General features: G+C 38.3%; 2 protein-coding genes and 1 pseudogene across 2 annotated transcripts; 2 read left to right on the forward strand and 1 right to left on the reverse strand.

Annotated features, from left to right (window-relative positions):
- LOC149836329 (ubiquitin carboxyl-terminal hydrolase 3-like) overlaps positions 1–1,422 on the reverse strand; it is a 4,460-nt pseudogene extending 3,038 nt beyond the window's left edge.
- An 18,280-nt stretch (positions 1,423–19,702) lies between these two features.
- Positions 19,703–26,544, forward strand: LOC149836330 (uncharacterized). The gene is given in 5 exon segments (XM_090010853.1): positions 19,703–19,814; positions 21,246–21,715; positions 25,266–25,380; positions 25,694–25,738; positions 25,741–26,544. Coding segments are annotated over 4 exon segments (852 nt in total). The 5' UTR covers positions 19,703–19,814; positions 21,246–21,440; the 3' UTR covers positions 26,158–26,544.
- An 8,564-nt stretch (positions 26,545–35,108) lies between these two features.
- On the forward strand, positions 35,109–36,593 carry LOC149836331 (putative sugar phosphate/phosphate translocator At1g12500). The gene has a single exon (XM_090010854.1). It carries the CDS (start codon positions 35,109–35,111, stop codon positions 36,150–36,152), a length of 1,044 nt encoding a protein of 347 aa, XP_089866980.1. The 3' UTR covers positions 36,153–36,593.
- Positions 36,594–61,706: the final 25,113 nt, after the last annotated feature.

The raw sequence follows: 61,706 nt of genomic DNA on the forward strand, positions 1-61,706 counted from the left end.
CAAAATCTGCATCTGTATAACCAATCACTTTCAAGTGATCGGTTTTGCCATAAGTGAGCTTGAAATCTTTAGTTCCTTGAAGGTATCTCATTAATTTCTTTACTGCTTTCCAATGTTCTATTCCTGGATTGCTTTGATATCTCGCAAGCAATCTCACAGCAAAACTAATATGAGGACTTGAGCATACATTATGCTCCCAAGGGCGGCAGCATATGGAATAGTCTTCATTTTCTGCTTTTCAATCTCATTTTGTAGACACTGATGGGAACTAAATTTATGACCTTTAAAGATTGGCACTTCACATGATGAGCAACTTGACATATTAAACATTTTTAAAATCTTATTAATATAGACTCTTTGAGATAAACCAAGCAGTCTTTTAGTTTTATCACGATGAATTTCAATGCCAATAACACATGATGCATTCCTCATATCTTTCATGGCGAAATGATTAGAAAGAAAATTTTTAGTCTCACTTAGGAAACTCAAATCATTTGTAGCAAGTAATATATCATCCACATATAGAATCATAAATATAAACTTGCTCCCACTAACCTTTAGGTATATACATTGATCAACAATGTTCTCACTAAACCCAAAGGACAAAACGACTTCATTAAATTTCAAGTACCACTGACAAGAAGCCTGTTTAAGCCCATATATGGATTTCTTTAATTCGCATACTAAATTTTCATTTTCTTTTATTTTAAAACCTTTAAGTTGCACCATGTATACTTCTTCATCTAGATTTCCATTCAAAAACATTGTTTTTATATCCATTTGATGTAACTCTAAATCATAGTATGCCACTAGTACCATAATAATTTTGAATGAATTCTTTCTAGAAACAGGAGAAAATATTTCTCTATAATCAATGCCTTGCTTTTGAGTGGATCTTTTTGCTACAAGTCTGGCCTTGTACCTTTCTACATTACCTTTGGGATCATGTTTGGTCTTGAAAATTCATTTACAATCAACTGGTTTATATCCCTTAGGTAATGTAACAAGTTCCCAGACTTCATTCTTTTGCATGGATTCAATCTCCTTATTCATGACATTCAACCATAAATCCGATTTTTCACTTTTAGTGGCTTCTATGAATGAGAATGGATCATTATCAGTACCAACATCATAATCACGCTCTTGCAAAAATATAATATAGTCATCTGAAATAGCAGGTCTCTTAACCCTCTGAGACCTTCTAAGTGCAGGAGAATGCACTATATTATCAGTATCATCATGCGTGTTGTCTTGCAGTGGTACATGATCAACATCAACCTCTACAGTAGGTAATGTGATATGGTCTAACTGTTGATCTATCATATCATGATCAATGGGTTCAGACCTCACATCTGTCATAGAGGTAGTAGGTAAAGGATCCCTAACTTCCTCAAATTCCACATTACATGGAATGTTACACATACTCCCACTATTTTTATCATTCTCAATAAACTTAGCAGTGCCAGTTTCAACAATCTTAATGGTGTTCAATGGACTATAAAATCTATACCCTTTTGACCATTCTGGATACCCAATAAAATAACATGTAATATAGTTCTTGGGTCCAAATTCTTTTCTTGTGGATTATATAAATCTAGCATCTACTTGACAACCACTACAACAAAGCAGTAGATTAGCAACGACCACATTCTGTCGCTAATCCGTCGCTAACATGGTTAGCGACGGATTAGCGACAACGAGGCGACAATATGCTTACGTCGCGAATATTTCGACGCTAACTGGCGACAGAATTATTCCGTCGCCAGGTCCGTCGCTAATTGCGACAGAATAACGAACGCTATATTCCGTCGCCAATCCGCCGGTACTAAACGGCGACCACGGCTTGGCGACAGATTTACTTTCGTCGCTATGCCGTCGCTAGATTAATATGAATAGCGACGGATGGTTCCGTCACTAATCCGTCGCAAACACGAAAAAAAATTAAAAAAAAAATTATTTGAAAATTAAATACCGAGAACTGTATAATTTCTATTTCCTGTACAATTTATATTTCCTGTAAATAAAAAACAAACCACACAAAAAATTCATATAACAAGAATCTACAACAATTAATTGTTCCACCTTAAAATTAAGAAGTTTAATTATTTACAATTCAACAATTACAATTAGGAAAAATAAAAAAAATAGAACTTCTTCAACACAGTCCTCTAATCATCGCCAAGATTTTGTGCGTCTTCTTGTTCATTGTCTTTATCTGTCCCTTCAGCTCCACTACGCTGATTATCGTTAGTAGCCTACACAAGAAAAGAACAGTCAGTATTGATAAACAAAATATAATGAAATAAATTACACACTATATGTGATTCTATCATGTGCTCATGTGTGATCTAAGGCAATAAAAAAACTCTATATGTGATTCTATCATGCTCATATGTGCTCTAAGGCAGACAAAAAGTTATATATATATATATATATATGATTCTATCATGCTCATATGTGTACTAAGGCAGTCAAAAAATTGAATATGTGATTATAGCATGTTCATATGTGTTCTAAGGCATCTAGAAAAACTCTATATGTGATTCTACCATGCTCATATGTGCTTTAAGGCATGCAAAAAACTATATATGTGATTCGATCATGCTCGTATGTGTGCTAAGGCAGTCAAAAAATTGAATATGTGAATATAGCATGCTCATATGTGCTCTAAGGCAGGCAAAGCAAAAAAATTTATATGTGATTCTATCATAAATGATATATAACATGTTCATATGTGTTCTAAGGCAGTAAAAAAACTCTATATGTTATTATAGCATGCTCATATGTGTGCTAAGGCAGTCAAAAAACTGAATATGTGATTATAATATGCTCATATGTGTTCTTAGGCAGTCAAAAAACTGAATATGTGATTATAGCATGCTCATATGTGTTCTAATGCAGTCAAAAAAACTTTATATGTGATTCTATCATGCTCATATGTGTTCTTAGGCAGGCAAAAAAACTTTATATGTGATTATAGCATGCTCATATGTGCTCTAATGCAATAAAAAAACTCTATATGTTATTATAGCATGCTCATATGTGCTCTAAGGCAGTCAAAAAACTGAATATGTGATTATAACATGCTCATATGTGTTCTTAGGCAGGCAAAAAACTGAATATGTGATTCGAGCATGCTCATATGTGTTCTAGTGCAGTTAAAAAAACTTTATATGTGATTCTATCATGCTCATATGTGCTCTAAGGCAAACAAAAAGTTATATATATATATATATATATATATATATATATATATATATATATATATATATATATATGATTCTATCATGCTCATATGTGTGCTAAGGCAGTCAAAAAATTGAATATGTGATTATAGCATGTTCATATGTGTTCTAAGGCATCTAGAAAAACTCTATATGTGATTCTACCATGCTCAGATGTGCTTTAAGGCAGGCAAAAAACTATATATGTGATTCGATCATGCTCGTATGTGTGCTAAGGCAGTCAAAAAATTGAATATGTGAATATAGCATGCTCATATGTGCTCTAAGGCAGGCAAAGCAAAAATTTTTATATGTGATTCTATCATAAATGATATATAGCATGTTCATATGTGTTCTAAGGCAGTAAAAAAACTCTATATGTTATTATAGCATGCTCATATGTGTGCTAAGGCAGTCAAAAAACTGAATATGTAATTATAATATGCTCATATGTGTTCTTAGGCAGTCAAAAAACTGAATATGTGATTATAGCATGCTCATATATGTTCTAATGCAGTCAAAAAAACTTTATATGTGATTCTATGATGCTCATATGTGTTCTTAGGCAGGCAAAAAAACTTTATATGTGATTATAGCATGCTCATATGTGCTCTAATGCAATAAAAAAACTCTATATGTTATTATAGCATGCTCATATGTGCTCTAAGACAGTCAAAAAACTGAATATGTGATTATAACATGCTCATATGTGTTCTTAGGCAGTCAAAAAACTGAATATGTGAATCGATTATGCTCATATGTGTTCTAAGGCAGACAAAAAACTGAATATGTGATTATACCTGAGAGGGACCTGGAATCGAAGATCCCCTATCCTGAACAACGGCCTTGATCTCATTTCGGAGAAAGGGGGCGACGGTGTATTGGAAGTAGTTATTCAGTGATTCATTAATGATCTCGCGTACATCATCACCGGAAAGAATAGTCGGCTGCTTGGAGCTTATGTCGGCGCAAGAAGTCGGTGAGCCGTAACTGAAAGAACCAATAACTGGTGACCTTTTTTACTCCCAAACCCGAACACGCGACCTTTTTTGGGTTCACCTGCTGCAGTCACCCTTGCTGTAGGATCAAATGATGGATGCTGAGTAGCGTCATCGCCATATCGCTCTACCATCTGCTGCTCATATGCCTCCTACAAAATAATGTTTAAAGTATTCATTAATAATTAATGATAACATTATGATAACTTGCATATATATTGCAATGATTATTAATAGAATTAATACATACCGTTGTCGTTCTCGCCTTCTCTGATACGAAGACTCCCGTGGTCTTCCGTTTATGTGTTTCTATAAACACATCCTTATATGGTACACTGTCTCCTTTTTCTGCTTCCTGCGAAGTTAAATGACAAAAGATTTAGTACACAAGTTTGCAACAATACTTATAAAATTAATATTATATATTGATGAGTTACTATTTTCTTTTGGTGACTCCCAAATGTCTTAGATCCACCTGTGTGTAGATGGGCTTCGGGCATCTTCGATCGATTTTGTGCAGCCTTCGCAGAGCGATTTCTAAATGCATCTCCCGTCCACTTATCGCACATTTCATCCCAGTAATCTCTTATGATAGTAATAGGACCATGGCCCTTCCACAGTAATGGATCATCTACTACGCCAGATGCTTTTTTTGCTGCAGTCTTCATAGTGTGCAACATGTCTGCAAATCGATTGACAGCCACCTTCTGCCACACCTTCCTTGCATCATTTTCTTCCACCGTAGTTGCGAAGCGATTCGAAGCTTACAAATATTTTCAGAAAGTTAGTAGACATTGCTTAAATAAATTAAATATGAAACACATTAACTATGAGGAACAACTGTATACCATGAATGAGGACCACAACTTGTCTAACACCTCCTTTGGGTACTCTTTCCATTGAGCAACTGATCTTGGTAGATGTTGAAGAAGTGAATTTCTAATCTCCTGTACTACTTCTTGTGGCTCAAACCTCGTGCTGCACATGAATTGTTACACAGTAAATATCAATATAAAATATTTAAAAGATATGCAATAATTGAAAACAAAATACTTACGGTCGATTATCGATATACACTATTCGAATGAGTCTTCTTGTGCCAGCCTGAGAAGACCCTGTTTCCTGTGTTGGCTGTTGACTTGTGCGATCAACTGGTGTAGGTGGGTCGTGTACAGGCGCAACATCATCTGTAAAAAAATACATTAGAAATTCTCAGAATGCGCATTTGAACTAATCAAGCATCCAATTAGTTATATGATATACCTATCACAGGAGCCCGTGAAGATGAAGGCTGAGCCTGGCTACTACTGGATGAGCGACCACTATAACCTCCATGAACCATATTCTAACAAATAACATATGTCATACAATAGATTCAAATAATTTACATCAAGTATTACAATGCATTCAAGTCATTCACATCAAGCATTGCAATGCATTCAAATAATTCAAATCATTCACATCAAGTATTGCACTAATTCAAATCATTCGTTAATTGCATAAATTATAATACATTCAGATAATTGAAATCATTCACATCAAGTATTACAATGCATTCGAATCATTCGTATCAAGTATTAATATACATTCAAATAAAATTTTTAATCATTCACACCAAGTATTGCAATACAACTCACATCAAGTATTACAATGCATTTAAATAGAGGTTTGTAGTATAAGATTTTGCTCACTAGCTTGAGAATTCTTCCTCGTCACTAGTTTGACTTTCTTCTTCTTCTTCATTGTTTGCTTATCCACTTGGTACATCATTTGGATCACATTCCTCTATGAATGTTTCATCGGCCAATGGAGATATGACATGCATATCATGCGCAACATCGTGACCATAAGCGAAGTCACAGACATCATCTGATTGATAGTAATCACTGTCTTCAGCTAACTCATCTTCTTGTAACTGATCATACTCGGGGTATAGTTTGGATTTTACCTTGCAAACTGCCCACCATTCATTTTTATCTGACTTTTTTATACTCGAATATGAAGTATAATAAACTTGTTGAGCTTGCGAGGCTAATATGAATGATTCATATGTTCCAAACCTGGATTTATGATTCACCTCCACAATGCCTGAAGCTTTGTCGAGTCTTGTTGCAGTTGGATCAAACCAATGACACTTGAATATCGTAACCCTGTTATTCATGTCTAAGTAAGTCAACTCCATTATTTCCTCTATAACACCGTAGTAATCATGTTCATTTTCACCGTAGCTGCTACCCTTGACACGCACGGCACTATTTATCGTTGATTTGTTTATATCGTAGTCTTTTGTATGGAATCGATAACCATTTGCGATATACCCGTTGTAGCATTGCACAACTTTGGTCAGACCATTTTCTAAATCACATATTCCTTGATCTTTAACATCACCATGGCGAACCTACGCACAGACATAAACAATTATTGTGATCACGATCAATTAAGTAACTTAGTGTTGTTTATAAGTACAAAATTATGTGAAACTTCGCTTTGCAACTCCAGATCAAATCGTCTGCAAACCACAAATACTTATATTACCGAGCCATGTATCCACATATAGAACATAAAAGGATTTATAATTGAGTTGCATATACATATACTTACTCGATGTATGGGTCGATCGCTGAGCAATTAAAAAGAATATAGATGTGTGCTGCATCTTACTCTTGATCTGTCAATAGCCTTGATCGGCAACTACCAAATGCATGCCCAAGTGGTTGAAATATCGACAGTTTGTCAGCTACAGTTACTTGTTCTCCATCATCGTTACGGGGCGGGCATGTGTAACGTGTTGGAATATGAGGTTCGAAGTACATAGATGAGAAATTTGAAATCTCTTCTAAAGTGTACGCCTCACAAATAGAGCCTTCTACTCTTGCTTTATTATGAACCTTTTTTTTTAGGTCGAACATGCATCTGACAAGAATATACATTTCAAATTTTAAATATCTGTCATTAAAGAGACAAATATAAAAAAACATATACCTTTCAAATGGGTACATCCATCGATATTGCACAGGGCTACCAACCCTTAGTTCATATGGCAGATGTATGATCAAATGTTCCATAACATCGAAAAATGTTGGCGTAAATATCTTTTCTAACAGACAAACAGTGGTGATGATAGAGTCCTCGAGATTCTTTACATTTGATACAACGACCTCCGATGCGCACAATGTTCTGAAAAATCCGCTCAACTCAGACAATACCCCCCATATAGGTTTGTCTAACATATCATGGAATGCTAGGGGTATCAATAGTTGCATAAAGATATGACAATCATGGCTCTTCAACCCATATAACTGTTCATCGTCAATCTTCACAGCCCGAGCAATGTTAGAGACATATCCATCTGAAAATCTCAGTTGTCTCAACCATTGACATACATGTTTTATTTGATCAGGTCCGAGCACGTTTCGCACTTCCATTGCGAAGTTCTGATAAGTACGATCAAAGTGCTTCCAAGCTTCAGCGTCAACAGGATGCGTGATCTTGTTTTCATCGTGTCGAACTTTATTTGCATGCCATCTCATGTGTTTAGCTGTCCTTGAAGACATATACAATCGCTGCAATCTAGGAGTGATAGGAAAGTAGCAGAGCGATTTATATGAAACTTCCTTTGATCTCGTGCTACCATTGCCTCTTGTCTTTGGCTTGAACCGAGGATGCCCACATGACGGGCATGATATGTCGTTTTCCTGCTTCTTGAAATACAACATGCAGTGATTTGGATAAACATCAATCTTTTTGTAACTCATACCTAGAGCGTTGACCACAACTTTCGCACGATAGAAATTTTGTGGCAATTTCTCATCTTTAGGCAACATACTCTTCACAATCATGCACAAACGGTCAAAACATGATTGACTCAAATTATACTCGGACTTCAAATTCATTAGTTGAAGAACTGCAGACAAGATAGTGTGACTCTCACAACCGTTCCAAAGTGGCTCATCAGCATCTCTAAGTAAATCATAAAATCTACTAGCTGCATTGTTTGGTGATTCTTCATCTATGGCAGTTCTTACATCACTAGAACTCATAGCAGAACCCAGTTCTGTTCCTGCGGCATCAAATATCAAATTCGTATATGGATTATCGTGCACCACATTCACCCGTGCATCAAAATCGTTTCTAAATTCTTCTCCATGAAACGTTCAGTTCTGATAATCACTCACAAAACCCTTCCTGTATAGGTGATGTCTAACGCCATGAGGTTCTACAAATCGATTATTCTTACAAATCTTGCAGGGACACCTAATCCGACCTGTGGGATCTACTGTACTGACAGTTGCCGTTGCAAATTCAATAAAACTGTCAACACCATCCATATATTCATGCGATAACTCATTGTCCACTATCCTACGGTACATCCATTCACGGTTTGCAGTCATTTTGTCGTATGATGTTGCGAATAGTATCCTAACCAGTTAAAAGAGAACCATCAGAATGCTATGATGAAGAAAATATCAAATTTATCATGCAATATATGATGTCATACAATCACAAGAATTATGATACATGCATTGATAACTTAATATTTTCATGTGCAAACTATTCATGACACGATACATTCATTTGAAGCATGCTTTCAGTATACAATTTCACATGGTAGACATAATCAAATTGAAAGTAACTACATGTAAGCATGGATACAATCACATCAAACATTGCAATACATTGAAATAATTCATATCAAACAAATCTCAAACATGTACCTGCAACAAACACACTTCAATATCCCACTAACTACTATCATGCCTAGCATGGACTCCGTACTCCAAAAATAAGAACACTTCCATATTCATACATTAAAATCATGCTCAGCATGATCTCCGAACTCCAACAAAGCAGTCCTAGATATCAACAACTAAGTGAGTGTGTGAACAATAAAGTGTTACATTCAATAAATTAAATAACATGTGATGAGCTTGCATCACTTACTCACCACGGGTATTTACCCGATTTGCATCGTTTTTGTCACTTACTTACCACGGGTGGCGGAGCATAAGCGAGTTCCGTTGAAAAATCTACACAAAAAAACACTGTTTTAAAATGAAGTCACCACGAAAAAAAAACTGTTCTGGCAAGGGGTCGACTCCCCTGCTGTTCCGGCAGGGGTCGACCCCCTTACGGAACATAGGGGGTTAACCCCCTTACGGAACATAGGGAGTTAACTGACCCCCTGTTCGGGCAGCGGGTCGACCCCCAGCCTGTTATGGCAGGTGGTTAACCCCCTGTCGGGGTCGACCCCCTGCCCGGGTCGACCCCCTACCGGAAAGGCAGGGGGCAAGGGTCCCCTGCCGAAAAACGCAGGGGGCAAGGGTCCCCTGCCGAAAAACGCAGGGGGTTAACCCCCTTCCGGAAAACGCGAGGGTTAACCCTCTACCGGAAAACGCGGGGGTTAACCCCCTCCATTTTCCGGAAGGGGGTTAACCCCCTGCCAGAAACGGCAGGGGATGCAGGGGGTTAATGCCTTGCGTTTTCTGGCAGGGGGTTAACCCCCTGCGTGAACCGGGAGGGGGTTAACCCCCTGCCGGAAATGACAGGGGGTTAACCCCCTGTGTGAACCGGGAGGGGGTTAACCCCCTGCCGGAAACGGCAGGGGGTTAACCCCCTGCATGAAAACGGGGGTTAACCCCCTGCCGGAAACGGGGGTTAACCCCCTGCCGGAAACGGGAGGGGGTTAACCCCCTGTGTGAACCGGGAGGGGGTTATTCGAAAGTTAGCGACGGATTCATTCCGTCGCTAAGCCAACGTAAAATCAAATTTGCAAAAATAGCGACGGATTATATTCTGTCGCCACATCCGTCGCTATTTAGCGACGGACTAGGTTCCGTCGCTAACGTCGTCGGTAAATGGTGCGATCGTACCGACAAAACAGTTCGTCGCAACATCCGTCGCTAATTAGCGACGGACTAGGCGACGAACTATCTTCCGTCGCTATTTTCATAAGATTCAGTAATTATAGCGACGAATATTTGTCGCTCGCCAATCTGTCGCTAACTAGCGACGGAAAGATTCCGTCGCTAACGTCCGTCGCTAACAACGTATTTTCTTGTAGTGAACCCCAAATATGCATATGCCTCAAGCTGGGTTTCCTTCCTGTTCAAAACCCAAAAGGAGTTTTGGTAACAACCTTAATAGGAACTCAATTGAGGATATACATAGCAGTTTTTAAGGCTTCATTCCATAAATTTAAGGGTAAAGATGAATTGTTTATCAAACTCCTCACCATGTCCATGAGAGTACGATTTCGCCTTTCAGCCACACCATTTTGTTGAGGTTTTCCTGGCATAGTGTATTGAGGTTTTATGCCCTTCTCTTTAAGGAATCTAGCAAAAGGTCTAGGAATATGACCCAATTGACCATGTCTACCATAATATTCTTCACCCCTGTCAGATCTCACAATTTTGATTTTCTTATTCAATTTATTTTCTACCAAGTCTTTATAAATTTTAAACGTCTTCAAAGACTACGATTTTTCATGCAATAACAAAATAAAACCATAACATGAGAAATCATCAATGAATGTGATAAAGTATTGCTCTCCACTTATACATTGTGGAAATGGATCACAAATGTCAGTGTGAACCAGTTCTAAGAGTTCTTCATGTCTACAATCTTGTTTATTCTGGGCCTCAGTTTGTTTTCCTTTTATACAATCAATGCAAGTGTTAAAATCAGTGAAATCAAGATTAGGTAATATTTCATCTTTCACCAATCTTAACATTCTTGCTTTTGATATGTGATACAATCTTTTATGCCATAGCATAGAGGAACTCTCATCGATCAAGCAACGCTTAACACCAATATTCACATTCAACGTAGAAACATTATTAAAGAATAAGCAATATGCATTTAATTTATAAATACCATCACATAAAGTTCCAGTACCTACTAAAATAGAAATTTTAAACAAACTAAACTTTAAGTTCCCAAAACTAACTGAATAACCCATTACATAAAGTTTTGATAAGGAAATCAAATTCCTAGATACTGATGGAACATAAAAAACGTTATAAAGATCTAAATAATATCCAGTATCAAGACAAAGCCTACAATTTCCTACAGCCTTGACTTTTGATTTGGTCAGATTGCACATTAAGATAGAGGATTCACTCTCGTTTGGTTTTTTGTTGGAAAGGAATGCCCGCAAAGAATTTGTAACATGAATAGCAGCACCAAAATCAATCCACCAAGAATTAGAGGATACATTCATAAAATTGGTTTCAAAACAAACACATAAATGATAATTACCTCTTTTTTCAAACCAATTTTTGCGCTTTAGACAGTCTACCTTAAAGTGTCCCTTCTTATGACAGAAGTGACACCTGTCATCCAGCTCTTTTTCCTCTTGACCTTTCTTTGGTTGGAATTTCTTTCTCTTTCCTTTCTGAGACTTATAGCGCTTTGATGATGAAGTTAAATTGATAACCAGTGATCATTCCTGTTTCAATCTCTCTTATTCTTGCACACACATGGATATCAATTCATTCAATGTCCATGTTTTCTTATGTGTGTTATAAGATATTTTAAACTACGAAAACTATGATGGAAGAGAGTTGAGTACAAACATAACTAGAAAAGATTCAGAGTTTGTCATCCTCAATGCTTTAAGTTTCCCAACTATGTCAAACATTTCCATAATGTGCTTTCGCACTCCACTGGTACCGTCATACCGTCATATTTCATGGAGGTCAATTTATTAGTGAGCATTCCTACCATTGCTTTGTATGATCCACTAAACTATTGTTTAATGGAATCAAAATATTCTTTAGCACTCTCATTATCAGGAACAGAACCCCTAATATTCTTTGTTATCAAACTCTTGATTATCATTAAGGACAATTTATTATAACTCTCACACCTTTCAAATTTGACATTTTCTTCATCTGTACTGTTATCGGTAGTGTCATTAGGTTTTTCACAGTTCATAGAGCTAAATCAAGATCTAAACAACCCAATGTGATGAGAAGCTGCTCATGCCAATCATTATAATTTGATTCATTCAGTGCAAAAATATGAGATAAATGAGAATGCATGGAAGTTGAAGTCATAGCTGAACAATCAAAGTTAAGTTCACATTACTGTCATAATGCAGATAAATCATTATGCGCAATTCCAATAATCATTAATATAATCACAACTAATCATTCATAATTACATGAATATAAATTATGAACAATGTTGATAACGCTATGATAATGTCATTAATATTTAATAATCAATTAAAATACTTAAAGGTGAAGATATCTCTCCTTTGGGTTACGATTCTTTGTGTTAAGCAGTTTTCAATTGATTATTAAATTTCAAGTGATACATCGAATTATAGTTACCTTTGGGCAAAACTATAATTCAATACACTCTAATGCAATTTTTATTTCAAGAGAAATATCCAAAATTCTCTCTATAATTAACAACCCTATATATTAACACATTCTAGACCCTTCGGGGCAACTAGAATAGTGAAAATAAAATAAGATTGGTAAATATAAAATTGCTGACAATTAATATTCATAAATATTTTATGCACTTTTAAATAAAATAAAAGCATGAATATTTATTCCAAATCTTGATCTAATTATTAGTTCTATTAATTATGACTTTAAGTCTTTAATTGGATCTTATTTAAGATCCATTCATGCTGAAATTAGTATGTGGATCATGTTAAATCATGACCCGGATCCACCTCATAATATAACATTTCATGAATACGTGTAACAATAGCAATTAGGAAAGTCATAAGACATGAGGGCAAAATAGTCAATCATGAGGAGGCAAAACAGTTAATCCCAATAAAGTAGGGCCATTTAGTTTCCTCTTTATTTTTCTCTCTACATGCATACGATAATTGAGGGAGTGGAAGAAAAAATGTCCAACTGGCTGATGTCATCATTTGTAACTGCAGCAATGCAGTTACCATCAATGGATGACAACCATCATCCGACCCTCTATACACGACCATGGTGAAGGTTCTTTAATGGCGGTCATTGAGGGGCCAGAATGGGTTTCAAGCCCAATACATACCTCTGAATCTAACTTAAATCATGACAACATCGCTCGTGTGATCAATTGAGTAGAACGATGGCAACTCTAATGATTGTATATTGATATTTATATAACTTAAATACAACCCTTGCAACCGATTCAACAAGGCTAGCATACTAAAAATGCGATTTACATTAAACGAGCTGTAATGAACTGTAAATATTTCATTAATATTTCTAATGAACTGTGAATATTTCATTCAACAAGATCGATTCACAGTAAATACGATTAAAAGAAAAACAATCGGTTTTAATTCATTATAGACAATGGCTATAATCATTCGATCATCTTAAACAAGAAGATCATCATCATGAGCCAAGACACTAACTTGTGGCTCTGATACCATTTGTTAGATTTCAGGCAACAGAAGCATACTTCAATCCATGTCTATGATCATAATATGTTGCCTTGTATGTGACAGACGATAATCCAGTTCATACGATCAAGATTCATACAGTAGAAAAATCATGATCCACGATAGATCGTGTGAGTACAAAGTCTTCTCTACGCTGTCTTTTCTCCCTCTTATTCTTGATGATGATGGGTCTCTTCAAGAAATATTAGACAGCTCAGAGGAACTAAGACTCCTCCTCTTTATATTGGGTCTACCCATCAAGACCCAAAAGAAAATTCATTTCTTTACCCGACTTGAATTGTAAAATACTCTCAAAGGTTGGGTCTAAATGAAAATAGATCCAATATTATTTTTATTTTATTTTATGCCACCTTAATGAAAATTCTAACACGAACAACCTAAAATAATGGCATTCCAAGACCTCATCTCGTTTGGGAATTTCAACAAACACTTTGTGAGCATCTTCAAAACACCCGCACTAGCAACACAACTCGATGGAGATAAACAAAGCATGTAGTGAGTCCACCATCACCTACATAAGAGATGACTCTTCGTCATCTTGCACAACCTTTTTTTTTCCTTCTTTTCCAAATTATGATATCTCTTTTTCTCTAGTTTTTTTGAGCGGGTTTCCCTTATTTATGTGTGTTTTATGTTTTTTAGGCTTTGATCAGAAGACTAGAGTTGTTGGTGAAGATGGCAATAAGTACGATTCCAATGCTGGGTTTGTTGGCGATCATCCTCCTATGTCGCAAATGAAGATGATGGTGGAGGTGAATTCTAAAGCAAGGATATCAGAGGCAAAAATAATGGCTAACAGAAAAACCAGTTGGCAATACGGTGTGTGTGTGTGTGTGTGTGGTGGTGGTGGTGGTGGTGGTGGTGGTGGTGGGGGGGGGGACCGTGGTAGCAAGAAGATCAATCTGCCCTTTTTTGGATAATCGATCGGGTGGGGAGAGAGAGTTCGAAGAGGTGGGGAGAAAGAGAGATGCATTGACGGGCGCGGTGCGGCCATCGATGCATTTTTTTTGCGTTCCACTCGTCCCTGTTATTTTTGTAACAAGGGGTATGTGGAACAAGAAAGAAACTAAATAATGGATGCGGCGGGCGGCGTTCCGCACGTTGGCCGCGTTCCACACTTGTTAAAAAATATGAACTTTTTTGTGATTTTTATCTCGTGGGGCGTGCCCTTAGGGTATGTTTGATAGTTTCTCAAGGATTGAATAAAATGAACAAAAAGACATAATAGAACACTGGTTCTGTTTGTTCAATAACAACTGTACCAAGTCTAACATTTGTGTAGACCGTACTCGAATGCTATGTTCCAAATGTCTATTGTTTGATGACAATGTGTAGACCACTAAGACAGACATCGGGATCTTGCTGGGCCGTGAACGACAAGTCAAAGAACACCTGCAGCAGGTTTTTCGTTGACGATTGATCGTCCATCAGCAACTTGTAGGCCACCGAGAGGTAGAGCTCCGACCACACTACTGGCCGGGAATTCGGGCGTGCCTCTTCCCTCTGCCGGCCGCCTTTCCCCAAATCCTTATCTGAATTACCTTCATTCAATGCTCTATGCCTTAATTCCACCAAAGAAATAGGTGTGACCGATGAATTCTCGAAGCTAGGTTCCACCCATACCATCTGGGCACTCCCATTGTAATCGGAGATGAGAGGCTTAAGTTCATCGACGAACGATCCATCCACACCACGCTCAATTCTAGGGCACACCGAGCTTTCCTCAACTGTAACCTCCAGGTTTTTGGCTCGATCCAACCCATCTCCTGCCCCGAGAATCTCGCAATCAGCAAAACTGGATCGATCGTTGACCAATTCGATGAAAGTTCTTCATCCTTGGGCGTCATTCTACTTGGAACCTCTGCCCTTTCGATTCTGATCAGAAGATGAGCCCTGCGTTATCGTCGACGCTCTCAGCGGTGAGGAGCTGGATGGAGAGCAAGCCCAGGAACCAAACATGATATGTTCAAGTCATTTACTAGTGTACCACTTAACTTATTAAATGAATGATAAAAATTCAATATGTAAAGTCCGTAATAAACTCGATCGATAGAAAAAGAATATCATTAATTATCATTGGTTGTAGATTTTTTACTTTTTTTTTTATTGAACGGTCCTTTATATATATATATATATATATATATATATATATATATATATATATATATATATATATATATATATATATATATATATATGAGTGCAAACTCACCCGAGTTGAATTGAGCCGAGCCAAACACTTCAGGCTCAACTCATTTAAAGACTCGCTAGTTATATGAACCGATCGATCACAAGGGTTTGTGATGAGTCGAAGGGAGATGTCATGAGCTGTTCAGTTCATTTACCCTGTATCATTTGGGCAGTATCTGTACATGTATCTTCAGTATATGATATACGAATTACGAAGCAAGAGTGTGGCCATGATGTTGTAATTTCTTTCTAGGAGCTATTTGACGATGATGATGAAAGAATGAAAGAGCATACAAATCACAATGGATTTTAAATATATATATATATATATATATATATATATATATATATATATATATATATATATATATATATATATATATATATATATGCTGCGGTAAATAAATGTCTTAATGGTCATGAATAAATATTCAACGATCACAAATAAATATATAATCGTCATGGCTAGCTAACTCACTTAAAAGCTTAAAGGGTCACTGATCAGTATCTCTAACAATTAATTTAGAAAGTCAAGAGTTAAATCAAGTATGACCATACTCAACAACAAGTCAAAACATAATCAAGAGTATAAGCTCTAAAAATGCATAATCTTGAGATCACATCTGCATAGCCCGATTTGACCAAAAACAACTTGCATGGATAAAATCCCAAGGAGGGGGCATGAAGATAAGGATGATTTTGGTTATTAGTGAAACCGATTTGGGTTTGGAGGATGACTCCAAACGAACCCACAGTACAAAACTGCAACGAGAGTAGATGTTTCACCAACCAACCTGAAAAGTTCGGTGGCATTTGTCAGCTTTAACCTTCAAGTATATCTCACAGAAACTCAAGTAATCGTACAAGACCATTTTATGTAGTTATGCCTGGGGGTGTCAATGGCTCGGGTTTGGTTCAGACCCAGGTTCAGGTATGGTATCAGGTCTAGGCCCGAGTCCAATCGAGTCTATTATAAGAAAAAACATACCCGGACCTGATAAAAACTACATGAACCAGACCCGGACCATACCTGGTAAAATCATATTTTTTATCATTTTTACATTAAAAATTTATGGGTCTTATATAATCGAAACTCAGTATAAAATTTCACAAAGTATACCTAGGTCCATGTATTAATCGGACTTTCAGATCCGGACTCGGGTCTTAATCGAGTCTTATTATTTATTATCATACTCGAATCCTATAGGGGTTTGGTTCAGGTCGAGCCCAAGTAAACCAAGCGGGTTGACGCCCCCTAGTTATGCCCTTTTGATACAACATGCTCTTGTTTTTTCAAATGAAGCAAAATTTTATTAAACATAATAGTTAACAGATTGGGAGGGAAGCAATCAACCCTGACACGTACACACATGATACAAAATCAAGACATAGTTGCCAGAAATGGGTATGGGTATGGGTATGCGGTTTTGGTACCTGATGTAAGAGCTTAAAAAGTTTCAGGTACGTCTTTATTTGAAACGGTTTTAAAAAAATATCAATACGAGTTTCTAATATACATTGATAAGATTTTTTAAAAGAATTGGTATGAGTTTCTCAAAATTTGATATATATGAAGTATATATTTTTTATAAAGATGCCTATAAGTTAAGATAGTTAAACATAATATGTAAATCAATTATTATTATAAAATAAATTTTATAAATTATAATATTTAATACTCTTAATAAAAAAGAGTTAATAAAATAAAATTATTGTTTTCTTTTATAGGCGCACAGACTCCTACAAAGATTATCTCTTAAACCCCAATGTGACAGAGGGATTCAAACCTGGGCCTTCAGCTTGGCACAGGACCCGCTTACCACATGGGGATGGATACCACCTTGGTGGTAAAATAAAATTATTCTTTGTAAACAAAAATGTTAATAAAAATAAACTTGATACTCATCTATAATATATTAATAATAATTTTCTATGTATCTCAAATCAGATATGGGTTTGGTCCCGCCTAGGTCCGAATCAAACCCAACCCGTTGATACATCCATGTTCATATGTAGGTGTGTCAATTGGGTTGGGTTTGGTTCAGACACAGGTGAAACCAGACTTGGCCCCGATTTTCGGGTATGGTATCGGGTCTGGACTTGAGTGTAATTGGACCCATCATAAGAGAAATCATACCCAGACCCAATAAAAAATACATGAATCAGACCCGGATCACACCCAGTAAAACAATAAATTTTTTTTTTTTATCATTTTTACATTAAAAATTTGTGGGTCTTAATCAGAACTCGAGTCTGGTATAAAATTTTACAAACTATACATGGGTCCATGTATTAATCAGACTTTCAGGTGCGGACCTGGGTCATAATCAGGTCTTTTTATTTATCACCATACCCGGACCCAATAACGTTTGGTTGGGGTTGGGTCTGGATAAACCTGACTCATTGACACCCACCAAAATGTTTTTACATGGGTATCACCGTGTCAGTATGAGACTTTCCTGATCCTCTAGAGGTAACGATAGGGATGCACAATAGCCGAGTTATCTTAAACAAGATTTATTACAGTTCCTTTTCTTTTTTGTAGAGGAGGGATTTGATCCCCAAACCTCCTTAATGTTAACCAAAGGACCTACTAGTAAGGCAAAACATGTCTTTTGATTATTATTACTGAAAGAATTCTATGCAGACTAAAAAATCTCAACGAAAAAAGGCTAAAAATAAAATTCAAACTAACACGTTTTTAATAAAGACTAACGCCCCTACCCATTACAGTCAGTAGTTATGATTTTTTTTTGCAAAGTTATTATATATATGGGGTTTGCAATTAACCTAGCCTTATCGAGTTGTTCAAGCTCGGCTCGATAGCTTGTTCCAGCTTCATACACCGGTTTGCAATTAACTGAGCTTTATCGAGTTGTTCAAGCTCGGCTCGATAACTTGTCCGAGCTTCATACACCCGTTTAAGCTTAGCTCATTTATGAAGCAAACGAGCCCGAGCCAAGCTTTAACCAAGCCGAGCTGAAACCGAGCCAGCTCGGTTCGCTGTGCATCCCTGAGTGGGTATCAGCACCGGGCTTCATTATGAATGAAAATGGGCCGGATCCAGATGAAGGTTTTGCAATCTTTGGCTATTCAAGATTCATCGGACTCACCATGTATTTAGCTATTCGGGATCCATATACTTGAAAATGGATCTAGGTCAAGCCGGAAAAACGTCAGATCAAGGTTAGGGCCGTTAGGCCTAGGGATGCAATTGGATATGAGCCAGGTCAAGATTGACGCCAAAGCAGTTCCAGAATTTAAAAGTGGGTTCAGTTCCACATCTGGCCTGAGTATCATAATAGAACCCCAGATCTGGATATCATCGGATACCGTGTTAACAGACCCTCTGAAAATGGGTCAAATAAATTGATTTTTGTGCGAAGTAGCTAAACTTGTCGGGTTAGATCCAATCCTAACTAGGTCTAACTAAACGTACTTGTTTAGGCCCTGGATTCAACAAGATCTGAACCGAACCCGTTAACCTATATGAATCTACTCTTTTCAGACCAAACTCGAACCTGACCTTAATCAACACGGGTCTATTAAAGACCCGATCTTAATTATACCTGACCCAATACGTACCCGAACCCATTAACTCATATGGTCTACAGTTTCTAGCCGATCTGGACGGAGAATCGGACGCCGGAAGATGGCATCCGAAGGTGGCTCCGGCGAGAAGCTCGAGCGGCGGACCCCGTCTCCGTCTTCGACCTCTCCGGAAACTTCTTCGACGGCGCTCGACTCCTTCGCGACGGTATAGGCGACTCCGGCGACGACGACGCTACCCATCCCTCTCGGCGTGAAGGAGGAGGTGGTGGACTTGCCGTCGCCGGATTGACGGGCAAGTCCGGGAAGGAAGACGGGAGGACGAGCTCCGGTAGCATGTCCAGATGGTCCTGCAACTAGTGTAGGGCCGAGTTCGAGTCCCTCGAAGATCTGCTGTCGCATTTCAAATCGGATTTCCATCGTTTCAATGTGCGCCCTTCCTTTTTCGTTTTCCCCCTCTTTGTTTGATTCCTACGGTTTCTTTTTATTTCATTTTTTTCCTCTGGTGGTGAATTCTCGTTGTTTGGTTGAAGCGAGACGCTAAAGAATCAGGTTTTGTCTTTTTATTTTCCTTTTGGGTGTGTTTTGCTTGGATAGGGTTGGGATGATGAGGTATTTTCAGTTCGGAATTGTGCTTCGTGTTTAAATTTGGAAAATTCTGAGCTCGACTGTCTAAATTTAGTCTAGTTTTAAGGTTTGTGATGTTTAGTGTCCGGAAGCACGATTATATTGCAATATCTGATTTGAATTGTCGCTCATTTTTGTTCCCTTTACATTGATTTTCCCTGGTTTTATATTTTTTCATCATCGATAAGTAGGCGATTTGTGTAGCGAGAATGCCATGGTGTACAAGGCCATGGATGTGCGAAGACGATTGTGTGTTACTTTGAGCTTTTGTTATCGTGGTAGTTGTTGTTTTCATAGTGCAAAGATCATTTTTTTTTCTTGATGGGACGTATTGGATTGATATGAATTGAATTTTGGAGCTACTTCTGCGTTTTCGGAGTATGGAGGCATCAGTAATCTATTTTGATATCTAGGTTGCTTTGGGTTTGGCCCTCATATTATGTATGAATTATATAGGTTTTTTCATTCTTAATTCTGAAATTATGGTCCAAGTTGGTTGCCTCATCTTGGAGAATTAGGTTGATTTTTCATTGGGACGTATTGGTACGGCATTTTTCTTGGGTTTAAGGAACTTTAAAAAATCCTGATAGGACTAGGCTTTTTTTTGGATTGGGCCTTGGCTCGTCATCGACCTTAACAGGTAAGCCGTGGAAACTGCATATATGAATTCCCATACAGATGCCTATGAGAAAGTTGGATCCTTTGGATATATGGTCATAGTCTTGAACTATTTCTCATGCTTGTGAAAGTGTATGATTGGATTCCCACAATGTTTATATCAGCATTACATTGGCAGAGTAGTTTCCTATAATAGTTCAGAAAAAGTTGATTCCCTTGGAAAATTATCAAAAGACTTTAAAAATAGACAGGAGATAAATTTTTAAAAACAAATATTAAAAATAATTATCTTTTTAAATATTAAAATGAATCAGGTGATGTGTTTTTGTTGCGAATCTGTATATATATTTTGCAACAAGTTGTGTTTCTTATGCTGTTTTTTGCTTTTTTTGTTCTCATTTAACTCAAAATTTCCAAGTTTATTTCTCCAGTAATGCTCAATTTCCATGTGAATGATTTGGAGAATCCAGGATAAATTTGTTTCAGATATTGCATGTGCAATGCATATATTTTTTGTTCTTTCTCTTGTTTTGTTATTAACCTAGTTTTGTATCCTACTATCATTTTTTATACCTAACTACTATATGTGCTGTGCCCTTTTGATTTTGCATGTAGGTCAAGTTGATTCTTGCTGGAAAGAATACAATCAATGAGGATGATTTCGATGAATTGGGCAGAGAGTCATCACTCAATGATTATGAAATATCAAGTATATCAGGATCTGATAATGAGTCCGATGAGGCATCATGCGTAAAGTCAGGTGCACTGAATGGAGTTGCTAAAGATATTCTGGGCACTAAACAGAAACTGATGTTTAGTCTTCCATCAGGAGAGAGTTTCTGTTTGGAAGTGCTTTTGTCTGATTTGGAAGATCTTCGACTAGAGAATGATAGCATGAACTCTGAGGTCGATGGTCAACGTGCCCCATGTTTGAGAGAGGTTGATGCAATTAAAAGGCTTAAATATTTGGTTTGTGAGCCTCGTGATAAAACACATTTGCGCATTGTTTTGCTTGCAAGTGGTGGGCACTTTGCAGGTTGTGTTTTTGATGGGGACTCTGTCATTGCACACAAGATCTTCCACAGGTGAGTGTAGAGCTTTGAATGTAGAGCTTTGAATCAATCTTTCATAGCTGACTTGCAAATGAGAAGGAAGCTTCAAGTCTTTCTGAAATCTTAGAAAGATTTGAGCAATTATAGTGTAAAGGAAGAGTGCCACTTCATCTCTGTTGTTGTTTGCAGTGCAGATGGCTGTCTGAAATTTACATATTGATACCATAAGCCACATTTTAGTTGCTGATTGTTGATGTTGAGTTGGATTTGAATGATTAGATGACTGGGAATGCAGAATGATCTCTATAATGAGCTTTACTGCATGAATTTTAATTGATAGGCCTGAATGCGGTTGTCTCTTTCTTTTAGAAAACGTTCATTTTTTATCAATTGTCATCGCGGGGGTATACTTTTATAGTCCATTTAACTGGTCTTTTCTATTTAATTTGGAAGTGCAATCTTCTTCGTGTGACTCATACAATATTGTTTTTTGGTCTTTCAGTCACTTTAATAACTCAAACAAAAGTTTCTTGAATATTTACTAAATGATTGTTTGCTTAATATTTCATTGTGGCAATCAATAGTATTGTTATAAGCTATAGGCCGCATTGAGATAAAATCCGGTTCTGGTCTTTTCTGTTCTTTCTCTTCTTCTTCTTGTCTTTTTTTAAGGCTGGAGCTTGGAATATGTTGGTCAAAGTAGGTGTGCTGGTGTGATCGTACCACTATACCTGCCTGAACAAATTTTATGTCGAACTTAACATGAAGAATGCATTTTGAAATCAAATTTTTTCTAGTCCCAAGAGGTTCAAGGCTTCTAAGAGCCTTGAACAATGGAGTTTGTTGATTCATTTCTGGAGAGGCACATGACAAGAGATATTAGTCGGATTGGGTCCTTTGTTTCATCTTTGCTTTTTTTGGTTATGATGCACATTTAGTTGTAAAGGCTCCTTGGACTTGGCTAGATTATCTGGTAAATGGTCTCTCATTATGTCTCTTATGGAGTCAAATTGTTGGTAACTGGTAGGGAACTTGTTGCTTTGGTCAGACTTTATGTCTGGGATCTTATTTCTCTAAATGGAAAAATGGTTGTTTGTTAAAGTTCAATAGCTCTGTGGTGTGACGTTCAGAGTGCTGCCAATAGTTGGCATTGGGTGAACTATACTTGGGTATCAATGCCTATCTAGAACAACTGCAAAACCATCTTCCTCATTAGTTGATTTCTGAGTAAGTACTGCTAGATCATTGCGAAAATTCTAATAATTAAGGATGAAATTGGTTTGGAGCATTGTAAAAGGATAGATGTAAGGATCAGGATAAGAGAGGAACATCTTCCAAACAATGAGGTAATGACATTGAAATACAACAACAACAACAACTACGCCTTCATCCCAAAACAATTGGGGTCGGCGATATGAACCAAAAAAGAAAATCATTCTGGGTCTTCCACATGAATCCTTCTCCTCCAATCATTTCTATCCAATGCCATGTCCTCGGTGAGGTTCAAAGCATTCATATCCTCTTCTATCATCTCCATCCAAGTCTTCTTAGGCCTACCCCGACCTCTTTTAACTAATATATTTTTTCATTTCTCCATCCTTCTATCCGGAGCATCATTAGGCCTTCGCCGAATATGTCCAAACCACTGTAAACGATTCTCTCTCATCTTATTTTCAATGGGTGCAACGCCTACCTTCTTACGTATCTCCTCGTTCTGAATCTTATCTTTTATTGTATTTCCACACATCTATGTCAAAGGGATTCGGCTAGCAGGGTGCCGCACCCGCATCAACGCGACTCGACGCGGGTGCGGGTGCGGCCAACCCGATCCTGGGTGCGTTGACCGCACCCAGGATCATTTTGGTCCATTTTTGTTTGGATTTAAAAAAAAAAAACATTGCCCTACGAAATGGGCAGCAGAATTTAAAAAAAAAATTCTGGACAACTGCTTGTTGCTCCTGCTCTTGTTTTATAAAGGGGCACTTGTGTCCACAATATCTGACGAGCTTTGTTGGCATCTCATGCTATTCCTGCCTCCAAACAATTAATTCACAGCATTGGAAAACATACTGTTAACTTGGAAATGATGATCCATCTTCCTCAAAAATTAAAACCAAAATCCAAGAGCCTTTTGAAGTCTTTATGCTTCAACCAACCAAATCCTTTTTCGTCAAGGATTTGCTCTCTCCATAATAAATGATAATGATGGTGGTAGAGTAGAGCCTTGGTGGCTATTAGTATTCACTTTTCTCCTGACGAGGTGCTCTAGCCGTAGCCTTGTGTAGACCTCTCTTTTCCACATGTCAAATCCAATAAATTTCTTTTAGTTGTCATCTGTGTGCAACTGTATATAAAATGAAATTTGAAGAACCCTAGGCAGTGGCGTGGCAGTGGCGTCGTAGGCCTCGTGAAGACTCTCTCTCCAACAAACCACGTCAAACCTTTCGCTTATATTTTTTTTCGTGAAGACCAGGGAGTTTCAGACATGTTTGAATCATGACAGTCAGCAGAACGCAGCAGGCTGGGTCGATCAGATTGCCAATCCTTTCGGTTCATCAATTTTGTCCCGTTGAGCTAAAGTACACAACAAGCAGAACGTGGGTAACAAGTCTTCACCCCGACCCCCTTCTATATATATATTACATTTTTTCCTCTGCCGCACCCCCGCACCCGGGTTTTTTGGAAGTGCTGAATCCCCGCACCCGCACCCATGTGACATAGCCACACATCCATCTAAGCATACGCATCTCAGCTACACTCATTTTTTGAATATGATGTCTCTTGGCAGCCCAACATTCCGTACCATATAGTAAAGCGGGCCTAATAGTCGTCCTATAAAACTTTTTCTTCAACCGCAATGGCATTCTACGATCGCACAACACTCCAGTTGCACTTTTCCATTTCATCCACCCAACCTTTATCCTATGATTTACATGTCCATCAATTTCTCCATACTTTTGAATGATAGATCCCAAATATTTGAAACAATCATCCATCGGTATTTCTTGTTCACCAAGCTTCACTAGACTCCCATCACTACTTCGTTGCTTACTAAACCGACATTCCATATATTCTGTCTTACTCTTACTCAACTTAAAACCTCTTGCTTCCAATGTTTGTCTCCATAATTCTAACTTAGTATTAACCCCAGCTATAGACTCATCAATCAAAACAATATCATCAGCAAACAACATACACCACGGCACATTTTCTTGAATTGATCTCGTAAGCTCATCCATCACAGCAAATAGGAAAGGGCTTAAAGCAGATCCTTGATGTAACTCAACCGTGATCGCCTTTTGAAGCTTCTGGGCTGCTGCAACCTAATTTTGTGCAATAAGAATTTAATGCACCAGAAAGTGGGTACCTGCAAACATCATTTTCTAGTTTCTGGCCTTGATTCAGGCTTTAGCTGAGAGCCTCACAAACATTCTTTTAGATCGTTGATGCTTGGGTGTAGGCTTGTGTGCATATCTTTAAATCATGAATGTTATTGCTTTGTGTTTCATTCTTTTAGTAAGATATTGATACATCTTCAAGATTTTTTTCTCTCTAAAGGAGAAAATTTTACTCCTGCTTTTAGGTATGTTGTGAGGGCAAAGTCAGGCAAAAAGCAATCAGCTAAAGTTGCCACCGGTAAGGCTGCAAATTCTGCTGGAGCTTCTCTTCGGTGCCATAATGAAGCTGCTTTGAAAAGGGTATGCAGCTTCTGTTGGCCATGCAGGATTGGTTTCTGTTTTCTAAAGCATAGTTTTTCAGTGCGACCATTTTGAACATGCTCTTCTGGCTTACAGTTATCTGATACATTTGATTTTTTGCACATGCATGCCCCCTAAAATGGTAATACTTTTACTCGGTTTTTGCTATGTTTTGGTTCTATTTTTGTTTTATAAAATTTTGTCCTGATAAAATTTCCCTGTCATTAATTATGGTTTCACTTTTCCAATTATCGGAATTGCACATGCATGATATTTGTCCTACTTAGCTTGTAACAGGATGCTTTGTGTGCAGGACATTCATGAGTTGCTTAGTACTTGGAAACCCTACTTTGGTTCTTCACTTCTTCATGTATTTTCCTTCATGCCTCATCAAATAATCGCCAGCTATTCTTTGAGGGTGAAAAATCAGTTTTCAGTTATCGTGATCATGCTATAAGACATGTTCCTTTGACAGTCTGTCGACCTACTTTAAAAGAAGCCAAACATGTTTATAACTTGTTGACTCGCATTACCTATGAGGAAGTTCAAAGCACCCACTTGTCAAACCCAAAGGAAGATGCATCATGCCCTGCTACTGTAACAGAAAGCATGGTCCAAGATTTGAGTGAACTGCAGTTGAACTCTTTAGAGACAGAGAAAAGGGATTCTTCTGAGCAATTTTATGATTGCAAAAGTATAGTCAGGGAGTCGGTCAAACATGATATGGATAGAGCCTTGAGCAGAAAAGTTTCAGAAAATAACACCACCTTTACATGAAGTTGCTAAGCCTGGCAATGCTCAAAAAACTCCGGAGTTTCTTGAGCAGGGTTTTTGGACCCATGCATCAAAGATGGAAGATGGTGAACACCTTATATGCTCGCAGAGAACAAAGAAGTAAAGAATACATTTAGGAGATTCATATCTTTAAACCTAGAAAAATGGGATTGGCATGCTGCTAATGTTCCCAGTCCACTGACAAAGGAACTGGAGGAGTCTCAAGCAGCTAAATAGGTCAGGCTGAGGCTAATATATTAAACAGTTACCTTTTTTCTTACCGTTGCTGTCATGATGTGTCTTTTACTTTTTTCAGCTTATATAGCTATATCGTAAATATGACTAAAATGCTTTGTTCCTTACCATTATCAATCTAAATATGCTTGCTAATCATGACTTATTGTAAAATGCTGTTCAATTTTCAACTAAAGATAGTTTCAGTTGGAAGATCTGCGATGAATTGCTTGTTCTGTACTAGCAAAAAAAAACATGATTTTTCTGTACAAATTAAAAAAGCATTCAAGCATCAATAATGTGATGTGTTAAATTATATGTAATAAACTAGGAATCTTTGTTAGTTTATTTTTAAGTTAGTTAGCATAGGTCTAGTTTAGTTAGAATAGAATTTTTTGTCTTTATTTTTTAAATTTATAATCTTTTTGACTATTCAATGTTTGACTTAGTCAAAAAGGTAAAGAGACGTTGGGGCCATTGGAAGCCCAACGACTCCCTCCTTCTAGCCATTCTCATTGTGTATAAATATGGGGCTTTGCCCCCTCATAATGTAAGCTTTTCTTGAGTGTGATTTTTAATCAATAAAATATATTTTTTTCTTATTGTTGCATACCCTTCTTTGGGTAATTTGTATGAACCTTTGTGATTCTTGTGAGTGATCTTTCTCGGCACTTTGGTTCGTGTTATTTGAAGTTTCGATTGGTGGTGATCCAAGAACTCATATTCTTACATGATATCAGAGCTTGGTGATCAAGCTAAGTTTAGTTGTGGTGCATCGGGAAACATGTCATTCAAAGTTTGAAAAAGAAGTGAAGTTCTTTTTAAGTATATGTAAAATTGTGATCGTGTAAAAGCTTGGAGGAGCACTCGTACTCGTTATCGGTGGTGGAGTATTAAATTATCCTCTCTTTCATCTCTTCTTCTTCTCTAGTCTTCTTCTTTCTTCTTTTTCTAAAATGGATGACAATGATAATGTCACTATTAAACCCATTAAGCTCAATGATTCTAACTATGTTACATGGGCTTCAATTATGAAACACCTTATATAGAGAAAGAGGTTGTGGGGATTAGTTGAAGGAACCGATTTGGAACCTAAGCTAATCCTTACATAGGTAGAAGGTGAGAAAGAAATACCTCTTACGGAGGTTGAGAAAAACAAAGTCATTACCACTTACGAAAACAAGTAGAAGGAATGGAGAATGTGACATGTCAAGATTATGTCTTGGCTCATAAGTAGTGTCGATATCAAAAAATGTTCAAAGTCTTGCAAAATTTGAACATGCAAACGATGCTTGGAACTATCTTAAGAGAATGTATTTTCTTAAAGACATTGCACATGTGTACAACTTACAAGACAAAGTTCAAAATATGGTTCAAAGATACAAGAGCATTAACGAGACTATAATAGTTTGTACGAATTATAGGAAGAGTTGGCTCTCCTTGAACCAAAATGACATTGTCCACAAGATATAGAACTCTGTCAAAATCAAATAAATACAGAGTATTTCTTCTAATTTATTATTGGATTAAGATCAAAATTTGAATCAACCAAATATGTTCTTCTTCATCGAGAAAAGGTTTCTTTAATAGAAGACACAATAGAAGAATTAAGAATGAAAGAGAATAGGCTTAAGAAGAGAATCTCCAAGTGTAATGATGACTCGGTTCTTGCCGTATCTAAACCGGAAAACTATGTTCGTACATACAAACCCCCACACTATGGGAGAACAAATGATGAGAAACAAGGAAATAAATTTTAAAAAAGGAAAGTTATTTGTTGCTATTGCCAAAAACCGTGACACTTAAAACTTATTGTCCGAAATTGAAGAAACCCTATGAAAAGAAGGTTGCTTTTGTCGGACCTCCACAAGAATCAAGTGAACCATCCATTGAAAGCATGCCCTTAACACAATTAGTGGAGGCACTTTAACCTCTACTTAAAGGAACATCTTTATCCACTGGAGCCGTAGTCTTTTTCGTTGACATCTCTGATCCTGGTAAATCTTTGGTTCCTTGACTCGGGTGCCTCTTTTCATATGACACCAAATATTGATATGTTATTCAAATGTCATAACTCAAATTGTTGAAATCAAAGGAATAGAAAATTTTGAAAATATTTCTCAAAACTCAAAAAGATTTTGTATTCCACAAATTAGATATATTCCTAAACTGAACCTAAATTTTTTATTTGTCTCTTAATTATCTGACCATGGATATAATGTTTCATTCTCCTCTCGTGGTTGTCGAGTGCAGGATCACCAATAAGGGAAGCTTATTGGAGAAGGCTATAGAGAAGGAGACTTATACTGCATGGATTTTTTTGAAATACCCAAGAATACATTGTGTTGTAATGTTTAGAAATGGATTTGGATCTATGGCCCAAGAGACTTGGCCATCCTAGTGTATCCAAGATCCAGTTTTTTTCAAAGATGATTTTTTTTTTTGTAATTTTGAAACCTTTACATGTAAAAAATGTATTTTTGGTAAAATGAAGAAATTACCTTTTCAAGAAAGAACCTTTGTCTTTTCTCGACCACTTGAGTTAGTACATTCGAATGTGTAGGAATCCGCACCTGTTATATCATAAGGTAGTTTTATGTATTATATAATTTTCGTAGATGACTTTATAAGACATACTTAAATTTATTTTCTTAAGCATAAATCTGAAGTTTTCTCACATTTTCAAATATTTCATAATCTAGTTAAAAATCAATTTAAGAATGAGATTTCAATCTTTTACACCAATTTAGGAGGAGAGTTTTTATCAAAATAATTTAAAGATTATTTGAATCTATACGGTATTACACATCAAAGATCATGTCCCTATACTCTTCAACAAAATGGTTTAGTAAAAAGAAAGTATAGGCATATTATAAAAACAACAAGAACTTTATTTATTACACATAAAGTGCCAAAGATTTTTTGGGCTGAAGCCACTCTAACTGCAGTTTATTTTATTAACAGAATGTCGTTCTCTTCATTAAACAATATATCTCTTGTTGAAAAACTTTTCAAACAAATTTCAGATTATTTTAGATTAAGAGTTTTTTGGTGCAAGTGTTTTGTTTTTTCTAACAAAAATGACAAACTCTCTCATCGTGCTATTCCTTGTATTTTTTTAGGATATGCAAATCACCAAAAAAGCTATAGATGTTTTGATCATAAAACTAAAAAGTTATGTGTCAAAAAATGTATCTTTTTTTAAAAAGGAAAGTTTTTTTTAGAGTAAGAACTCTAAGGAAATAGATGAGTATTTTTTTTATTGGACTTAGTTCCAAAGATTGATGAAGGTAATATTAATGAAAGTCAAGAAGATCAAAATGACATGATAAGTACAAAATCATTTCGTGATAATCAAGATTGTATTCAATACTTTAGGTGGGGTAATTCAGAACAACCATGTGCTCTCGAAAAGTATACTAAAGAACGGGAACAAATACCAACAAGAAGATCATCTAGAGTATCAAAAGTCCCCAGAAAATTTGTGTGGTACGAGTCTTTTTCACCAAAGTATCAAGCTGCCTTAATATACTTCTATGTAGAGCCTTCTAACTATGATGTAGCAAAGGAAAAGTCTGAATAGGTTGAAGCAATGACAACGTAATTAAATGCCTAAGAAAAGGCGAATACCTGGACTCTTTTGAACCCTTTCTCTCCTCCAATAAGGTGAAAACATTAGTTATTTATGGGGAATGTCATGCTTTTGAAAAATGATGGGAATGGAATTATGAAATTATGTTTTGTATTATAACTTGTTAACCTGGCATTCCATATGACACTTGTTTCACTTCAGTCTCAACCAACTTCATGATTGTCATAACCTTTGGCAAAGAGTGGTCTGCTATTGCCATGCACTTGTTAACCTGACATTCTGTATCGCCAGCAAAAGATGCTATGGCGAGATTGCTGGTGGGTTATATTAAGTTCCTTGATACCAGAGGGTTCAATTATTCAACAGCAGCTTATTGACATGCCTTGTGTCCTTGAAGTAGAAATTAACGTCGTATGCTTAAACATCTACTTCTTGAGAAACATTTTTTGAGCTTCTTATTCTGCTCCTTCAAGGGAAGGATTTTATTATTAGTGAGATGGGGATGATAGTGTTGCATCCATCACCCTGAAGGGTTGCATCTGACAAACTTGCTATGGCCTTTCGTTTGCTGGAGAATCAAAATATTGAAAAGATAAATCGAATACTTTTATTTATCCAAGAGTGTACCACTCCTTGTAGCGGAGGGAGTAGTAATGTGGGATAATTCTGTTTCACTCAATTACTGGAAAGCTTATCTGGCAGCATTGATGAGCTGCAGTTTTGGATCGGCGAAGGGATAGGAAATACATAGAACAAGATTCACTGCAATTTACATAACTGTGTCATACGGTAGTAGATATCAAAAGTACCATTTATTTTCCTTCAGAAGGGCTTTCAAATTATTTGTACATGATGTACTTGTTTTACTCGAGTGATTCATCTTTTATTCCTTATGTGAATAGTCTAGTCTTTCAGCACAAGATTTTACGTAAAATGGTGTGCTATGGTGGGAAATATGTCATGTGACCATCAATTTTACAAACTTTCTCATTAAGGTTAATCTTTTTACCCATTAGTTTTTTTACCATAGCATTGATCTCTTTGTACCAACGGGGCTCTGCTTGTGTGGCAGGAGCAGTTAGTGCAGACACCTTGTGTTGGGAAGTTGCAAGTTCCAATCCTTATGGTATAATTGTATAACTGGTACGGTCTGCCTAACCCCAGCTTTCTCTGTCAAAAAAAAAACATTGCTCTCTTTGTGGTTTGCTGCCGTGACCGTGAGAGTAAAACCAACATGGGTGAAATGAACAACCATGGTCAAAAAGGATGTTGGTGGTGCACGTAAGCTACTTGAGGCCCAAGCGACACTCATTACTGTGTAGAGAGAGAGAGAGAGAGAGAGAGAGCACCCAACCCCTAATTGATGAGTGGTGGTACATTGACGCATTTTCATAAGAAATGGTTTGCTATGGTGAGAAAATGCCACCTGACTCAATTTTTTTCTCATTAAGTTTAAGCTTTTTTTAAGAACATTAAGTTTAAGCTTTTTAAACTTCAACACAAGGGAAATGAGTAAAAACAAAAAAGAAGGTACCAACCATGGTTAAAGCATGTTGGGGGTACACATGAGCTACTTGAGGCTCAAGCAACGATGCGACAACCCTCTCAGCCTGATGTGTAGAGAGAGAGAGAGAGAGAGAGAGAGAGAGAGAGAGAGAGTAACCCCCGTTACATGAGTGACGGCACCTCGATGCATTTTCAACAAAAAATCGGTGATACGGTGGAAAACATGTCATGTGACTCATTAAGGAACTTTTTTCTCATTAAGGTTAAGCTTCTGTCTGTCAGTTTTTTACCATAACATGGATCTCTCTGTGGTTTGATGTTGCGACCGTGCGAGTAAAACCAACATAGGGGAAATAAGTAAACGAAAAAGAAGGGACCGACCATGGCCACGGCTGGACAATGGGCTAGGCGACTCACAGTGGCCCGTAGCCTTACTTGAACGGGTCGGGCTTAGGCCTAGTTTCGGAAGGAAGCTCAACCCGAACCTGATCCTACAAAATCTCAGGTTGGGTTGCGCCTCTCCCTCTCTCTCTCTTTATATATATAAAAGGTTAATATTTTGTGCCTTTGAAGGATGGATGATCGTCGTTGCCTTAGGACATTGTTGTTTGTCACGAAAAAAGTTTTTGCATGTCTTCGTTGCATCTTTTTGACTCGTGCGGAGAGCAAGATTGACAGGCTGTCTGGACCATGCGGCAACTTGTCTTAGGCAACTTGTCTTAGGCGAGGAGTTATGTAAGCCTAGAAAAAGCGAATTTGATGTGATGCATATTTCATGCATGCTTAGTACAACGAAATATCTGAAGTGAAGTAGGTCAATAGAATGGGACAATGCCAAAGTCCTTGGCGTATGAGCGTTCAAGCTTACGAGGAACAGGTGTGTTGCCTTCCCGTGACCAACGCACGAGCAGTCGAGGGTTGATAGAGTCAGCTACCCATTCAAATAAGCATCACAAACATTATAGTGAGCATTGAGTTTCAGATACACCGAACGAGAGGTATATTATATTTTGGTACATGCGAGCCCCACGAAACGCAGTGCATGCCCTATGGGTAACCCTCCGTTGCGATGGAGAAGACCTTTCGGCCCCCAACCTAAGGTAGTTGCTAGTATGACGTAATGAAACTCTCTAACCAAGATGAATCACCGTCATTCGATATGCACTCATCAAGCCCCTTGCAAGGGTGGGTTGGGCGGCATGGCAAGCTCGTGCATGCTTGCTAATGCTCATAAAAAAATTGCATAATCGTGAACACCCATGTGCACTCTGATGTGCTATTCACGAGATATAAGGGTTGCTCACTCTGAACTGTATGATGATGCATCAATATAAGTCAAGATCCCCTTTATAAGTGTTATAGGTGCTGACCCCGACAATATGAAAACATATCGCTTTTGTTCTTAATAGAGTTTTTGAACATAAACTTCGTATTTTGCCGAAACAACTGCACTGGGTTTTCGTCACATATGAAAATGTCGATGAGATTTTGATCTTGGCTCGATAATTCTCAACGTGTAAGGAGATGTGTGGCCTCGAAGTTTGGGTAGGCTCGCGTGAGCACTGATGTAGCACCTTCAAATGAAGTAGCTCTTTTTTGTATTTTGACTTTACAGACGTGTTCGTTATATATGATTGTGCGTAAAAATACTCGATCGTGGCACATGAATTTTACATGCAAAGCTCTCGTTTGTGGACATCATGTTCAGACGGACCGCAGGAGGCATACCACCCCTAAAGCATGGCACATGGTCGCGGGTGGCCGAAGAGACCCCGAAGCATGGCACATGGTCGGAGAGACCTCATGGCACGGAGCATGGAGTTGAGCGGATGCACTTGAGATTTGTCACGCACATTTATACTTGCTTGCTAAGTTGCTTGTGAGCAATGTGGTATTGCCTCGTACCACCGTCGCATGTTATAGCCAAAGCATGAGCTTTTCACTTAGCAATACGTGAATCATTGTAAGCCCCACCGCACCCCACACACGTGTGGTGCTTTCTGCCGATGACGAATAAAGCACATGCGGCAGCACCTGCTGTGGTAGGTTCTTCCACAGAAAAAGAATCAAACTATGCATTTTTAGCAGAGCGCCAACTTACATGGACAATTCACAGGTCCTAAACTCTGGACCTTTTTTGGTCCAGTAAGTTTCAAAATTTTTAAAACTTGTTTGATTGCACACTTGAACAATGCACGGTTCCAGAACTCCGCTGTTTCGGGGGAGAATTCGTTCTGCGAATCAAATGTACCTCAAAAGAACCTATGAATGAAAAATGTTATGAACATAGGATGACTTGCAACCTTGCCCAACCGGGTTTGAATTAGGCCCATGGGCCTGAAGGGCATGCCATGAGCTTCTTATCAAAGACCAGTCCAACCTGATTCAGGCTTTGGCCTGACCCCATTGGTCAACGGGTCAGGCTCGACCCATCAATGGTGCAGTATATCCTATCCATTATCCAATGGGTACACATGAGCTATTTGAGGTCCAAGCAACAATCCTCTCAGCCGGGTGTAGAGAGAGAGAGAGAGAGAGTAACCCGTGATTGATGAGTGAGTCGGGTGATGGTACACTGACGCATTTTCAATATAAATGGTGTAAAGGCTGTCAGCGGATTGGGTCAAGGCATGGTTGACCCGAACTCGCCCATATAACTAATAATGGGTTTTGTGGGATCATGAAAATAAAATTTCAAGCTTTAACTTACGCAATTTAAAATATATATATATATATATTACTCAGGTCAGGTCAGCTAAATAAAAAAACCGAATTGGGTTGGATAGGAAAAATCACGACCCCAAACCGTGCCCATATATTGCCAAGACAGGTTCGGGGTCAAACCCGAATATTATTGGGGTCGGTACTTTCCATGCTGATGCCCTAAAATTCGAGTTCGGTCCGGGTCAAGTACTTAATACAAACCAAACACGTTGACATCTTTAAATGGTCCGTTATGGTGAGAAAGCATGAATTGAACAAATTTTTTTTTTCATTAAGGTTAAGCTTTTCGTCCTTGAGTTTGCTGCAGGATGGTTGCTGCTGTGACCCGGAGAGTAAACCAACATTGTAGAAATGAGTAAAAATGAAAAAAGAACCGAGAATGTTGGCGGTGCACGTGAGCTACTGAAGGCCAGAGCGATCATCGGTGTTTGGTTCCCAGCAAACAATCCCACTAGGGTTCACACTAAACAATCCCACCAAATCCAATCAGAGGTATAAACTATAAATGACACACCATTGGTTAACAGTAATCTGGCAATATAATAAAAATCTCAAAAATAAAAATTCCATTGGCATGTTTGGACGCACCTACTGTTGCTGCTGACAGGATTCTTTGGTTGCATGACCAAGAATCTAATCACCTCCTTTCATCGAAGGGCTGTTCTTTGCTGTTCCCTCCACATCTAATCCTCAACCGTAAGATAAAATCTCACTTCTCTCTCTCTCTCTCTGAGACTGCAACTCATTTTTCCAGATCTACTTTAACCACATCTCTCTCTCTCTCTCTCTCTCTCTGACTGTAACTCATTTTTTCAGATCTACTCTAACCACAGCTCTCTCTCTCTCTCTCTCTCTCTCTCTCTCTCTCTCTCTGTGCGGGGAGGGTCGGGTTGGGTTGATGGCAGAAGGGCAGACATGGAAAACGAGGAGGGGCAGCAACCCGAAGCTGGAAAGTCAGGCGGTGATCGACATCCCCCCGACGCCCACCGGCGACCTCAAGTACGGGTTCTCCGGCCCGTCGCAGAACGCGGTGACGGCCCTCACCGTCGCTTCCTGGTACCTCTCCAACATCGGCGTGCTCCTGCTCAACAAGTACCTCCTCAGCTTCTACGGCTACCGCTACCCCATCTTCCTCACCATGCTCCACATGTGCGCCTGCGCCCTCTACAGCCTCCTCGCCATCCACGTCCTCGACCTCGTCCCCCTCCAGCCCATCCTCTCCCGCACCCAGTTCCTCAAGATCCTCGCCCTCTCCGCCATCTTCTGCTTCAGCGTCGTCTGCGGCAACACCTCCCTCCGCTACCTCCCCGTCTCCTTCAACCAGGCCGTCGGCGCCACCACCCCCTTCTTCACCGCCGTCTTCGCCTTCCTCGTCACCTGCAAGCGCGAGTCTGCACCCGTCTATCTCGCCCTCCTCCCCGTCGTCCTCGGCATCGTCCTCGCCAGCAACAGCGAGCCCCTCTTCCACCTCTTCGGCTTCGTCGTCTGCCTCGGCTCCACTGCTGGCCGCGCCCTCAAATCCGTCGTCCAGGGCATCCTCCTCACCTCCGAGGCCGAGCGCCTCAACTCCATGAACCTCCTCATGTACATGGCCCCTATGGCTGCTCTTCTCCTCCTCCCCGTGACCCTCCTCGTCGAGGGCAACGTCGCCCTGGTCACCGTCGAGAAGGCCCTGCGGGAGCCCTTCCTCCTCCTCCTCCTGTTGGGCAACATGACCATCGCCTACCTCGTCAACCTGACCAACTTCTTGGTGACCAAGCACACCAGCGCCCTCACCCTGCAGGTGCTGGGCAATGCCAAGGCCGCTGTGGCAGCAGTGGTCTCCGTTCTCATCTTCAGGAATCCGGTCACGGTGATGGGGATGACGGGGTTTGCGGTTACCATAATGGGGGTGGTCCTTTATAGCGAAGCTAAGAAGAGATCATCCAAGGTTCAGCATTAACAATGTTGTGATACGGTAATAATGTATTAGCGGACGGATACGGGAAGACTGAAAAACTGATGAATTCGTGTACAGGAATCGAAGGAGAATGTGAACAATCATTCTTTTTTCAGCGGTGGGTACCTTTTTGAGTCTTGATTATGAGGATGGGTTTTCTTCTTCTCTTCTTATTTTTCTTATTATTGGGATTATTGATTTTAGATATGGGGAGTGGAAATGTAAGCGAACCCAGATCTGTAATTTTCCGGCTAGTTTATGGCCGACATCCCGGCTGAGCTGACTGAATTGTTGGCTTTTTTTTTGGTTTTCTGTTTTGGTTATCTGACCTTCCCCTGGTTGTGGGTGGGGGATTGATTGATGCTTACTTTGTAATCATCCATTGCTTTCGAACTTGTATATTCTATTGCTATTGCTTTTGCTTTCCATGAACAAGCATGAATGCTTTGGTTGGTACCTTTTTTTTTCTTCCTGTCCATGATCAAGCATGAATGCCTTGGTGCCCTCTTTTCTCTTTCCATGATTAGGTATGAACACCTTACAGCCCTTTAGATGATCTCTCTCTCTCTCTCCGGATTTACAGATTGTCTTCTTCCTTACCAATCATCTCCACCATTCCTTTTTCTGTTTGAGGGCAAGGTTGGGAGTTGCTCTTCTTTAAAGTTGAAACTGCCATATTATTCAACAATATGCATTCACGGGATTTATTAGGTAAATTTAAGAACAGAATGTAGATAACCGTCTCTTGTCCGAATTGCGTGAAAATCGGATTCACGGGAATGAGAATCCTCAAGCTTCCTATTTTTAGCTATTCAGGATACTCTCCAGCTCACTTTCCTTTCAGATAGTTGCAGTTACTGTTCCCATGTTAGAGGTAAAAGAACACGGAAATGGAAGTATCAGTGGTTTTCCTTTTCATATTTTGTTTGCACCTGTAAACCGAAAACGTGAGCAGCGCAAGATTTGATCATAAATCCTCTCTATAGCCTCACTCACCTAGTTCATTGGCCTAAAACCCTAGTTCCCTTGCCAATGTTGTTAAAATGGGTTCAGTAGGTGAATCGGTTTCTCAAAAATAAAACTCTTAATCGAATTGATTAGTTTTGCCTATCGGTCCAGTGGATGCCAAGAGTTGGCTGCACCTGCAGAGCTCAAGCAGAGCCTGAGTAATTCCATCTCGCCTCGTTTAAAAACACAAAAGAATGGATGTTCGACCTTCATCTGAGCTCAAGCCGAGCTTGAACTGCCTTGTTCATGCTAGGCTCGGTCAAGCTCGAGTCAGGCTTGGTATGAATCAAGCTGATTGACCTTTTAAAAGAAACAGTTGAAATGGGATATTTCTTTCAAAGAATGAATGCACCCAACTAGCTTGCATGTTTCCTTTCAATCTGTCAAGTGTCATGTCATTTCAGTTAGACACAAGACCCTAAATGTAGTGATGCAAACGGTTCCCACCAGGAACATAGATCGATATACCTAAGTGGTGTGTGGTTAATGTTTTCAAAGGAATGACATCTTTTTTAGGAAGAAATGAACATCTTGAAACAAATATTTTTTGTACAAAAGTATAACAGCATCTAACTTTTCTTGCTTATTTAAAATACTGGGGTCAATATCGTAATTGTAAGTTTATATGGTTGATTGCCACCAAAATATAACACTTCGATCTGGGACCTCAAGAGTCAGAGTTCGGTTGGTATTACTTCTCAGAGAGAAGAGTGCAAAGCTTACACAGAGAAAACGTGGCTAAAAAAAAAATAATTATTTTATTTTCATAATTAACTTTTTCTTACAATGTTCATCATTCATAACAGAATAAAAGCAATTACAATTTATTCAATGACAAGGAAAAGAAATTATACCAAATGCTCTGCTGAAGACTACTCACTCGCTGACTGATACTAATGTCTGAAACCTACAGTTGTCATTAAACAAAAATGGGAGTGAGTCTACAACCCAGTAAAGAATAATTATAAGTAAATAAACAATCAATTTATAACTGTAGTGGGCTTTAAGCCCCTAGTCTTAGTTTAATTCTCGATACACCACACATGTTGGTATATTTTAATTACCCCTATTATCATTCTCAAATACTCTCTATCTCAACTATCACTAGGTTGGCTATACCGGTAATAGTCATCTATGAGCGTAGCAATCCTGTAGAACACCCAAATTCTACATGTTGGCCAGACAATGAACCATACACTCCCAGTGATCCCCGGACCACCAGGCACTGCAGTGAACCACTACGGGGACCCCACCGGTAGCTAGCCGAGATGTCAAGCTCTCAATCTCGGCATGGTTCATGCTACATCCTAACCATGATGGTTATCAACCATCTAGGGTCCTCCAGAGTCTCAAACCAGTGTGAGTGAAATCCTAAGTCATAACTAAGTTCACACAATAACAATATTCTCAAATTCATAGTTCACTCGTTCTCTCACGAGTGATGTCATGACTGATCACAACAATCGCATTCTGAATCTAATGATGACATTAGGACTCACACCTCTCTCACTTAACATGCAATGATGTAGTGTCTCTACATCGTTAAATCACCAGCGGCCCACTCTCCATGGTAGTTGCACTCTGGCCACGAACCAGGTAGCCCTTGCCACAGGTCGCCACTTTCGGGATTTAAGGGGTCATGCATGCTGAACTCTACATATTCATTCATACAACATGAATAGACTAAATAAGACTCTAAACTAAATTCGGTCTCATCACAATGCATGATATTAATGAATTATCTAAACATGCAATCACAATAGGATTTCTTTTCATCATGCATGACATATCTAAACTAACTTGCATATCACACAAACATGTATATAATTCTACTCATAATGTCAAACATGAACGTTATGCATGTCGTGGTCTCACCCAAAAACAATCATGCTAGTCAATTACAACATTACAGTAACAAACAACATAAAAAATGTTTATTGACATCTAAGATTACTTATAATATCCATTACCTTAAGTGTGAACCTGTGATCTCTCCGAAATCGGGCCTCACGAAGCTCTAACAATGTGAACTGGTTGCATAAAATGTTCATATTAATGCATAAAACTTCTTATGTTATAATAAAATTACCAACATACCACTTCCCGAATTTACTCGAGAAACCACGATTTTTGCATTACTAGTTTGACTGAATTTCAAGGACCAATAGATTCCCCTCTTCAATACGAATCCAACGCACCAAACTTCACTCGATTTTAAGTTCGGAGTGTGAAGATATGTCCATTTTACTAAAATAGATCTTAAGTATACAAATGAATATCTTGGTACATTTTGGATTTCGGTACCATACGAGACTTTCGTTTGATCTGATCCATGTCTATTCCTGATATAGACTGATCTAAACTGATCTGGAACCTCCAGTCTGGATCCAGAACAGTCTGATTGGATTCGAACTGGTCTGACTGGATTCATTCTATTTTGACTGGATCCAGAATAGTCTGACTGGATCCTGGACAGTTTGACTGGATCTAGACCTGCCTGACTGGATCCTGAACAGTCTGATTGGATCCAGATCTGCCTGCCTGGATCCAGGATAATCTAACTGGGTCCAGACTTGTCTGACTGAGTCTAGACCCGAGACTGATCCAATCGGATCCAGACCTAGTTAATCTGGATTCAGGTCTAGATCGAACTGGGTCCAGACTGAAAACCCAGATCCAGACCCGACTGGTTCGGTTCAGACCTTGGTTCAAATCGGATTGGTTCAGACCCGATTCGGTCTGAACCGGTTCTACTTGAACCAAAGTTAACCGAACCGGTTTGGCTTGAACCGGTTCAACTCGAACCGGTTTGGCCTGAATCGGTTTGATTCAAACCGGTTAACCCAACCGCTTGTTTTGGTTCGGTCTGGGTGCGACCCGGACCGACCCGGTTCGGTCTGGGTCGCACCTAGGTCGAACCAGCCCCCCTCTGACTTTTTTTTTTGATTGCTAGGTCTGGGCGCGACCCAGACCGGTGGGCTCGGTCTGGGTCGCACCTAGACCGACCCAGTTCAATAACCGGTCCCCATTAAAAGAGCGGAAGGGGCTGCGCCCCTTTCAATTCCAAGTGCAGGGGGTCGGCCCCTGCTGACCCTCTCTCTGCTCCCATCAGGCCTGGGTCGACCTCTGGGGTCGGCCATCGGTGTCGGTCGGTCGTCGGGGCCGGCCATCAGAGTCAGCCGGTCATCGAGGCCGGCCAACCCCCCTCTGTCTATTTTTTTTTTCCTTTCCTGCAACTCGCCGGCAGCAATGGCTGTCGACCCCCTTTCTGTGCTCGGATCAGAAAAGAAGAACGAAGAAAAAGATGGGGAAGGCGGAGACTTACCTCGCCGTCGTTGTCGGTAAGCGCCTCCTTTCTCTCTCGCTCCCCTTCTCTCTCTCTGTCTCTCCCTCTGCCGCTCGTTGAGATGCGGTGGAGGGAGGCTGTGTGAGGGCTTTTATAGCCCTCACGCAGGGTGAGAATAACCCTCACCCTCCGCGGATTTTGGGGGGTGAGGTTTATCCTCACCCCCTCCCGTTACGCGGTTTCTCCTTTGGGGAAACTGTTGTTTTTTTTTTTTATGCTTATCCCCTCCGGCAACTTTGCCGGAGGGGGTTTTACATGTCCCCAATTAGATGATGACACTTCACAATTTCCCAAATTTTGGTTGTTCCTACTTGTGTTAGTAAGTTACTACCCCTGATAATTATAATTATGTTTTAATTATTTTGTTTTTTAGCCTGTCCAAGGCATCAAAATATGTTTATTATTCTTATAAGGCTATCCTATTATTTCCTTCCACCACTTCATGTATGTTTTGCTGTGAAGTAATTCATGCCGAGACTGAGAACTGAAACTTGGTGCTACAGATGGATTTTGACTGTTTGGGTGGTATCTCAGAGAAATGTGAATCAACAAAGGAGAGCATTGGCACCAACTACTACGGAACTAAATGGATGACCCAGGCTTTGTTCCCCCTCCTCACAAGCCCCAGGATAGTCAAGGTCTCTTCTTTCTATGGATTGCCAAGTGTAAATCTCTACTCCTCAAAAAATAGAAGTGTAAATCTATACTAAGCAATGTTATCAAACTTAAAACTAATCCGATTCAGGCTAGACTCAGCTGTATCGGGCTGATCCAACGACTTGGCCTGAATCAGATCGAATTCAACCTAAATATGTAATTATTTTATTTTTTAATTTAAAACATTTTATTTGTTTTTAAACAAACCTATTCAAAATGATTTGCTTCAATTAGATTCGGACAAATTCAGGTTCTTTTAAAAAAAAATGATTCTATTCAGAAACCGATTTTGATAACACTGCTACTAACCATACCTCTGATATAGTATCTCTTGGTTGGGACACAGTTGATATCTCTGCCACTCAAGGGTCCGAGCAGGTGGTGCGTGTCTGGCCTCCCTGCGTGTTGCCCTCTTCCCTGCCAGTGGTCCTAAGAAACACAACTTCCTCAAAAGCCAACTCTCGCCTTTCTGATAGCCACTAAACGACCATTTACATCATGCTAGCTATTGGGTTCGATTTGATATCATTCAATTCAAGCGTCTTCATACACCCCTCTACTGGCCAGGTGTGCTCAACCAGTGGGAGCCAAGTTAAAAATAATAATGAATAAAAAAGGGCGTTCGTTTACCTTTCTTTTCGTTCAGTTATGTGCATAAATTCGAGTTTAAGGACCTATATCGTAAATTCTTGAGACTTGAGAACAGGTTTGTGATCCCACACATGAATATCAGCAACCATTTAAAATATGAGAAATCTTCAAAAACTGGCCTTACTTATTAGTGATCATAACAAAAGACTCCTAAGTTTTGAAATTTGTCAAAAAACTTAACACACCTAAACTTATGCTCTGTTAATCAAATCCATGTTTTTATTTATTTAACTTGGATTATCACTAACCCAAGTTGAGGTCTGAAAAATATTTTTTATAATTTACCCCCAAGGGTTTTTTTTTTTTTTTGTTAAGCTTCTCCAATTTGCTATTCTTTTCGACCAGCTAAAGAAAGAAGTTCTTAATTTCTCTTTCACGATGGCCGTCATACCGAGCCAGGATCAGGTGCCATCACATGACAGACTTTGATGTGTGCCGCTGCACCTGATGCCCTCCATCTTTGGCAGACAGTCTATCAGTTGTCGAGCCCAAAAGCAGATAGAGGTCAGCCAGGTGCAGAGGCACACTCAAAAGTATGCCATGTGATGGCACCTGATCATGGCTACCATCATACCTGATGTAAAGGAGAAGGAAGATCTCTCTCTCATGGTTTTCTTTTCTAACCTTTTTAAACCCTGAATTCTAGGAATGCAAACTGGTCGGGTTTAGGATCACAAAACATTAGGGAGTAGGGTCAGATCCAAGTCAGCCAAATTTTTTAAATTCCTCTTCCTGTATCTGACCCATTTGCAACCCTACTGAATTCATTGTCTTAAGATATTGCACATCATAGGCTTAGAAATTGAGTTGGCCGTTTAACAGTTTGGGACTCAACAATTGTGCCAAACCCTAACCTTGTCTCATGAAAAAGACGGGTTCTGTCAGTAATTCAATTAATAAATTGTTTTTCTTTCGTTCAAATGACAAAGTTTAATGTCCTAGATTTGAATCTTCATATTTCAGCATGTTTGGTCTTGATTGTAAGTATTCTAAGTATGGATTTGTTGGTCTCAAATAATAATAATACCTTTGACATATTTTCATGATTACCCAAATTATAAACATTTTTGGTATTTGGATCCAGACCGAGATCCATATCCAGGTTTAAAATTCAATCTTTTTTTTAGCGATATTTTTCTAGTTTATTTGCCTCCACTTCTTCGCTTACAAGTCCTTTTGCTTTTACAAAGAATACCAATGCTTCCTCTTTGCTTTGAATTTCATCACCTACAGCCCTTTACGTCCACACTGCTTATTTTCTATTTTTATGTTTTTCATGATCCTGTCTTACTGTAACACTTCATTTAACCAAAAATCTTCAACCTTTTTTCCTAATTTTGATACCTTCAATGGGTGCCCCTATATTTCATCTTTCATCTAGCCTTTTTGTTTCGCTTATTTTCTTTAAATCAAATTCTATCATCTTTTTGCAACTTTGATCAATCTTCCGCTTTGTACTCTCGACCATTCTAGCTGTTTTGTTTCAAAATCTTGAAAATTTTCCTCAAATATGAATTTATTATTTTTTGGTCCAACTACACAAATGTTAAACATTTTTTGATGTTTGGATCCAGTACAAGACCCATGTCCGGGAATAAAATCCATAGTTTTTTGACATATTTAAAATAAACGAGAAAAATAAAGGAAAGTCCATGAGAAAATTTCCAGATAAAATTGTGCCAAAAACTGTTTATAATAAAAAATATGTATGAAAGAGGATGGGAATTGATCTCATTTCTTAGAATCTTGATGAAATGAAAGAAAATGAAAAGATAAAGAATGAGAGTAGAAAAGAAAACTGAAAAAATTCTTTGGAAAACGAAGACCACTGTGTGAGGCTTTTAAGGCGTTATATATATATATATATATATATATATATATATATATATATATATATATATATATATATATATATAGAGAGAGAGAGAGAGAGAGAGAGAGAGAGAGAGAGAGGCATAACAGTGTCGCTAGGATGTCATCGCCGAAGAATATCCGGGGTGAGGGAGGACACAGGTACAGGGGTGAGGAGAGAGAGTCGGGGTATACTTACCACCTCTGACTTCTTTTTTGTTTTTTAAATGTGTGAAAACCAATGTTGTGTTGCCTAGCATAGCCCTCCACCCCTCCACCAAAAACTGAAATGAGAACTTAAAAATTCTTTAAAAGAATATTAAAAAATATAAATAAATAAAAATTACTTTATGTATAAAACAACAACTAATAAAAAATAAAAATCTCAAATAAATATTGACAAATATAAGATTAACATGTAAAAATAATATTAATGTGTATATTGATCTAAGTATCTAACAAATAAAAAGTAAGCCACGAGAAAACATTAAATGAAAAGTAAATAAAAAGTAGCCATCTCATATTTCATTAAAGAGTATCTGCCAGATGCATATCAAATGAATTTGAAATTGTTACTTGAAGAGATGAAATAGAAACATTTAAGCAACTTCCACAAGAAAACTTATAGAACAAAGCCAACTTGAAATGCAACCGATATGAATAGGATGACAATTATTTGAACAACAAAATTACCACATCAATATAATTTTTAGAAAAGTTAGCTGGTTACATGGTTCATCTATTGAGTGGGAAAAAACTTCAGAGGGACAGAGCAGTGTTAATTTTCAAAACAGGGTTAATTTCAAAATGAGTTCGGCAAACGAAGTTTGGTGAGGATTAGCATTAAATAATACCAGTTTGCATTTATCCTCACTTACCTTAAGCCCCGTGACAACTATGAATGCTTTGAGAAGGACCCACATCTTAGCCATATGAGATGGATGCACCTCTCCAAATAAAAAGTATGCCATCAGCATATTGAATAATGGAGAAATTTTGAAGACATGGGAGATTGAGCTGATGAATAAAATTGCAGTCAATAGCCTTTCTGAATAAACAGTTTTAAGGCTTCCCCAACAATATTGAAAAGGAGAGGAGAAAGTGGGCAGCCTTGGGGGAGGCCACGTACCATTCAAAAGAAATTCTCTTGCTTCCCATTAACAGAAACTGTTATTTGCGCAGGAGTTATCACCTCCATGATCCAGTCAATAAAGCAGTCTTGAAATTCCATATCTTGCATATATTGCCTTCAAAATGATCAACTCACTTGATCAAATGCTTTAAACACATCCAGCTTGAGAAGAAAGAAAGAGGCCAAGGAATGGACTACTTTATTTGCAAGAAAAACTCTATCATGGATTTACTATCTTAAGAAAAGCAGATTGAAATGGCGAGATTAGGGACGGTGGTACCAAAGATAATCTAATGGATAGTAGCTTGGCCATCATCTTATAAAGGTTGCCAAGCAGAGAAATGGGCCGAAATATGGAGATGTCCTCAGCGTGCAAATCCTTTGGGATCAATAAAAATTCTGATCTGGAGAATTCCATTGTCGTGAAATTCTATCACCATTTGAATTATGTCTTCTTTACAGTCCTTCCATAAGATCTTGAAAAATTGGTTGGGTGGGAAAGCCATCTGGACCAGGAGCTTTTCTGGATGAAAGAGATCACAAGGCCAACTTTATTTCTCCTACTAAAAAAGGTCGTTTAAGATTGAGCAGGATACCACAAAAAACACCCCCACGGTGATTAGAAACTGAAAATAAACTTTTGAAATAGTTAGTAATTGTATCATTAATATGATTTCCTTCATATGTCTGATTTCCAACTTTTATGAAAGGGATTTGTATTAAGGTGCCTTATATGAGATGCCCCAAGGAGAAATTATTTGGTATTTTGATCCCCACAACACAACCAAGTAATTCAGGATCTTTGGTGCCATTTAATTTCAAGACGATGATGCCAAGTCTGAATTTTCCCTTTAAACTCAGAAAATTGTAACTGCAGGTCCGCCCATGAAGGATGTACTGGTGGCAAGGAATCCAAATATGCTTGAATGGTGGCTAATTGGTCTTCCCGCTATCAAATTTCAAGAAATTTTGAACCGCCATTATCTCTAAGCCACTATTTTATATGCAATTTAATCCCCTTAGTTTTTGCACAATTCAAAATGTAGTCCACCTACCATCAACAGAGGAAGACCATTGCTCCAAGATGACATTTTTGAAACTAGGTACATCCAGCCACCAATCTTCAAACTTCAATCTTTTCTTGAATTTCAATGTCTGCCCAAACTCAACAATAACTACCCCATGGTCAGAAATGATTCTTGGAGCGATGTAGGCCGTGAGATCATGGTAAGATTCCACACTCTTCATATTAGCTACAACCCTATCAAGTTTTCTTAAACAAGGCTGCCTTCAATTGTTTGACCAAGAGAAGGAATTCCCCATTGCTAGAATCTCATAAAGGTTCCAACACACTAAAAGATTACTGAAACCATTCATAGAGGGTGTAGCCTTCACCATGAGGTTGAACTCATGCAAACTTCCAAGGCAATTGAAGTCACCAAGGATACACCGCACTACAAGGATGCAAGTCAATAGCAGTGAGATATCTCACCGCTATTACCCTATTTTGTGTCGCTATAGGCCTATAACAGCGAGACTTCTCACCGACAAGTCGCTGAAAAATAATTGGCCTTAAGTAATAACAGTGACATTTATAGCTCGCCGTTAAAGGGTGAACCAACATCAGCAACAAATCTCACTGAAACTGGGAGCACCAATAGCGACGTAGCAATCTTTAACGATGAGATTGTTTTAAAGGCGAGATAGGATATAACGGCGAGATCCCTATCTCGCCGTTATAGGTTATGACATGGAGAATTGACTCACCGTTATAGGCTATAAGAGAGAGACAAAGATCTTGTTGTTATAGGCTATAAACCTGCAAAAAAATAAAAAATTAACGAATGTTGCCTTGTTCTAGGCCCATTTGCTTATTTCCTATCTCGAGGGCAATAAAAATACCACTCGACTACAATTACACGTACAAAGAAGTGGAAAAGGAATATCAACTACAATTGTACAAAGATGTGGAAAATGAATATATTTCTCTATGCCATAATGCAGGAAAATATATTTTGTAATGAATCTTGATTCTCGTAATCTTTGGAAGCAGAGTTGTGATAGAATCTTGATTCTCATAACTATATGTTCAAATTCTAACACTTAAGACAATTTTGAGGAACTGTCACAATTTAAATTCTGGTTGTCAACTACTAAGTTATAAAAAAAAACTAGAACACTCTCAACAATGTCAATGTGATGCAACAAATAGGTAAACCACAGTGTAAGGCTAAGCTCCTTAAAGGTTATATGTGTTAAAATATATGTAATCAATATATTTATATATATATAAATATATTTATCCACCTACCCGATAAGGGGTAGTTTTGTAAATTCGCCCAATAGGGGCATTGTAATCTTTTTCCCTTTTCTTCTTTTTTCCTTTTCTTTTTCCTTTTTCTCTTATTTCTTTTTTTGTTTCTTTTTTGTATTTTTTGTGCATTAAATGCACATCCATTGGGGGGGCCAACAAAGAGTCGTTGGGCCCCCAACAGTCACAATTGTGACCGTTGGGAGCCCAACGACACCTTGTTGGGACTCCCAATGGTGCCTCTCTCTCTCTTTTCTCTAACTCTCTCTCACTCCTCTCTTGCCTATAAATAAGTGGGGTATACCCCTTTATAAAGTGTGGCTTCTTCAAGCCTCTTTGTGCCTTTATAAGATTTTATGCTTTCTAGCCATTATTGGCTTTTGTGTATGTCCTCTTTTGGACTTGTTCTTTGATTTCTATGTGTGAATGTCCATTGTAAGACATACATTTCTTTTCCGCATATTTCATTACATGGTATCAGAGCCTCTTTTTTGTATTTTTTGTATGTCCTCTTTTTTTGTTTCTTTTTTGTATTTTTTGTGCATTAAATGCACATCCATTGGGGGCCCCAACAAAGAGTCGTTGGGCTCCCAACGGTCACAATTTGGGAGCCCAACGACACCTTGTTGGGACTCCCAATGGTGCCTCTCTCTCTCTCTCTTCTCTAACTCTCTCTCACTCCTCTCTTGCCTATAAATAAGTGGGGTCTCCCCATTTGTAAAGTGTGGCTTCTTCAAGCCTCTTTGTGCCTTTATAAGATTTTATGCTTTCTAGTCATTATCGGCTTTTGTGTATGTCCTATTTTGGACTTGTTCTTTGATTTCTATGTGTGAATGTCCATTGTAGGACATACATTTCTTTTCCGCATATTTCATTACATGGTATCATAGCCTTGGTTTTGCTCTTGATTCGTATAGCTAGTTGACTAGTTATACCTCTCTCTTGGTTTTTCCTCTATTCTTGATTCTATGATGGAAGGAGAACAAAAGATTGATCTCTCCTTCAAGCTTAATGGTACTAACTACATGATGTGGGCCGCCGTCATGGATAACAACCTCAAAGGTAAAAAGCTTTGGGGATATGTTATGGGCACCATTAGGGAACCTCAACTTCAACTTACGAAAATGGATGGTGATCAAGAAAAAGCTCTAGAAGGAAATGCTCGCATGAAGGCTATTGAAGATCATCAATCTAAGGTCGAAGATTGGGAAAGTAAGCATGCAAAAATTCTTGCATGGTTCATGAACAACGTGGAGCTAAAAATTTGCGCCAACATTGCTAAATTCCGCCTAGCAAATGAAGCATGGTTCTTTATGAAAGGTATGTATACTCAAAAAGACCTTGCTCATCAATTCTTTATCCAAGAAAAAATTTGTATCATTAAGCAAGGTGAAATGAGTGTAAGAGATTACTATAGCACTCTTGGACCTTCATGGGATGAGCTATCCCTTCTAGAACCAAAATGGGTGTCTAGTGAAGATGTGAAAATGAGAAGAGAACAAATGGAAAAAGAACACTTTTTCCAATTTTTACATGGGCTTAGGCCCAAATATGAACAAGTTAGGTCCTCCCTTATTCATAGATCTAAACCTCTTCCATTGGAAGATGCCATAGCCGAAATATGCCAAGAAGAAACGCGTCTTGGCATGATTAAAGGAGGAGATGAAGTTCTAGCCGTGTCTAAACCCGGCAATCATATGAAAGCTTATAAGCCTCCACACTTTGGGAGGCAAAATAACTATAATGGCAATTATAGAAAAGCCATTTGCCATCATTGTCAAGAACCGGGTCATATAAGACCTAATTGTCCGAAGATAAATGAACCTCCAAAAGGTAAAGTTGCTATTATTGAAGAAACCTCACAAAAGAAGGAGGAGCCAATAAAAGGGAAAGAGTTCTTTTCCCTTGCTCAACTATCTGAAGCACTTCAAATTCTACTCAAATCGCCGTCAACTTCGGGAGCCGCCATTGCCTCTTCTTCTCCTCCAGGTATGTCTTCTTGATTCTGGAGCATCCTTTCATATGACCCTTATTGAAAATGGACTATCCAATTTATGTAGCAACTCCAAAAATTATTTTGTTTCCACCGCCAATGGTACCTCTTTAAAAGTTAAAAGTTTTGGAACTTTAGACTTTTCTAAAGTTTTTTTTGTGCCAAACGTAAGGGTAGTACCTCAACTTAATTTAAATCTTTTATTTGTTTCTCAAATATGTGATCATGGATGTGAAATCTCCTTCTCAACCAAGGATTGCTCTATACAGGATCTCCAGTCCGGGAAGCGAATTGGGCAAGGCCATAGAAGGGGAGATCTCTACTACATGAACAATTTGAAACTTCTCACTAACTCATTTTGTAATTATGTCCCAGATAAAAATATTGAAACTTGGCATCAAAGACTTGGACATCCAAGCTTCTCAAAAATGTACTTATTTCCCTTTGGAAAGAAATTTTGTAATGAGAAACATTTTGTTTGCAAGAGTTGTATTTTTTGGCAAAATTAAATCCACCCATTTTCCAAATAGAACATTTGTGTCCAAAAGACCCTTTGAATTAGTCCATTCGGATGTTTGGGGTCCTTCTCCGGTCATATCAAAAGGAGGATACTCCTATTATGTTACTTTCATTGATGACTACACTCGATATGTGTGGATCTATTTTCTCAATCTAAAATCCGAAGTTTTTAATTTCTTTAAAAGGTTTCATATGAATGTCAAAAAATAATTTTCAAGTAATATCTCCATTCTTCGATCCGATTCCGGTGGAAAATATCTATCAAATGAATTTCAAGAATACTTGGAAACCAATGACATTTGTCATCAAAGGTCATGTCCTAGGACTCCTCAACAAAATGATCTAGCCGAAAGAAAGCATAGACACATTTTAGAAACCACTAGGACTCTTCTCATTTCCAAAGAAATTCCAAAGTGCTATTGGGCCGAAGTCGCCTTAACTTCCACTTATTTGATAAATAGAATGATATCCTCATCCCTACAAAATATATCTCCATATGAAAAACTTTTTGAAAGAACACCCGATTTTAATAGATTACGAATTTTTGGGTGTAAATGTTTTGTCCTTACACATAAAAGAGATAAGTTATCTCCAAAAGCTATCGAATGTATGTTCTTAGTATACGGAGAAAATAAAAAAGGTTTTAGATGCTTCGACCCCAAAAGCAACAAACTATATATATCCAAAGATGTTACCTTTTTAGAAAATGAGAACGGCTTTGAGAAAAATAAAGATATTGATGAAAGCGAATATGCTTTCTTATTTGATCTTCTCTCTCAAGAAGATGTGACTCCTCACGAAGAGAAAGTTCCTAATGATTTAGAGGATACTTCTCTTAGTAATGTTGAAAATGAAAGTAATAATTTTGAGAATAGGTCAATTCAAACCTATGCTAGGCGTGGTCAAGAAGCTCCCATAAGTGCTTTAGAAAAATATTCTCAAAATTTCAACATAGAAGAAACCTCTTTAAGGAGATCTAGCCGAATCTCCAATCATCCTAATAGGTTTGTTTCCTATGAGTCCCTAACACCTAAATATAGGGCATGCCTAATTGCATTATACTCTTATCATGAACCATCACACTATAATGAAGCCAAAAACATTCTTCAATGGGTTGAAGCCATGAAACTAGAACTTAGTGCCCTTGAAAAGGCTAAAACTTGGGAAATAACTTCATTACCCACTGGAAAGAAGTCTATTGGATGTAGATGGGTCTTCAAAATTAAAACTAAAAGTGATGGGTCATTAGAACGTTATAAAGCTAGGTTGGTAGCCAAAGGATATGCTCAAGAATACGGAATAGATTATGCAGAAACCTTCGCTCCCGTAGCTAGAATGACTAGTGTTAGGACTCTTATTGTGGTTGCATCCGTTAAAAAATGGCCTATCTATCAATTAGATGTTAAGAACGCATTTCTTAATGGTGAATTAAGTGAAGAGGTTTATATGGATCCTCCATCAGGAGTATCTATTGGTGAAAATAAAATTCTTAAACTTAAAAAGGCACTGTATGGGTTAAAGCAAGCTCCAAAAGCTTGGCATGACAGATTTACCAATGTAATGACTAGCTTAAATTTTCGTTCATGTTATACTGACACTGCGTTGTTTGTGAAAAGTACAGGGTCCTCAGTAGTTATTCTACTACTATATGTTGATGATATGATCATCACTGGAAGTGATGAGCAAGGAATCCATGATATTAAGAAAATTTTAAAAGAAAATTTTGACATGTCTGACCTTGGTTTCTTAAGATATTTTTTAGGTATTGAGGTTGCATATTCTCCCCGAGGGTATATTCTCTCTCAGATGAAACTTGCTGCTGACATTTGTTCCAAGTCTGGAATTTCAGATGATAAGAAGACAGAAACCCCTGAGGTTATCAATGCAAAGTTAAGGCTGGAAGATGGGACACTTCTCGAGAATCCTACTCCCTACCGTCAACTTGTTGGGTCTCTAACATACGTATCCATCACTCGGCCAAACATAGCTCATGCAGTTCACTTCGTCAGTCAGTTTCAACATGCACCTACAACTGTGCACATGAGTGCAGTCTTAAGAATTGTCAGATATATTAAAGACACCATAACTAAGGGAGTTTTTCTTTTTTCTTCATCATCTCTTGATTTAATTGTCTATACTGATGCTGATTGGGGAGGAAATCCCAATGATAGAGTCTCAACTACTGGTTTTTGTGTTTTCTTATGTGACTATGATTTCTTGGAGATACAAGAAGCCGCACAAAGTGTCATTATCCTCAACAGAAGCGGAGTATCGTGCAATGGCCACTACAACCATGGAGCTTGTGTGGCTTAGAAGTCTCCTCAGTGATATGAGCATAGTCATCTCAATTCCTTCGAAGATGTGTTGTGATAACAAGAGTGCTATCTATATTGCAAGCAATCACACCTTCCATGAGCGTACTAAACACATAGAGATGGATTGCCACTATGTTCGAGATGAATACCTAAAAGGAACCATAGCACTGCCCTACGTCACATCCGAGTACCAGTTGGCAGACTTCTTCACCAAAGCCCTTGCTGCTCCTCGTTTCATGTTTCTTCTCAACAAGCTTTCGGTTGTATCCCCGTAAAGCTTGAGGGAGGGTGTTAAAATATATGTAATCAATATATTTATATATATATATATATATATATATAAATATATTTATCCACCTACCCGATAAGGGGTAGTTCTGTAAATTCGCCCAATAGGGACATTGTAGTCTTTTTCCCCTTTCTTCTTTTTTCCTTTTCTTTTTCCTTTTTCTCTTATTTCTTTTTTTGTTTCTTTTTTGTATTTTTTGTGTATTAAATGCACATCCATTGGGGGGCCCAACGACACCTTGTTGGGACTCCCAATGGTGCCTCTCTTTTCTCTAACTCTCTCTCACTCCTCTCTTGCCTATAAATAAGTGGGGTCTCTCCCTTTGTAAAGTGTGGTTTCTTCAAGCCTCTTTGTGCCTTTATAAGATTTTATGCTTTCTAGCCATTATTGGCTTTTGTGTATGTCCTCTTTTGGACTTGTTCTTTGATTTCTATGTGTGAATGTCCATTATAGGTCATACATTTCTTTTCCGCATATTTCATTACAATATGTACATAAATATATCATGAATCCTATTAACAAACAATTTTATTAAGCAGGTGTTCCTATATAATGTGAGCCTAAACCATTAATCAATAAAAATTATCGCCAAAGAAAGGGTTACAATCAATGAGGCGCAGAACTCAGATGTTAGTGACAGCTGAGTTGAAACATATACAGATTGCAACTAAACAACATAAGCAACAAACACCAAATGGTCATAACCAAATCACATAGAGCTTCGAAACTAAAAATATCACTAGCAAAAAAAGCCACAAACTGGAGACCCAATCAGGAGAAATTATATCATATGAATGGCATATATATATATATATATAATCACTAAAAATCTGTATAAGATGACATTGTTGTAATATGAATATTGAATAATTTTGCAAATCCCAAGAATTTTTCATTGGAAACAGGGCCACCAGTCCTAACCTATTCAAGCATGCAAAATTTGTAGGCTCTATGTAATTAAATCACAGAATCCTGGAGACTTACTCAAGTAGAAGATAAGAATGACTCAGTAACACCAAATACAGGAAAACAAGGTAAAACAAAATTGGTACTATATCATACAGCTCCAACATTCACCTTGTTTAAAAATTCACCAAGATCTTCTGCAGTCTTTTTAATTTCTCCATTGTGTCCTGCAAGAACTTCGATCCTCACATTTAAGCATCTTTTTAGAGCCTCCTATAAAGAGCATGTAGATTAGTACATGAACTCTTATCGAAATCTCTCTTATAGCAGCAAAAATACAAGAGCACACCAATTAACATTTAAACTCTGGTTACTAAAACTTTTCACACACATGCACATAAAATAAAGAAGAAAAAAGGAGCAGAAGAAAAAGGAAAAAACACATAAAAAATGAATGCAGGAGCATACATATATTTTGAGTTCATCAAGTATATACATGCAGAATATTAAAAATGGTGAAAGTCAACTTTTTAATACATGAAGACATCAGAACAAATTTATTTTATTTTCTTTATTCTCTTCACTAAAAGCATGTGCTTATAGAAACCACAATTCAGTACCCAAATACATAGCCAAGGTGTAAAGCTTTTGTTCAAAAGAGCATCAATGAAACATACACAAGCTCTAAAATGATGATAGTAAAAACACTTGAGTAACAATGTTAAGAAGAACAACCAACATTCGCCATTCCAACACTCAACTATATAGATTAACCTATATATATTATCTAGGGAATGGTTATATAAAATGACAATTATGCACATGAATGCAGAACTTGAAATTCATGTCAAGATAGAACTAAATAGCCTACATTTTGTTATCGACATTATAATGGAAAAGTAGCCACATGAATAGCACTAAAAATGCAAAACTATTTTCGAAAAGCAAGTAAAGCAAATGGCTTCCTTCGTTAGGTGGCCCTCAAACTGAGGGAAGTCTAACAAGTCATAATTTCACAGCATAGGCAGCTATACCATATTTTTTATTGTGAATAATACGATTGTGAACAAGAACACCAATGTTTAACTGCTAATCAAACACATAGAGATATGATTCAAGCTATCTGGCGAGATATTATTTAGTGAATTATAGCCATGAAATTCCTCCAATCATTGGAACAGGAAGTTCTTCTTTGGAAAACTTCCTAGGTTTTTATAGTAAAAGGATAGAGTTTAAAGGTTAATCATTTAATACTCATTCATGAATGATGTTATTCCCTGGTTGCAATAAATTCACTAAAATGGAAAGTGCTATGTCTTATAACTTTTCATTGTCATAGTGCTCTCTCAATGGACAAGATGATCTGACTCATTGTTCCCTCCTCTTCAGAAGGTCACCACCATCAAGCCCAGAGCTTCATAAAAGAGAAGAATAAGAAGAAGAAACCCAAATTTCCGAATAAAAAAAAGACAAGAGGAACTCATAAGGTTGCATGTAGAATAAGTATCCAGATAGTGACATGCCCTTGAAATTCCTGACTTATTGAGAAAAAAAGGAAAAATAAAATAAATTTAGAGATAAATACTTGAAACTAAAGGAGATATTTCTGATGAACTTAGGTCCTAAAAATTAACCAAAAACTTACATCTCTAATGAGAGATTCATGATTTGAGCTTCTTTTCTTCAGACTCTACAAAACAAACATGTTGGGTTGGGTACCGGGTCCGCCCATGATGGGCGAGATCCGGACCCGGCCCACCATTTGAGGAGGGGATGGTTTTGGAAACCACCCACTCCCCATTTTCTTTAATCTCTCTCTCATTTGGGCGTAACAGTGGAACACAAAAAAAGGGGATAGTAGCAGAAAAGCTACAGAGTTACAGAGTGAGAGAGAGAGAGAGAGGGGCTGTGTAGATTGGTCGTGAATGTGCACAGTGAGTGAATGTACACAGTAAACTAAGAAAGAAGAAGAAGACGGTGACGTCAGAGAATTGGTGGGCATTTGGACTGTGGATCATCGTTCTCTCCGAGTGAGAGCATACATCCGTTGAGCAAAAAAGCGAGCATCAACGATCGGGGTTTTCCGTTTTTGTTTCATCAAAAGGTATGTAACATAGATCCCTTCATTGGTATCAGAGCATAGCGTTTTATTTGATGCTCGTTTTTGCTTGCGGAAATATATTTTGTTGTTTCATGGCCGAATGTTTGAAAATAGGGCGTCATATGAGATCGTCCGGTGTTAATGTCTGGACCAGAACAATTTTTGTTGCTGTTTTGTTTGTTGGCCCCACTGTAGACAGACCGCGATGCTTGGTCAGCGCTGGCCCCGCGGCACGGATGGCAGTCTGGCCTCCGGCCATACATTTTTTTGCTACAGCAGCAGATTCTGCAACTAGGTTGCAGACCTGGTCTGCAGCCAGCCCTATTGCGGAGCAGGTCCGACTATGGGCCAGACCATGCGGCATAAGTCGCAGGTCTGACCAGGTCATGCAGCGGTGTTGGCCATTTTTTTTATGCTCCCTGCCTGCGGCTTAGGCCGCAGGCTCTGTCTGGCCTGACGCAACCCTGCAGCATTGGCCGTAGGCTCTCCAGTTTCCATCCTGCGGCATAGGCCGCAGACTTTGTTATTCAGCCTGATCTGATTCTGCGGCTCGAGCCACAGGCTTGATTGCTCCCAACCCTGCGACATAGGTCGCAGGTTCAAGCCGGTATATCCCTGCCTTGCGGCATAGGCCGCAGACCGAGTTCCTGGCACTGCGACATAGGCTGCGGAAATTTATTTTTTGGTTGAATCTTGGCAGGGCCAGGGTTCATGTGGGTCGAGACATTTTTAGCAAATGGTTGGAGCCACGGATGAGCCAGGCATTCATGAATTCATTTTATTATATAGTTTATTCGTGAATGCGTATGAATATGATATAATCGTATTGATTATGAGATGGATTTTTTTAAGTACTTTGGAAGTACTTACTCTATGTGTTAACTTTTTTTTTTAAACAGTCATAATACAGTTTAGGTAAATATAATTATCTTAGGGAAAGTGGGAGATGATTGTGAACGAAGTGAGCTTTCGATTCCACGCCCTGTGAAAATTATATGTTATCTAATCGTGTGATTATGGCTGCATATAGATGTGCTAATGATTAGATCATAACATGCTTAAATAACATTTTTGCGCATTGTTTTACTCTTTATTTTAAAAGGACATGGCTGCACCAAGTAAATCAATAATGGACTTGGCACGAATTGAAAAACTGAATGGTGATAATTATGATATATGGCATAGAAAGATTCAGTTTACACTGGAGGAGGCTGAGGCCTTGGAGGCTCTCAATCATACTATGGAACAACCTGAAATTGGTACTGGGGCACAATCTCGTAAGGATATGGAAACCTATGAGAAATAGAAGTGCATGAATACTGTTGCATGTGTCACCATGCTATGTTCTATGCAGGATGACATCATGTGCCAATTTGAGCATTATAAGACTGCCCAACAGATGTGGATGGCCCTTAAAGATAAGTTTGGGGGAACATCAGCCACAAAACTAAGGAGGTTGATCATCAGGTTCGATTCATACAGAAAGTCCCCTCAGCACACCATGAGCCAGCATCTCAGAGAGATGGCAAACATGATTAGAGACCTCAATAGTGCAAGGCATACCCTCACAGATTAACAACAGGTCCAGGTTGTGATTCGTTCTCTGCCACACAGTTGGGAACATATGAAAATTAATATGACTCATAACGAAAGTATTAAGACTTTCGATGATATCGCTCGTCATGTAGAGCTGGAAAATGATCGCCTTGAAGCAACTCAACAATCTGACATGATGGCATATCTGGCAGAAAGTTCGAAAAAGCAAAAATCTTTTAAGAAGAAATTTTATGGACCAAAAAGGTTCAAGAAGGGTAATAAGAAGGGACAAGACAAAGAGAAAGAAAAGAAGCCTTATCAGCACTCTGGGAAGCGTGGAAGCAAGAAAAATAAGGCAAATGCAAAATGCTTTAAGTGTGGCAATTTGGGTCACTATGCTCGTGAATGTCATGAGCAGGAAAAGGTATATTTTCTTATGACTCCTGTTTTTTGTGCAAATGTTTGTAGTTGTGCACTAATGATTGAATCTAATCCTATGTGAATTGTAAACTCAGGAGCCACTGACCATGTGACCAAAGACCGTACAAACTTCGTCGAATATAGGAAGATGTCATCTGGTTCGAAGTGGTTGTTCCTGGAGAATAACACTAGAGCAGAAGTCAAAGGAATCGAGACTTGCAAATTGGATTTGCGAGGAAGACGATCTCTATTATTATATGATGTTCTGTATGTTCCAGAGATTCGACGAAATTTGATTTCAGTTTCTGCTTTGTCTATGTTAAACTATAAACTTGTGTTTGGGGATGTCAATGTTGACATCATTTGTGGACAAAATTTAGTTGCTTCTGGCTTCTTGATGAATGGTTTCTATGTGTTGGACACAAAACTTATTAATTTGAATATTAATGATGAATGTTTTTCACTTGTTTTAACTGCTAATAATATGGATGTGGATGTATCTGTATGGCATGCTCGGCTTGGACATATAGGGCAAAAGAGAATGGATAGGCTCGCACGAGAGGGTCTTTTGGGATCCCATGCGAAGATTGAAATGCCTATATGTGAGCATTGTCTTGCTGGAAAAGCAACTCGATTACCTTTTGAAAAGGCAATTAGAGCAACCTATCCTCTTCAATTAATTCATTCAGATATATGTGGGCCAATGAATGTGGCAACGAGGCATGGAGCTTCATATTTCATGACTTTTATTGATGATTATACACGATTTAGCCATGTGTATTTAATTACACCTAAATCTGAAGCATTGGATTGCTTCAGATCTTTTATGAACATGGTGGAGAATCAACTTGATTGTAGGATCAAGGCTTTGAGAACAGATCGTGGACGTGAATATCTATCCGAACAATTCAAGGAATTATGTGATGATAAAGGCATAGATAGACAATTAACTACTCCTCGAACTCCGCAACAAAATGGTGTTGCAGAAAAGAGAAATAGGACCCTCTTAGAGATGGTCAGGTCCATGATGGCGCAGACAAATTTACCTATTTTCTTTTGGGGTGGTTGCTTATTAACTGCCGCTCATGTATTAAATCGTGTACCATCTAAATCTATTTCTTCAACTCCTTATGAATTGTGGAAAGGCAGAAAGCCAGATTTGGCTTATCTCAAACCCTGGGGGTCTGCTGCATATGTCCATAATCTTTTCCATCAATATGGAAAATTGGGTCCTAGGGGAAAGAAGTGTATCTTTATAAGATACTGTGAACATTCAAAAGGATATGTATTCTTAGGAGAGAATATTGATGGGAGTGTTTCTGAAATAGATTCTAGAGATGCCACATTTATTGAAAGTGAATTTCCTAAAAAGGGAGAGATAGAGCGTCACTTCCAGTTCTATGAATTGGATGATAAAGATCAATCTAAAGAGATTGATCATCATGTTTTAGAAACACAAGAGGATATGTCTATACCACTATTGGATAGTGGGAGTAACACTCAAGTGGATATTGATTTTGATGAAGATTTGACAACTCGAAAGAGTCTGAGGAAGAGAATTCCTCGTCGGAGATTCCAAATCGAAGGGGAAGCCTTTGTGGTTTTGCCCCAAGATGATAAGATACCTAAGAGTGTTAGAGATGCTCTATCTTGTCCTAAAAGGAATGAATGGCACAAGGCAATGGAAGAGGAAATGAAATCCATGGCATCCAACAAGGTCCGGGATCTTGTTAATCTTCCAAAAGGAAGAAAACCTATTGGGAGCAAATGGGTTCTCAATATTAAAAGGAATGCTGATGGATCTATCGAGCGATATAAAGCTCGTTTGGTTGTTAAAGGATACACACAGATGGCAGATATAGACTATGATGAAACATTCTCACCAGTGGTCAAATTGACCTCTATTCGCCTTTTGTTAGCCATAGTGTCACATATGGATTTAGAATTACATCAGATGGACGTTAAAACTGCATTCCTTAATGGAAAACTGGATGAAGAAATATATATGGAACAACCCGAGGGGTTTGTTACTGCTGGTTTTGAATGCAAAGTGTGCAAGATCAAACGATCCATTTATGGATTAAAGCAGTCATCCAGACAGTGGTATTTAAGGTTTCATGAGACCATCATGAGCAATAACTTTGCTATGATTGATGAGGACCACTGTGTTTATCTTAAGCGTCAAGGTCCAAAATTTGTGATTCTAACTCTATATGTGGATGATATTTTATTGGTTAGTAATCATTTGGAGTTTCTAAAAACCATTAAAGAACGGTTGTCTATTCATTTTGAAATGAAAGACATGGGTGAAGCATGATTTATGCTAGGCATAGAGATAAAAAGAGATCGTTCAAAAAGACTTCTTTCTCTTTCACAAGAATCATATATAAAGAAGGTCTTAGAACGATTTCATATGCAAGATTGTAAACTCATAGATACTCCTGTTGCAAAAGGGAATGATTTAAGTCTTAAGATGTGTCCAAAGGAATCTAAAGAAATAGAAGCTATGTCAAAAGTCCCTTACTCCAGTGCAATAGGCAGCCTTATGTACCTTATGATGTGCACCCGACCTGACATATGTTATGCAGTAAGATTGGTGAGTAGATATCAAGTTAATCCAGGACAAGCCCATTGGAAGGCTGTTAAGAGGATTATGAGATATCTTAAAGGCACATCAGATTCAGTTCTTTGTTACCATGTTGGTAACATGCGCGTGGTAGGCTATGCTGACGCAGATTGGGGTCAGGACCCAGATGAGCGTAAGTCTACGTCTGGCTATGTGTTCTTGATGAACAATGGTGCTATATCTTGGTGTAGCAAGAAGCAGACGTGTGTAGCTTTGTCCACAATGAAAGCTGAATTTGTTGCAGGATCGTTCGCAGTGCAGGAATGTGTTTGGTTAAGGAGATTCATCAAACATTTGAGACTCTCTTCTGAAGCAAAACTGTCAGTGACTTTATTCTGTGATAATCAAGCGGCAATTGTGTTTGCTAAGGATCCCAAGTTTCACAATAGAATCAAACATATTGATACGAGATGCAAGTATATGCGCGATATTATATCTAAAGGCAAGATTGCCTTGGCATATGTTAATACCCAAGATATGGTGGCAGATCCCTTTACTAAGCCAATCAATAGGGATTCTTATGTTAAACATGCAAAATCTATGGGTATTTGTAAGATTTGATATGCTAATGTTATTCATATTTTCTTTCTATGATCATTGTATAGCATGTTGCACATCTATATCAGTATGCTACCAGGTTTGAGATAAATCTTCTCACACAGATTTATCGCCTCAGACGTTGCTTGTGGGCGGGCTGAGATGAGATGTAACAAAATCCAGGATTGTTGAATTTAGAAGCATGTCAGATTTTGGGGATATTATGTGATAATAACTCAAAAGAGTGGGAGTACAATGAGTTATGATATCCGCCATATATACGTATATGAGATACATCGCCCTAACTGGGTTAGGATGAGGTCTTGTCTATATTTAACTATATGGAGAGACCGACCTTGATATCTAAATATCAAGGGTAACCTGGTTGACCAGATATGAGGACTTGGATAGACATTGCATGAAAATGTGCATCCTGAAGGACTCAAGTTAGTTTATCGGGGAGGAACTGAACTAGTAAAGATCTGTACAACAAAGAATTTATGGTGTATGCATACAGTCACCGGAGTGAGAAAGTCTTGCCGTAATACGTGAGTCTTACCACGTATGTTACACCATGACTATAAGTCGACCACAAAAGGAAATGAAGAATGATCCATGCTTCTTCATTGTGTGAGTCTTTAATATATATATATATATATATATATATATATATATATATATATATATATATATATATTTTGATGTCCTTATTGACTTTTAACCTTATTTGAAGGAGAAAGATGAGTGTTGCTACTTTAGCATGTTGCTTAAGACCATGTATGATTCGGTCTAAAAGAACATGTCTGGGAAAGCAACTTATCTTGATTCAAAGAATAAAAGTTAGAAAAGAAGATCATTTGACATTTTCAGATTATGCACATGTTAAAAGCTAGCTTATTTTACCGCATCCTAGGAATGTTTGGGTTTATGATGAAACATGTGGCATAATAAAAGGCCTTGTCTAGCATAGCTTAGCACTATAATATGTGCAGAGGGATTCAGTATGCTAGAATATGAAAAATGTATTTGATCTAGGACACAGAGCTTCTTACTTGACTTGTGCAGGTATACCTTGTGTTATTTTATTGTTTGCAGGTTTAGGCTATTATGTTACACTAACCAGTACATAATATGTCTCCACTCCCTAAGCTCACGGGTCGCACGGTCCATTTGCCACTATGAATACCCGATGTTATTCACTATATGAACATGTTTGGTGTTCCTTTTTCTAAGATCTCTTCCTATCATGTGCGAGTGGGAGAATGTTGGGTTGGGTACCGGGTCCGCCCATGATGGGCGAGATCTGGACCCGGCCCACCATTTGAGGAGGAGACGGTTTTGGAAACCACCCACTCCCCA

Source organism: Nuphar pumila, chromosome 6, assembly GCF_984573655.1.
Source record: "Nuphar pumila chromosome 6, dmNupPumi1.hap1.1, whole genome shotgun sequence".
Taxonomy (NCBI): Eukaryota; Viridiplantae; Streptophyta; class Magnoliopsida; order Nymphaeales; family Nymphaeaceae; genus Nuphar; species Nuphar pumila.

Excerpts from the sequence above, each read along its gene's own strand:
- LOC149836331 (XM_090010854.1), top strand. The coding sequence starts at position 35,109 with ATGGCAGAAGGGCAGACATGGAAAACGAGGAGGGGCAGCAACCCGAAG.